The 72,089-nt window shown below is 32.1% G+C and overlaps 2 protein-coding genes across 3 annotated transcripts in view; both read left to right on the top strand.

Annotated features, from left to right (window-relative positions):
- Positions 1 to 17,224: 17,224 nt before the first annotated feature.
- On the top strand, positions 17,225 to 40,292 carry LOC110667902 (AP-4 complex subunit epsilon). Its single transcript, XM_058141132.1, has 11 exons — positions 17,225 to 18,037; positions 19,698 to 19,883; positions 21,308 to 21,523; positions 21,635 to 21,745; positions 24,372 to 24,569; positions 24,673 to 24,804; positions 27,068 to 27,124; positions 27,234 to 27,350; positions 34,949 to 35,026; positions 37,955 to 38,098; positions 38,594 to 40,292. Exons 1-11 carry the CDS (start codon positions 17,435 to 17,437, stop codon positions 39,692 to 39,694), a joined length of 2,943 nt encoding a protein of 980 aa, XP_057997115.1. The 5' UTR covers positions 17,225 to 17,434; the 3' UTR covers positions 39,695 to 40,292.
- A 27,850-nt stretch (positions 40,293 to 68,142) lies between these two features.
- The window catches only part of LOC110647617 (arabinosyltransferase XEG113), a 12,997-nt gene continuing 9,050 nt past the window's right edge, over positions 68,143 to 72,089 (top strand). The window contains exons 1-7 of one of the 2 annotated variants that reach the window (XM_058140428.1): positions 68,143 to 68,203; positions 68,358 to 68,690; positions 68,786 to 69,073; positions 69,179 to 69,384; positions 70,167 to 70,272; positions 71,074 to 71,330; positions 71,484 to 71,619. In XM_058140428.1, coding sequence (XP_057996411.1) covers positions 68,486 to 68,690; positions 68,786 to 69,073; positions 69,179 to 69,384; positions 70,167 to 70,272; positions 71,074 to 71,330; positions 71,484 to 71,619 — 1,198 coding nt within the window. In that variant the 5' untranslated portion in view covers positions 68,143 to 68,203; positions 68,358 to 68,485. Of the gene's footprint in view, positions 68,204 to 68,309; positions 68,691 to 68,785; positions 69,074 to 69,178; positions 69,385 to 70,166; positions 70,273 to 71,073; positions 71,331 to 71,483; positions 71,620 to 72,089 lie in introns of those variants that run through there. The other variant, XM_058140429.1, reaches the window with a different exon arrangement.

A 72,089-nucleotide genomic window follows, 5' to 3' on the forward strand; every position in this document is an offset into this window, starting at 1 on the left:
GTGTATTTTGGTAGGGCACTAGGATTCTCTTTTGTACTTCTGTAAATTGTATTTTGTATTTAGATCTTCATGTTATCAAGTAAAATATAAACACTTGTATTATTTTGTATAGTAAATTAAGGAAATTAAGTATTATTTTCATAAATTTCAGTTCGAATTGAATGAATGAAAACTGTTGAGAAATTATTGAGAAATGTTGAGATGATATTGACTATTTGGAGTTGAGAATGATTGGAAAAATATTTGGAAGTGTTTTTCATTGGTTTTGAAGAACTATTTTCTCCATTTTTAGCCGGCACTCTATCGGATTTTCTGAAAAAACTTCGGAACCTCAAATTTATTTAAAATTTCAATAAATGATGTAAATGATAGTAATTTCATAAGTTTCACTTAGTGACCCATAAATAAATAAATTTTAAAATGATAATTATCAATGAGTTAAGATCTGGTGTTCCGGCACACTGTGTGGCATATTTTACTCGGCTACACTGTAGACGAGTAAGGGGTGTCACAAAAACCCTTGAGCTAAAGTATCAAAGATCATAGTTAGGTGGTAACTAAAGTTAGTGACTCGGTCACTCTCACATGAGCTAAATTTATATCATGAGTTGTCATGGGATTAAGGTTTAGTATGGTTGTAGTGTAAGGATGGCACCTGCTAAGTGAGATCTTTTGGTTTTTAGTGTGAAATCTTGGATAGTTTTGGCATTAAGATGGATGTTTTGCCTAAAGTGTAGTGCGAATAATATCTCCTTTGTGTGGCAGCTTAGTGCAAAGTACGACTTTGCTCCCTAAAGGAGACTAGAGGCTATGAAGAATATTCATGGCCTATGAAATGACATTATAGGAAAGTTTGCAATATGATAAGAGAACAAATATGATAAGAGAATAAATAGCCTTATATAGTTATGGCAATGCGTCAAATGCAATATATCTCTTGCAGTTAGTTGTGTTGCAGAGTATGGTCTTATCATTTCAGGAGAGTCAGAAGGTTATTACTAGTGATGGTGACTTATGAAATTATGTCCCAAACGAGATTGTAGCATGTGATAGAGAGTTGTTAGCTCAGGTACCCTAGAGAGGGTACAAGTTTCACTATAGGAATCATAAGTGATTAAATTATGATGAATGTAAAGCCTTTGAATTTAATGACGGGTTTGAGCACCCAGTATCATAAGTTTTGTCTAATTAAATGGAAATGAGAAAATAGAATCCTTGTAAATTCCCTCCTCAAGGTAGTAGAGGGTAGTATATAGTCTAAAAGACAGGAACAGAGACCCCACAGTGAATGCATGGTTGTTATATCCTGAGTTCCTTCTTAACTTCTTATTACTTAAGATAAGAGTATACTCTAAGTAGAGGAAAGGATAAGGACAATAAGTCAGTAGAGATAAATCATAGAGTATTAGAAGATAAAAAGAAGTATAGAAAGGAAAGTTAAAATAGTTAGTTCAGATGTAGCAGGAGAGATAACCCGAATGCTAGCGTGACATCATCACTTTAGGTAGTTCGGACAGCTAGAATATCTGGAATTATATTTAAACTAGAGTAAGGAGTCATAAATCACCTAAATAATGACAAGAAAAATTAAGGAAAAATTAAAAGAAATGAAATGGAGATAGGTTAAATGAGCCGAAGCTATGGCAATGGGTAACCCTAATGAGAAGCGACTGTGAAGAAAATTGGCAATCCCAGACTCGTGGGGAAACCTGTAAAATAATTATTTGGGACTCAAGTGAAGAATTATTAAGGGTTAGATAACAATAGAATGCCAAGAAAAATTATGTAAATTGGTACAGACAATTTTAGCTTATTAAACAAAACGAAGGGCATTTTGGTCATTTCACTTTCAGAGATGATTTTTGACTAATATGTCCATTTAAGTAAGTGAGCTTTATGTCATAAAATATGAATAAATATTGATAAAAATTTAATTAAAAATGAGTAAAAAAAAGAAGAAAGAAAATAAAACAAATGAAATTTAAAAAGGTAATTATGACATAAGCAATATATAAGGATGATGCAATTAAAATTTTCTAGCCAATCAAAATTAGACAAGCACAAGTATAAAAGATAAAAAGGAGAAAAATTAAATAAAAAATCAGCTTCTTCTACCTTCTTCCAAGCATGGCCGAAACCCATGAGCCTCCCTCTCCATCATTTTCATCTCTTTTAACTTGATTTTCCCAAGCTTCTCACCCTAAAACCCATAGTTGCCTTCGTTAAAAATTGACCTTGCACCTTGAAAAAGCTTTAGGCAGCAAAAATTTGAAGAAAAATTGAAGTTTTATAAGACCAAACTTGGCTCCAAAGAGGTTAGTGCCATATCCAAACTTCTTTCTTTCTTTAATCATGGTTAGTGTAGTGAATTAAGTTGAAAACTTATAAAATTGAAAGAAAATGATAAATAATTGAAAGATCAATTTTTGGCAGCCATGAATAAAGGGTGGTTTTGATGACTTTTAATGGAATTAAGGTGGTATAGTGATGGCCATTGATGAGCATAAGTATATTAGAATCTTAAATTTTATGTATGGTGTAAGATTTGTGACATTGGGAATTAGGGTTTGAGCCAAAATTAGGGTTTTGCCAAATTGTTATTTAATTGGTGTTCTTAAGGTCAATTAGTGACCATTTGACATAGTTTGACCTTAAAATGGAAGTGATTGTGGCATTGAATTATGACTTGGAGGTGCTGCCCTTTTGTTGGAAATTCTAGACCTTGTGTCTAGTGGGTTTGGGCAACCATAAGTTGAATTTTGTAGCTTCAATTAGTGTAAGGCCAATTGGAGGTAAAACTAGGGACATAATGCCACATTTTTTATGAAGAGACCCTACCCAGAAAACTAACACAAAGTGACCTAAAATTGACTTGAATCCGGGTAACCAAAATCTAGACCTGGAAAAAAGGCTATATGAATAGTGATTGTTCAAATGGCCATAACTTTGAGTAGAGAGGTCCAAATGACATGAATCTTAAACCCATAGAAAGCTTAGACATAATAGAACAACTTTCATAAAGAATAGAAACTCAAATTCTGACCATAACCTAATCAAATTGCTAACCAAAGTTAGCTTATCAAAACTACCAGAACCAAAAATTGTCCAGAAATTCTGGACATTGACTAATCCGGCCAGTTATGGTAAAAATGCTATAACTTGAGCTACAAAACTCCAAATTGAATGATTCAAAAAGAGAATTAAAGTAGAGACATTAAAGAACAACTTTGATGAAGAAAAGTTAGCCAAATTCCCACTATAGATTGGTCCAATAGAATAGTAAACTTAGGCGACAAAAATTAAAATTTTGGAAATACTTCTAGAAAGACTTAAATTATAATTGGCAACTAATGCCAATAAGTTTACAACCCAAAATGTGGTACTACCATAAATTTAGAATATGTATTCTTATTATTTAAGAAATAGTCAACGTTTGTATGAATAGTAATATAAATAGTAATATGAATAGTAACCACAATGACATCAAATCCAAAGAACCAAAACCTAAATGACGTAATGAACACCTTAATCAAGTGAATAGGTAAATGGAGCTTGTATTCCCATCACAAATAGAATACATAATACATTAGTAATATAACTTGAAATATGAAATGTAATTTACATAAATGAATTGTTAATTCTATAAATAAGATAAAGTAGTCATTAGGACTTATGTCTCCATTGTAAATGGAATAATAATATCTTGCATAATAAATGGCACATGAGAGGGAACAATGTGAATTATAAACACAAGTTCTCATCATAAGAGAAAAGAAGAATGTTTGAGTACAATGGTACGTGAAAATAATTGATGTGAATTGTGATCAATATGGATGATATAATAAATGTATAAATTATATAGAAATATGATTTGGAAATCTATGCTTCCATCATTACTAGAACTAAAATACTATAAAATATAAATGGAATATGTAATGAAATAATTAAACATATAAATAATTAATGGTACTATTGTGCCCATATATTGCCTAGACACGTGTGTCAGATTAGATAGATTGACATGCCAATAGGGGATTGATTTAGCAGTACTGCATAAGACTTTATGCCCTTATTCATATCTTTATGCCTGCATTTATGGCTTGTATGCCTGATTATTTGTTACTATGGCTTTTTAGCCATATTGATTGCATACGTGGTTGACATTTTTGTGTCCTATGGTATGACGGCCCGAGACACCACGGTGTCCAGTGCTAGCTATATTGGTTGCATACGTGGTTGACGTTATGCGTCCCATGGTATGACGGCCCACAGCACAAGTGTGTCCAGTGCTAGTTTACCCGCTTATCCAATTTAGTCAGCCTGTCATAGGTTACTTGGGCAGTGAAATTTATTAAGAATAATGAAAATTAAATAAATGAGTAAAAAGGACTTGAAATGAAATAGATTAGCTCTAAAAATTTTACTTATTATGTAACGATCCAAAACACCTAGAAAGTGTTGAGTGAAGTGATAAAAAGATTAGCAGAATAAATATAACTTAAATAAATATTACAAATGCATCTTCTATAATAAGATTAATATAAATTCAATATTTTTATTAATTTGTATATTATATATTATTACTGTAAATTTATGAACTAAGCGCTTCCAAAGAGGAACAAAAAGAATAAAAGATAGTTAATATTAAAATTTTCATGTGAAAGCAAAATAATTCTTGATTACACAAATATTGCTCTATTTTTATTTTTACTTGTATATATTACTTCCTTATTATATCATTGCACCACTAAGCAGAAATGCTTAGCGTGATGGATTGTTTCCTCGCGTAGGTACTGAAGATAAAGCCTAGTAGACATTAGACTGGAATTTTTAGAGTCCGGATCTGCAGAAGTGTCCAGGTTGTCATCTCCTCAACAATGCATATAAATATGGCCTATATAGGTCATATTAATATATTTTGTACATTATAAATATTTATTATGTTATAATGTAAATTATGAAAATGTATTTAATATGTATGTGATGTAAATTAATAAATTGGCTCTTTCATATGTAATTAATTTGTATATCATGTAAATTATGAATTTAGGTAATTAGTTTATAAATCATGTAAATTAATGAAATTAAGAATTTTTATATATGAATTGAGCGTGAATAGATATGTATGGAAATGAATGTGGAATTGAAATACATAATTGATATTTGAAATGATGAAATGGTTACGATGAATATGAATGAGAATATCATTGAAAATGTTGTTGAATTTTTTGTCACACCTTACCCCTCTGTAAGGCATAACATGATCCCGTAGAATACCTAATGAACTACCGAACTTCGCCTACCGATAATTCATTAAGTACAACTACAAGGGATTTTAAAACTATTTTCTTGCATTTTTGGAAGTGGTGAGCATTTTGATAGGAATTAAAATCATTTATTCAAAGCTTATAAACTAGTAAGAATTTTTGTCGATTTTTAATTCTACTGCAAATTTTATAAAAATTTTGACAGAGTTTCGTTTGTATTTGGAGAAAACCGTTCTTCAAAATCCTGTAAAAAGCACTTCCAATAATTTTACACAACTCCCAATCACCAAATAATTTCAAGTCAACTCAAAATTTTGAAAACAAACCATTTCAAATAATTCCATCAACATAGTATGCACAAATTAAATTTACAGATATAAAATCCAAAAATAATATTATTATAATTTATTATACAACTGCTCACTTTACATTGATACTTATGATATTACAGTATTTATATCAAAATAATTACAAGGGTATAAAACAATACCCGTACAAAAGTGATCAAGAGTTCTTGTCAATCCCGCAGCTCACTCTGCTGCTTTCTCTTTGCTCTTATCTGCGACAGCAAAATAAGCTATCGCTGAGTATAAAAATACTCAATGGTGCACAATAAAAATTTAAAATATAATACATAAATCATTCATTGCCAAAACACAGTTTAAATATTTCTCAATCACATTTCACAAATTATCAAAGCTTATTATAATACAATTTAGTCAAATAATTTAAGAAACACAGTGTTGCCAATTCATACACAACTTAAGCCATGACACAAAATTTCCGATTAATGCCGCGTTGTACACCATGACAAAGCAATCTACGACCTCACTAATCGAAATCAATGAGGGAGGTGGCTAGCTAGCTAATGAGTACTCATCCGATCTACAACCTCAACTGGTAAACCAGAGAGGGAGGAAAAATAATCGATCTCACCCCATGAATGGAGAAGGAGTAATAAGGCACTGTCATGCTAAGTGTGAGTCAAAAATCATTTCAAACATTTTATTCAAATAATTCATGAGAAATCTGATAAATTTCCAAAGTCATAATTTCATTCACAAGCTGGCAACACAATTCATAATTAACTTCAAATTTTCATAAATCACACTAAATCAATTTTTCAATGACAAAAGGTTCAAATAAGGTTTATTGTGCACAAACCTGACGTGAGTCACCTCTAGGCCTTGACTCAGTCTCTCAGAGCTTCCGAGTCTTTTTCAGCTGAAACACACAGTTTCACAGTGTTTCAGTACCATAACTTAGCATAAATCCAAAAATAAATTTAACTTCACTTTTACCTAGCTCTAACGTGCTAAATTCGACGTTCTCGAAATTTTTGTGTTTTGGGTTACTATTCACTATACTATTCAAGTCAAATTGTTGACTTTCTAAGGCTTAATAGGTATGGGAATTCCAACTTCACCCACATACCACATTTTGGTCATTTTCTCAACACTTAAGTCTTTTAGGCAAAATTGTTAATTTTCAGTTTTTGGTGTCTCGGTTGCACTGTTCCATTGGTCATTTTACTGTTGGAATTTTGCAAAACTTCCTTCATAGAAAATGTTCCTTATTGTCTTAAGTTTATTCTCCTTTTTGAAACTCCAATTGGAGTTTTGTAGCTCAAGTTATATGCAATTTACGTTTACAGTTCATGCTACAGAATTTAGTTCTGCAGATTTATTGCTCCAACTTTGTTCAGCAATTTGATCAAGTTAAGTCCATAATTTGATCTAATTTTCTTCATATGAAATGTTCTACTATGTTTTAGGTTTCTATCGGTTCAAGAATCACCTAAATCGGAGTTTTCTAGAGAGAGTTATAGCCATTGAAACTTTACTGTTCATATGATAAATCTGCAGTCTGTAGATTCAGTGATCCAACTTTGCTTAGTAATTTGATTGTGTTAATGGCATAATTTGGGTTAGTGTTCTTCATGAAAGTTTTAGGTCTATATCTCATCTAACCACTGGTAAAATTTCAAGTCATTTTGACCTGCCTAGCTCGAGTTATGACTAAATGAACAAAGACTGTTCATTTGATCAGTTTGTGCAGGATAGCCTGCAATTTTTCAACTTTAGTCAATTTGTTCACTAGGTTTTAGTCACTTTTTGGGCATGCTTCCTAAATGAAAATTGTGTCATTTAGTGCCTATTTTCATTCCCAATTGATCTCATACCAATTGGACTTGTAAAATTCTATTTTTGGTCTCTCAAAGTTGACTTTTGGTCATGGTGCATACCCAATCCGAATTTGGCTTTGATTCAAACACTTCTAACACACTTAATTAGGTCACAAATGGCCATTTCTTTCCTTAAACTATGTCAAATACATCATTTAGCACTTCTTTACATTTTTTATCTTTAAACCCTAATGTTCAAAACCCTAATTCATGTCATTTATTGCATTTAGCTAATTAAACACTTATAAACATGCTCCCTTAACTCAATTAAGCTTCCTAACATGTTTAGCTCAAACAAATTTATACTTTGTCCAACCAAACTCTAGTTGTCCAAAATTTTATATAATCCCCCAACAAATTTTCTTTCCATTTTAAATGAATTTCTAAGTAATTCAAGCTAAAAACACAATAATTAAATCTCAAACTTTCAAATTAATGTGCTTACCTCACTTTATAGATTCCGTAGTTCTTCAATTCTCCAAGTTTTCTCTCCCTTCTTGCTCCCAAAGTGTTTATCTAGGTCTAAGGGTAAGATTAAATGTTGGGATTTAGGGGATTTATGGAAAGGAACCAAAGAGTTCAAGCTTTTGTTCCTTAAAAATGGTGGAAGAAAAAATGAGAAAGAGAGGAGAGAAAATTGGGGCGGCACTTAGGAAGAAGAAGACCAAAAAATGGATTTTTTTTCATTTCTTTTTTGTTATTTTATGTCTCATTAACAAGAATTGACTTGGTCAATTTGGGTAGGCAAATTAAAATTGTATTTTGACATCATGATGATATCATCCAATGAGGTAAGCATGAGTTAATAAACTTTTTTCAATTTTTTTTTCTTTTATATTTATTTTTTTCATTAGTTCTTTAATTTAATTCCCGACTCCGAAATTTTTCTTTCTCCGATTTTATTTGACAGCTAGGTCAGGAGTCAGCTCTCGGGGTCAATTGACCAAATTGCCCCTCGCCGGTTGATCCCGATTTGCAAATAATTCAATATTTCTTCCGGCTCTCTGACCTAATTATTTGACTGGCTTAACAGTTCTTTTTCGTGATTTTCTCTTTTCCACTGTGTTCATAAGGGTCCTAAGGACCGCGACGTCACATTTTACGGTTCAAAATTTGAGTTTAAAATGACTTCGCAGTCATTCCCGAGACTAGGGGTGAGCAATCGATTCAAACCGAACCGAACCGAACCTAACCGAACTGAATTAAATTATAAAAACCGAACCGTCAATTTTAGAAACCGAACCGAACCAAAATTGGTGAAAAATCGAATTGAACCGAACTGCTTTATTTTAGTTCGATTCGGTTTAAACCGATCAGTTTGATTTTTGATTGATTTTTTAATTTAGGCTTGATTTTCAAGTTATTTGGTCTAATTTTAACTTTGGTTTGAACCTAATAACCATTAATCAATGAAATTAAACAATTAATATATATAAAATTAAATATAATTCATAAATGTTTCATAAAAATAAATTAATTCAAAAATCGATTCGGTTCGATTTGACTATATAAATCACTATTCGATTCTGTTCGGTTTAATTGATTTTTTCTCTTTAAAACCAAACCGAACTGAAATTTTTATAAATTAAAACCGAATCAAACTGATTAAATTTTAAAATCGAACCGATTGAACCGAATTGACTCGGTTCGGTTCGGTTTTTTGGTTTGAACCGAATTCTGCTCAGCCCTACCCGAGACGGTCACCCATCGCTATGACTCTTGGCTCGTTTAACCTGTTATGTTCTGTTTTTCTTATTTATACTTAACTAATTAGCAATTACTAATTATTTGTATTTATGGCTTCTTTAGTTGTCTTAAGTGTGATTCTAGTCCCCTTAATTGTCCGGATCGACAACGGTCACCGGAATAGTGAAATATACCAAGCTATACAAATGGGGGTGTTACTTTTTTTTTTAGTAGGTGAATAGTGAAACACGTCAAATGGTAATAGAATAGGGAAAAACTCCAATAGTTTCTCCTTTAGAAATATAATTTATTTTTAAAATATAATGAGAACAAAACTATTAAAGGAATAAAGTAAGATAAGACAGAGTGTTCCAGCACTGAATGTAGCACATCTTGTTCGGCTATACTGTAGATCAGGTAAGGGGTGTTACAGCTAGTGGAAGTGCTAAAGTGGTCAGAAGACCAATTCTGAGTAACACTAAGGTGTAGATGACTTAGTAGAGATAGTGAAAAGGTACAACTCTCTGACATGGCAATCAGGTTAAGAAAGAGAATAAAACTAAAAAATAAAATAGTCAAAGTTCAGTTTTGGATAAGATAAAAGGAGTTGGCTAAAAAATAAATTGAAAGGCCCAAATAAAACAAGATTAGGAAGAATAGAATCAAGATATAGAGGAGACAAAGTGATGCTCTAGGAAAGGTAAACAAGATAAACTCAAAAGTAAGGATAGAGAGTTTAGAACAGGACCACATTAGTGGGAATGTTTATTAAAGTATAGAACCCATAAGTGTAAAACTCAAAGCATATCATAGTTGGTGCAGTGTTAAGAGCCAGAATGTGGAGCTTAAAGTTACAAGATTTGGATTACAGGACCACATTAGTGAGAATGTTTATTAAGGTATAAAACCCAGAAGTGCAAAACTCAGAGGAGGTCATAGTTGGTGCAGTATTAAGAGCTAGAACGTGCAGCTTAGAGTTATAGGATTTAGATTAGACTTTGTCTATTTTCTATCCCCAAGGTACAATATGGGGCAATAGGACAAGAACCTTTTAGCTTGTTGATAGTATGAGGAAAGTTAGGTGAGGTATATTATCAACGCAGGTAGTCGCTAGAGGGTGTGCAATGGTAACATGATTATCTTATATGATAGAGGAGCGAAGTCCAAAAGTAGTAAGTTGAATAAAAGTCAAACTGATGGATTCAAATATGCTTGGTGAGAAAAAAGAATGAGGGATAAGTGACACAAATGTTAGAATTCAGAGTGGCGAGGCAGTAGTCATAGAATCTGTAATCGGGGATTAGGCAGGCATTTTCAATATGATTAACAGGGTAACTTTGTAAGGAAATATGAGTAACAACATGATAATAGGTAATAGAATAATAGTAGAGGATAAGACCAGACAAGATAGATATAGATGTTACTTACAAGTTAGGAGGAAGTACAATGATCAGAAGAATGATTGTTAGTAATACTGGAGTTAGTTCTGGGAAAATCTATTTGTGAGAGGTATCTTCTAGAAGATGATAGGAAAAAAGGGGCACAAGACAAATGATGATAGGTATGAAATACAAATAGAGTGTAAACAAACATAGTAAATTATAAGATAATATGCTAAGCGGGATAATGGTACAATGGAGAGTTAGTGTAGTGAATATCCTATAGGAAAAGCATAATAATTGCAAAGAGATAATGAAATTTGAAGTGGGAGATCAAGCGATATGGGTGAATTTGATACTGAAGTTTAAAAAACTATGGATAATGGATGTGGCTATATCAAAGAGAATGAACACATAGGGTATCTTGTTTGGGATTGTGGCAGAATACATATTCATCACTGCCATGCTAGTTCAGGTGGAACCTATAAGTTCAAGGTTCCCTATCCAACGATGATGAGCAATTCCCTACAAAGGGTGTTAGGGGAGGATAACGCCAAAATAGTCAATTTGTTGAAGGAGGTACAAGAGGAATCCTCTATAGTGAATTACATGTGTTGCATAATATGAATAGTAGGTTAGTTCCACAGTGTTACATGATATGAAAGATATATTGGTAAAAGTTAATTGCATAGTTCAAATTTCAAAAGTACTAAAGCTAGCAATGAAGTTAGGAAAAAAAAAAGGTTAAAGTTAATGTTGATGAAATGGATATCTTTGAATGAAAAGACATAAGGGTGAGAAAGAACATGATTGAGGATAGACAAGATGGATAGCTAAGCACTACTGGTATTATAAGATCAAGATTGGAGACAAAGGTTAAAAATGAAGTACAATAGGTTGGAGAAGGTATTAACCATACTAGAAACAAGAAAAGAGAGAGCAAATGAAACCAAAAGATAGGAGAAAAGCTTAAGAAGAGTGGGTCACTTAAGATGGCTAGGAGTTGGTATTAAGGTGTGGTTGGGGGACAAGTGTTCACACTTGTTCCAATTATATACTTTTCGATATACCCTATTTATTTAAATTCGAGGATGAATTTTATTTTAGGGGGGAAGATTGTAATGCCCTTAAAATTTAAAAATAAATAATTAAAATAAATAATTTATAATTTGATTATTTTAATGTTGTTATGTTATTAAATATATTTTATGAGATTATCTTAAATATTCAAATTTCATTTAAATGATTCTTTTTAAAGTTTAATATTATGTTAGTATTAAAGTACTAGTATTACTATTATTATGCTTTTATTTTACATTTGGATATTATTATTATTATTATTATTATTATTATTATTATTATTATTATTATTATTATTATTATTATTATTATTTCAAGTGTGTTAAATTTATCATTTATTAAAAGGATGGAAATTCTAATTATATTATTAATTATATTTATCTTGAAAATATTTTACTCATGGCAATGAAAGTTTTAAATCCATATGGAATATTTAATTTTGTTATACTACGATTATTATTTAAATTGTGTTTAAATTTATTTTTTTGGAAAGAACAAAATTTTAAGTATCTTTTTGTATTATATTGTATTTTACACAATTTTAATGCTATATTAGATAGTTTAAGCTTAATATCATTCTAATATTATTATAATGTTATATGAAAAGAAAATAAAAAAATAAAAAAAAGAAAGTAAAAATAAATAAATAAATAAATAAAATAAAACAAACCTCTTGTAATGGAACAATGGAATCTGGACGCCACCTGCATCCCAATCAATTTTCTTATATTAAAAAAAATAAAATTTGAAAAACCAAAGTTTGACAGACCCAAAAACGAGTCCTTCGTCCTGCTCTTCCTTGAGGAGCTTCTAGCTCCATTTGTTTTTGTTTTTTTTTCTCCGATGAGTAGTCCACTGGCCAGCAACGCGTCCCACCATATTAGCATTTCGACGACTTCCCTGACACTTGAATAGTGGTGAATAGCGAGCATAGTAGTTAAACGAAGGAAGAGAGATAGGGATCGACGAAGACTTTTAATGCCCCTAGCTGGTGCTTCTGGGGTCCGATCACTATGGGATCAATGGTGTTAAGCTTCTGGCAACTTGGGCTTTCAAATGATACCTCCCACACCTGTTTTCTTGGAGTTTATGGGGAGAAATGAAGAGAGAGAAAGTAGCGGCAGTGGGCTTTTCAATGAGTTTTCAGACAATCCAATCATCAAATCGGCATTTCGAGACCACTGTTGAATTCAAAGTGGCGAAACATTTGAGATGGGATAAACCTCGCTCTGATCTGACACCGTTTGAAAAATGTGATCATCAAACGACCCATATCACTTAGTAAAATTTTCGAGCTTTTTTGATACCTATAAATTAAATATAATTATGTGATAATTATTAACAATTTATGGATTTTGTTATATGTGATCGGATCGATGATAGCGCACTGGCATTCGAGATCTAGTTTTCGGGTCGATTCTAGCGCTTGGCAAGTTATCCCCGAAGGTGGTCATGTTTCTAGTTGTTTCTAGTATTTTTAGATGTTCTGGATGTATTCCATGTAGCAGAATTTGCAAAGGTAGTCTCTAACTCATATTGTATAGTTTTTTACTTGATTAAGCTAGCTAGTTAAATCTGTAAAATATTCTTGGTTGAATAAAATTAAGTAAAATGAATTTTATTAATACAAGGATGAGGTAGAGGATCTCCAGGAATATTTTATAATTTTTGAAGTGCTGAAAATATTTATTTGAACTATAGAAGAGTTAAGGACCAGAGCTGGAGTTTGCATGATTGGATTTTGATTAGCTTCTTTTAGGCTCTAGATGGACATGTGATATTGTTATTGTAGACCTGAGACCTTGTGTGTTGCGGAGATTCTGCCAAAATTTTGACAAGAACCTAGGAATAATTCTTACTTCTTTAGTTTAAATTAATTAATTATTTTGTCAATAAATTGATTGAGGTTAGTGTGTCTATATAGGTGTTTACTGCTGACCATTTTTTATTCTTCTAGCCGGACTAGCTGCAGTCGAGTCAACTAGTATGTAAGTTAGATATTGATTATTTTTGTAATTTCAATATTAATAATATATTTTACATGCTCATGTATTTTATAAATATTTAATTATGCACACAAATAGTTAATATATTTAAGACATTTTGGTTGCTGCATATTTAATTGTTATTTATTTGTGATTGCAGCCCTAAGAATAATTTGGAATAGAGTGTGTTATTTATATATGGTATATATGGATATGGATTGGATGGGCAATCGCGGCTTGAGCTAGTCTCACTGGAACCCAATCCTTATGGATATGAAAATTCGAGGTGAGGCACGGTTTTGAGTTGATCTCCCTGACCTCCGCACTTGGATTTAAGTGAAAAATCCAGCTTAAGTTGAGCTCGCTGGCAGGATTTGAATTGAGAGATCTGTATAGGGAATCAACTCCTATATTTATGTATTGATTTGACATACTAGGTGTTTGAGTAGCTCCAAATTATTTTCTTATGCAAATATTGAGTGAATTATTTGTTACATGTGTTAGATGTGCATTTCATGGTAAGGTTACACTAGTTATAAGTAATTATAGAAATTGTATTTGTAATCGATATCTAAACTCACTGAATTAAATAATCACTCCTGTTAATTATATTTTTCCCAAGTTACAAGAGGAATTTCTTTCCTATAAAGTCTAAACCTGCATTTTCCTTTGAAGTTGTGGTGATATTAGTAGTTCTATTATATTTAATTATTTATTTAATTATGTATTTATTTTATTTTATTCTTAGAATTCTGTTGTGACACTAATAAATAATATATTATTTGGATGTGATAAATGATTATTAATGAAGTATGTTGGATACTAAGGTTGAGTTAGACTCCCCATATTGTTGTTCTATATTTGAGTTGAGTTCGACTCCCCAAATTTGAGATGTAATATTTTATATTATTATTTTATTTTTATGTGTAAGGCCTTGATTTTGGGTTTGGTTATGGGTTAATAAAAAGTAAGGCTTACTCTTCAGGGGCTTTAAGCTGGTCCAAGACCTAGTATCGATCCAACATATGGAATTGAATCGTGACATTGATAAAATAAAATAATATTATTATAGGTAAAATAATGCGCACAGAGGGAGGGAACACAAAAAATTTTCCTATCTCAGTTGGATTATACCAAGGTTCAGCTGTAAGCCCTTATCTTTTTACATTAGTTTTAGATGAATTGACAAAACATATACAAGAGAGTATCCCTTGGTGCATGATATTTGCGGATGATATAGTTCTAATAGATGAGACGCAAGAAGGAGTCAATAGAAAGGTAGAGCTTTGGAGAGTACTCTAGAGTCAAAGGGCTTTAAGTTAAGTAAAACGAAGACAGAATATATACATTACAAGTTTAGTGAAGGCTGAACTGGTGATAGGGAAGGAGTTAGTTTGGATGGAGTAGTATTGTCTCAAAGTAATCACTTTAAATATCTCGGCTCAGTCCTTCAAGTAGATGGAGGATGTGAGGAGGATGTTAGTTATAGGATTAAAGTCAGATAGTTGAAGTGGAGACATGCCATGAGAGTTTTATGTGATTGTAAAATTCTCTATAAGTTGAAAGGAAAATTTTACCATACAGCAATACGACTGGCCATATTATATGGTAGTGAGTGTTGGGCATTGAATGAATATATGTGTCTAAGATAATAGTTGCAGATATGAGAATGTTAAGGTGGATGAGTGGCTATACTAGACTAGATAAAGTCCGTAATGAGAGTATTAGAGAAAAGGTAGGAGTTATGCTAATTGAGGATAAATTGAAAGAAGGGAGATTGAGGTGGTTTGGTCATGTGAAGCGTAGACATATGGAGACTCCAATTAGACAAGTAGAGCACATTAGGTTAGAGATAGAAAGAAAAGAAGGGGTGGACCTAAACTGACTTAAAGGAGAGTAGTACAATATGACCTAGAAGTATTACACATTTCCGAGGATTTAACTCAAAATTATTTAGAGTGAAGAAAGAGAATCCATATAGCTGACTCCAAATTTTTGGGATAAATACTTAATTGAGTTAAGTTGAGTATATATAAAATAATAAATATTATAAAATTCAAGGACTATTTTATAATAAAATTTATATTATCAGTTTATAATATTATAATAAACTAAATCCAATGCGCTAATTTATTAATAAAATAAAGCCTAAATGATTAAATTGTTTCACATTGAAAATATAGTTAAATGTATTTTGGATATTTTTGATATAATTAATAGTAAATTGGACAAAAAATTAAATGGATGAAGTAATCTGCAGATTTATTAAAATGTCATGATTAAATACATGTGTTTTAAAATAGAAGAACTAATATATAGATTTTATTAACTTTCAAGAACTAAATTATAATTTATCATAATTTTTTTTATCTCCTCAAGGCAATTTCCCCTAATCAAACGTGTTCTTCTCTGATGATAATTTTTTTTTTAAATAAAAATAATTTTCATTCATCAAAATTAGATATAAAGGTAATTAATAATTAATAAAATATTAAAATCAATAATTCATATATTGTATTTTTGACATTAAGTACATCAAATTAAATTTGAATAGTAATGACCTACAATAATTCAAATATTGATTTTTGTGAAATTCAAGGGCATGTGATGCTGTCTGCATTTCTTCTAAATATATAATAGATGATAATTCTACACCTAATCAAAATTGAAGGTAAAAAATGAAATAAGATTTTCGTTATTGTGTAGTGTGCCACATATATAAGTTGGAAAAAAGTAAAATTATAAGCAATTATATAATATTTTTTTAAAATATAATTTAATATATAATAAAAATTAGTTTGAGTGATTCCTTTATTTACTTTCTAGTCTATCACTAAAGGTTTATTTTTAATAAGATATATATAATCAACACCAATTATAAAGATAAAATAAAAATATATTTAACCAAAGAAGTTAATGAAATAACTTTAATTTTATATAAAGCTAAGAAGTAAGAAACCCTAAAATATGAAATTAATTCCAATCAATTTTTTTTTTTAAGCAATTCCAATTGAGTTTACTTTTTAATCTATCATTTAAGATTTATTTTTCATAAAGCATGCATAATCAATACTAATTCTAGTGGTAGAATAAAAATACGTTATTCAAAGAGAATTAAATAATTTCAATTTATAATACTCAAAACTTAGGAATTCTGAATTTTTGTCTTTTCTCATTATTATTATTATTATTATTATTATTATTATTATTATTATTATATAGTATAAAACATAAATTTTTTTTATAGATTAATTATATATATTTTTATGTTTTTACTTATTAATTTTTTTTATTTTAATCAAATACTTTCTGAAAAATTTTATATTTAATTAAAATTATATATATATAAAATAAAAAATTTTAAATTTATATAAATTTTAAAATTGACAACTTAAAATTTATATAAATATTAAAATTAATTTAAATAATAAAAATATAATTATAATTAATTTAAAATATGAAGTAATCAATGTTTTTTTTTTATATTTATATATAAAATAAATAAATAAATTGATTATTAAGAGTGAAAAAAATTTAATTATGTAAAAAATTTTATATTATATTTTTAAATTTAATTGTAATTTTATTATAATTTTTAAAATTTGATGACAATTCTATTATAAGTAGGGGGCCCTATTGATATTTACCCTCCTTCCCCTACACTGGATCGTCCCTATTAAGCAAGCGCTGCGTGTTCGATTGGCCTATTTTCTCTTTTTTAAATTAAATCATCAGATCTGAAATTTCTCTCATTGTGGTCCTCATCTCTGATTTAAACCAAGCGGCTCATCACTGATGCTACAATTTCCAACTCCAAAACCCTAATTCACTTCAATAATCAAATTCAATCCAATGGAGCAACTCAAGACCATAGGAAGGGAGCTCGCCATGGGCTCACAAGGCGGCTTTGGCCAATCTAAAGAATTCCTCGATCTTGTCAAATCAATCGGCGAGGCTCGATCCAAGGCCGAGGAGGACCGAATTGTTCTTAGCGAGATCGAAACCCTCAAACGACGCATCGTTGAGCCTGACATCCCCAGGCGGAAGATGAAGGAGTACATCATCCGCCTTGTCTACGTCGAGATGCTTGGCCACGATGCTTCTTTCGGATACATACACGCTGTTAAGATGACCCACAATGACAATTTGCTCCTCAAGCGAACTGGGTATCTTGCTGTTACGCTGTTTCTCAACGAGGATCACGATTTGATCATCTTGATAGTGAATACCATTCAGAAGGACTTGAAATCGGATAATTATTTGATTGTATGTGCTGCGTTGAATGTGGTTTGTAAGTTGATCAATGAGGAGACTATTCCTGCCGTGCTTCCTCAGGTGGTGGAGTTGTTGGGCCATTCTAAGGAGGCTGTTCGGAAGAAGGCGATTATGGCTCTTCATCGCTTTTATCAGAAGTCCCCTTCCTCTGTTTCTCATCTCGTCTCAAATTTTCGCAAGGTTAGGTTTTTGGAATTTCTGACATTGGGAATTTAAGGTGATATGCTCTGTGTTGTCTGAAATTCTTTTGTGGGAATACTTTTACCATTTGAACTGTAGAAAAGCTCTGCCAACATGTGCCTTTTGTAACTAGATGAGCTTAAAATGGAGTCTAACAGAATGTTATGGAGCCAAATGAAGAAGTATTAAATTCATTTCTTAAGAACTCACTCAAATGAATTTGACCAAAGTTACTATTACGAATTCAATTGTAAATTAATAATGGTTTATTCCGGGAGAGAGAGAGGGAGAGAGAAAATTGATAAGGAGAGATAGAACCACCCAATCTAATCATTACATAGTATAAGGGGTGGACAATTTATTTGCAATTTCCATTTATTTTGATAGAATTTGTTTCACGTCTAGGGAATTCTGCAAAACTAAAAATCTGCTTGCTATTCCGTATTGATTCTATGTATAATATAGAAGTTTATGCTGAAGTTCAATTGTATATTAACAATGCATGTGATGTTAACCATATCTTTTTCTCTCCCTTTTCTTCTTTCTTTCTAAAAACTCAACAATATACCAATTATTTTATTTATAAGAAAACAATTTTTGATGTTTTGTTGAAACAAAACAACCAAAAAATAATTTTGAACATAAAGAAATCCATGCAAGATTTTAATCTCATTGTCAAAATATCTACAAGAGGACCACGGATTTAAATCTCAATTTTTAGTTCAAATAATTCTTACAAAATCGTATTTTAAAGTGCACATACTTTGACAATTTAAAAAGCAACTTTTAGTTTTGAACAAGTTAATTGATGATAATAACATAAGCAGCCAAATAAAAGAGAATCTAATTTAGCTAGCAATAAAAGGATATAATATGCAAAAAATTTCAAACAAATAATACATTGGTTTAATGATTGAAAAAGAACTGAAACATCACAAGGTTTTAAGTTTCATAAGTTTCCATGAATTTTGTTCTTCTTAGTTTCTTTTCTCTCTCTAAGGAGAACATATTTCAATTTAGCTTTTGATAAGGGGGGTCAAATAATTTTTCTAATAGAAGGAAACATTGAATTTTAGCAAGAAATCAGAACACCTAAGGGGGGCATTTGTAAGAATAGCAAGGGGTATATTTTAGTGATAATTTTTCTTATATGTCTTTGCTATTTGGCTTGTGCCTAATATTTTTGACAACTAATTTTAAGAATGCTATGCAGGATAGTTTAAAAGGAGCATGCAGAAATTTTTTCTTGACTCTTGAAATATATGAGTTTAATAGAAATTATAAAATGAAAGACTTGATAAGCTTAGGAAATTAAGCACTTTTTTTTTTTTTTTTTTTTTTGGGGGGGGGGGGTATAATCTGCATTTTCTGAATTACCAAAGATCCATTTTTTTTCTTCAAATAAATATGAATTAAAGGAATAAACATCTGTCTTCAGCTAATTCCTAAATATTTTTTAGTTTGGAATTTCTAAGACATTTTGTTTGTGAAAAAGATGGTATCTTTGGAAGAATATGAGAGAGAAAATGATTTACTGGTAGTCTTCTTTCCCTTTTTTCTTCATTATTGTTTCAGTCAATTTCTTCATCCCTTATGGAACTGTCTATATTTCCTCTAAATATCCAGTTCAAGGATCATAATGTGGATTCTACTGTTGCAGAGGCTTTGTGATAATGATCCTGGAGTGATGGGTGCAACACTTTGTCCTCTTTTTGATCTGATAACTATAGATGTTAATTCTTATAAAGATTTAGTGGTAAGCTTTGTAAGCATTCTCAAACAAATAGCTGAGCGTAGATTGCCAAAGAGTTACGATTACCATCAGATGCCCGCTCCATTTATACAGGTATTGAATTATGTTTTGTGCTTTTCAACTTTCTTGCTGCCAGTGACTGATTATGGTGGATATATGAGTTTCTACTAAAGTACATGTACCCTGTTGACTGCATCCATACCATTTGATGACTGTATCAGTCATTGCATGTTCACATTTGCCTTCATCAAAGCTGATTGTAGATTCTTGTTTATATATATATATGTGTGTGTGTGTGTGTGTGTGTAAGGCATATAAGGCAGACATAATTGGTAAAACTGTTATTATGTTTTTGGTTAATACTTTTATCAAAGCTCAAAACTTTTTTAAGCAACAGAAGTATAAAAAAACTAGAAATCATTAGCCTCTATAATCATTAATCACTAGCATCTGCCTTCACTCTCACATTGCTGCTATCACCATTACCCTTTCTTTCCCTGGGTGATGCTGTGATGCTGCTATTGTCATCAGCTTAGCTCAACTGTTATCACCATCTTGCCAGCCCACCATTGCCAACTAACCCTTCCACCATGATGGCCCCACTACCATGTTATCACAATTGCTGCTGCTGCCATGTTATGATCAACTTGCTGCTATTATCACCAATGTTGTCACCATCCAGGTGTAGTCTTGCTGCTACTATTAACTTGTCACCACTTTACAACTCACCATTGTGACTCCACTTACTGCTACCATCACCAATATGCCACCATCCTAGAACCATGTCCTATCCCCACCAACACCACCACTTTCATACATTGCCATCACTATCTACTTTATACCTCCATGTTTTATTTATTGCCTTATGGACCAAAGGAAGACTTTTTTTTAATAGGCAAAAAAGAAAGCCTTTTTTTTTTTAAAAAAATGACATTGGTTCCAAAATGGGCCTAGCATTTGATTGTTGTTTTGAATTTTTGATACACAATAAAGGCCAGAGAATTGGTAATTGTTATGTTTGCAATATTGATGAGGTGGCAGAACAATTGTTCCTTCATTCCTACTGGTTCTCCTCTATATGATCCACACTTGCTATGACTCATAATGTGGCAATTTGGTAATGATGTGAATATGTGCTTTAAGTGATGGGCAGATATGAGTTGTTTGGAAGGAATGTGAATATGTTCCCACCTGCCGTCCTAGGTCCTACATAAACACATGCTGCACTCTGTCTTCTAAGTTCTGTGTCTTCTATGTTGATTGTGGAACTAGTTTATTTGACCTTAATATTTGAATTAGGAAGTTTTGAGCTTTGGTTTTGCTGTAATATTAAAAAAATGTATTTAATTTTCTTCCTTTTTTCCTAAAGACATAACTGGCTTTAGAATAGACAAGGGATGACAGATAGGAGAGATCTTCACCTACTTTGTTAAAATGTTTTTCTTCTGTTTCTATAATTTGATTTTGTCATATTTGTTTTCGGAGATGAGTAATTTAAATATGGTTTATTTATGCAGATCAAGTTGCTGAAAATCTTGGCGTTGCTAGGAAGTGGTGACAAGCAAGCAAGTGAGCACATGTATACTGTTGTGGGTGACATATTTAGGAAGTGTGATTCATCAAGTAACATAGGAAATGCTGTACTTTATGAATGTATATCCTGTGTCTCTGCTATATATCCCAATGCTAAACTGCTAGAAGCTGCAGCAGATGTAATAGCAAGATTCTTGAAGGTTTGTCTTTTGCAGCCTATTGATTACTGGTGCATAGATTTTTGAGGCTTGTTATGTCTTTTTTGTCTTTAATATGTGGCAGTTCACACGATCATTGTCATCTTGTGGCAGAGTGATAGTCATAATTTGAAATACATGGGCATAGATGCCCTTGGTCGATTGATAAAATTAAGTCCAGAGGTTGCTGAACAACATCAATTGGCTGTGATAGACTGCTTAGAGGTAAGACTTTTACTTTGAAGTATTTGTGAGATGACGTATTTTGTTGGATCATGCAACTATTGGATGAGTTAACTGGCTTCTGATCTATTCATTTGTTTTTTTTTTCCCATCTTATTATTATTATAATTATTATTATTATTATTATTATTATTATTATTATTATTATTATTATTATTATTAAAGTTTTTCTTCTCCTATTTCATTTGCATTTGGACTTATTTTCCAATGTTTCTTTTGTGGTATTGGAAAAGAAAAAATGAATTTTAGAAGAGTTGATGTTGGTGATGTATGAAGAAGAACATCATTGGTTGTGATAATATAGAGCATAAATTCATGGCAATTGTTGTTGGATGAAGATAGTGATCATGGTATCAATGATGGTTATAGTGAAGATGGGTTGGTGGTGTATTGAGATAGTGGTGTTTGCGACTTGTGATATTATATTAGAGTTGTTTTGGGTGTTGGGGAAGGGAGGAGGGGTGTTTGTCATATTTAGAAAAAAAAAAAAATGTAATATGCTTCACAAAGTATTATTTGTGAGAAATTTGTTATTTTTGCTAGTCTGTAGATATGACTTTTCTTTTGTGGTAATTGTTTTTACAAATTTTTTCTTCATTTCAATAAACTGAAGAGTAGGATAAACAAACCAAATGCTAATGTTCTTTGTTGAAGTACAACCAAAAGGCGTGGCCTTCTTGTATAGAGTGAGTGGATGATATCAAGTTGTGAGAATAGGAGTCCATAATTATAATGTATTCCATTGGGAGATAGGTAGATGGATAGGTAGATAGACAAATAAAGGTAGACGGACAAATAGCTAGAGAGAGCGAGTGAGATAGCTCTAAATTTATTTTCCTCAAAATTTATTTGCCTTTGCTATAATATTTCACATCACGTTTATGAGTTTTATGCATTAGCTATAGAAATGGAAAAGACAGACTACTAATAATTTCATTCTTCCTAATGGACATAGTAACAATTTGGACACCTTTTTTTTCTAACAATAATCAAGTGTTAATCCTAAACTACTTAGGATCAGCTATAATAATTTTTTACCATTCAGCTTTGTTTGAGGCTAATTTTGGTCAATATTTAAAAATTATAAATCTTTTGATACTCTACTTTCTTCCATGTCATTTATGTCTTTATGTCTCTCCCTTTTTCCTTTTTACTACTTTCACTACTAATTTATCACATTTTTGTACCGGAGCATTTAATTCTTTATATTGGACATGACCAAATCATTTTATTCCCAATGTGTGCTACATGCGCTCTCAGGCAAATGTGGTTTTTTGTAATTTTATCTATTATTTTAATACTAGACATTCATTTTAACATCACATCTCTACCACACTCATCTTGTAGATATATTGTACCTTAGATGCCTGACATTTATTATCATACAACATAGCTAGCCTGACGACAATTCTATAGAACTTATTATTACAATCACATAACACACATGACGCACTCTTCCATTTCATTTATCCTGTTTTGATCCTATACGTTATATCTTCATTTATTACTTTGTTCTTTTTGATAGAGTTAGAATAAGTTTATAACCAGATAATGAGAATAGAGAATGAAAATGAAGGGAAATTCAATTTTATTGATTATGCAGACATTAATTACAACACTTCTCAGTTCTTCTACAAATACACTAACACTCTTTTCTGGAAATTCAAATACAAGTTTCACTATCATAAAAGAAAATAAAGGATAACCGGGGAGATATTTCTCGCTAGCAAGACTAGGGAGTCTTGCCCCAACAAAGTTATCAAAATTTTAGGAAATTCTTCTTTGCCTCTCTTTGCTCCACTTCACCTTATTTAACCTTGTCCCCTTTCCTGCATCTTTCTCTAACGGAATCATACATCCTCTCTCCTCCAATTGAGAGCTACCTAACTCTAGCCATTTTCTTCTAGTTGATGTATTGGCTCCTGAAGCCTTTACTCTTTTGTTTCTTCTGTATTACACTTTCAACCTACTTGGGCCAGAATTCTCTTTTGGGCTTTTAGCTGGATTCATAGCACTTTTGGATGATAGAACTTAAATACTTGAATTGGTTGTATTTTGGCACTAATCCATTAAATTGAACCTCCCCTCCTTTCCTTCTACAAGAGCTAAACTCGCAATACATGTATTTCATCCTACTACTAAGCCTAAAACCCTTACTCTCAAGAGTCCTTCTCCACGACTCAAATTTTTTATTAACTCCTTCACTAGTTTCATCCACTAAGACAACCTCGTTCATAAATAACATGCACCATAGGACCTTGTATTGAATATGATTGGTTAGCTCATCCCTAACTAAGGCAAATAGGTATGAACTCAAAGCCGATCCCAAATGTAAACCTACTATTATGGGGAACTCGTCCATATTCCCTCCATAAAAAATTGGCATGGGAAAATTATGCAATTTGGAACCTAATTTGGAATTTCCAATTATATTTGTAAGTATAAAGTTGGTTGGTTGTGTGTAAACAATCCATTGTTATGAATTTATATGTATTAGAAGTATTAGTTGTTATGCATAATTTTTCAGCATGTATTGTGTGGTTGTTATTTACTTGCAAATTAATGTCATTCCACTCAAAGAAGTCCTTGATGCTGGCACATGACACAGGATCCAGATGATACTCTAAAGCGAAAAACCTTTGAATTGCTGTATAAGATGACAAAGTCCTCCAATGTTGAAGTGATTGTTGATCGAATGATTGATTACATGATCAATATTAATGATAATCATTACAAAACTGAAATAGCATCTCGATGTGTAGAACTTGCAGAGCAATTTGCACCTAGCAACCACTGGTTTATTCAGGTAAGTACAATGTTGCCTTTTCTATTATAGCTATTTTAATTTTTTTTAATGTTTATTAATCTTTCTTTTTTTTTAATCTTTCTTTGACATGTTAATTCCGCAGACCATGAATAGAGTCTTTGAGCACGCTGGAGATCTAGTAAAAAGTAAGGTGGCTCATAACTTGATGCGCTTAATTGCTGAGGGATTTGGGGAGGAGGATGATACTGCAGATAGTCAGTTGAGATCTTCAGCTGTATGTTGTTCTCTCATTTAAGTTTTTGATTATTAATTCATGTGTGTACTTTTATATGTGGATAAGAAATGAAATATAGTAATGGACGTGGGATCTTATAAAGGATAACACAAAAAAAAAAAAGAATGGTTAAATCTAAGGGTGTGCAATTGATTGATTCGGTTCAAACTGAACCAAACCAAAATAGGAAAATATGAGAATTGAACCAAACTGAATATATGGATAGAACCGAACTATACCAAACTAATTGCTTCAATTTGGTTCGGTAATTTGGTTTTTGATTGCTCCTTCAGTCCCTCTTTCTCAACAAACACCGCAACATAGGTAGATATTAAATTCATGGTCAATTGCTCATCATCTCAATATCTTCAGCAACACAAATCACCTAACAATTACAAATCAAAGATTTAAAATAAATTAAAAATGAACGATCAACAACCCAAGTTTATAAAAAAAAGTCAACAATCATTGATAGAAAGCTTCTAGTAAATCTAGAAATTCAATTAAAAACAAATAATAATCATAATAATGTACTTTCTTAGTTGCCTTTAGTCACAAATCAAACAACCCCCTACAAATTTCAATTGATAGTTCTATAGACTTAATACCTAGTAAATTCCCAATCCTAAACCCCTAAATTTCCCAGAAAAAATTTCAATATTGACAACAAATGTCACTAGAGAGAGAGGGAGACCTTGAGGTGAGTTTGTGCATGATGGCCGAAGTACCTTTCTTTGCGCAAGTCATGGAAGAAGCAGAGGGTATCTGGGTCATCATATTCGTTGTTCGTGAAATCAGCATCGATGAGGAGTGAGGACCACTTCATGTCCGTAGTGGACAAAGAGTAAGGCATCAAAGATCAAACATAATATTCTTCAACAAAAATCCAAAAACGAAAATAAATAACTCACCTTTTGGAAGATATAGACATGTAGAATTAGAAAGATAGTTGATGATCTTTGCTCGAGAGACAAGTGAAAGATTTGTGGAAAGATAGAAAAGTTTGGATGAAAATTTGAGAGAGAGTGAGACACAATAGCTTCAAAACTCCCCAAACTAGCAACAGTTGGGCCCCCATCTTGCTTAAAAAAATAAGTTAGGTTATGGACTATTACCGTTACTTAACGGTAAATAATGGCCATTACCATTATGTAATTGTTGTTACAGGAATTTTTTTTGCGTTTTCAAATAACAAGTGTCATAGTAACGGGATGGGAGGCCAAAAGGCCTATAAATAACAACTGTTACATTGGATAACAGCCGTTATTTAATGAAAGAAGTATACTAGAGATGGACATTCTTAAGAATACACAAATAATAAAACAAATAAAATACTAATGGAACAATAGACAATTAAAATAAGAAAACCATTATCTATAGGAAAAAAGAAAAAGAAAAACTTAAAGAGAATATACCAAAAATACAATGTGTATAGGAGTGTCAATTGAAACTGTCAAAGCATAGTTATTAAAGGCTCAAGGCGCACTGAGGCGCCAAGGAGTTCTAGAGCCTAGGCGCAAGACGTGAAGCTCAGGTGCACGCCTGAGCGAGGTGAGGCGTAAAAGTAAAAAATTTAAAAAATTCATTAAATTCAAATAAATGTGATGCTTTTCTTTTTTGATCTTTGACTTATATCTTGAGTTGGGTTTGTTGGTTTGAGTTTAAGTGGTAGTTCTTTTTGCCAATGAAAGTGTTCGCTAAAGATGAAAATAAAAAAGGTATGCCTTTCTAGAGCACTGTGTCTAGAATAAAGGCGCACACCTAGGTGCATATGGTGCTAGGATTCGAACTTGGTGAGCCTTGAGCCTAAGGCGCGCCTTTAATAACTATGTACCAAAGGCATATTTATATTTTTATATAACTAAAATGCCATTACTTTTCTATATAAAATTATAAATTAATTTACATATTTATAGAATTCACATGGTTCAGATTAGATTGGGTAATGCAGATATCGACCTGGAATCCAAACTGATTAATTAGTTAAGCTTGTATTTCAAACTGAGGCCAATCTGGATCTCTAAAGAAAAAAGAAAAAAGAAAAAAAGAAAACAAGACGAACCCAATGAGTTCATGACCCGTTAACTTTTGTTCAGTTTGGTTGATTTGAACTTTTTTTTTGATAAGCCCTAAGTGGAAATATAGTTTTACTAAATGCCAGTTGTTTTACTTCTATGTACACCAATAGCAGAGGTATTTCGTTCAATTTTATGAATTTTTTATTTCTAATTTTTATGGAGAATTTCTCTTTTTTGTGTTTCAGGTGGAGTCATATTTGCGTATTATAGGAGAGCCAAAGCTTCCATCTTTATTTCTTCAAGTATGTTCCTTTCAAATAAAGTTTACTTATGCTCCTTTTGGTTTTGTATTTCTGCATATGGATGTTACTGAAATAATCCACTTTTTAATTACTGGACTATTGATTACAGGTCATTTGTTGGGTCTTGGGGGAATATGGAACTGCTGATGGAAAGTTTTCCGCTTCATATGTTACTGGGAAATTATGTGATGTGGCAGATGCATATTCCAATGATGAAATTGTTAAGGTATCTATTATTTTCCAATGCATCTTGGTGCTCCTAGAATTAGGAATTGTGTTGCACATTAACACTCCATTTGGGAGGAGACAGAGTAATATCTTATAAAGTAAAGTTTTTCAAAGTAAGGTTTTTCGTTGTTTTCAAACCTTAATAATTTTTAGTGTTTGGGAGAAAAGGAAGGTTTTTAAAGTATTCAGAGGTTTTAAAGAGAAACCTTATCAACCTACCAATTTGGTGGGTTGGAAAATGGAGGTTTTTTGAAGGTTTTGAAAAACCTCCAAAATCCATACTTTAAAAAACCTTCAATCCTTCTAAATACAAATTTAAAGTTTTTAAATATTGAAAAACCCTTCATTACTTCTAAAAAACTTCCTCCCAAACAAAGGTCAAGGCTTCGTTTGTTTTGTGAAAAATATTTTTCTGGAAAACATTTTTTTGCATTTTTTAGCTTTTAGGACACTTAGGAAAATGGGTCAAAGGAAAATATTTTCTTGGTCAAAGGTAATTTTTAAGGAAAATGATTCTCTTTTTCAAAAAAGAAAATTATTTAATGAAATTTTACAATCTCATTAAAATATAAAAACATTTATGCGTGCATCACATAAACAAATTAATTTAATATCATAGCCAAACAATGTAAAATATTTGGAAATAACCTTAATTTAGCTCCCTGTACTTTTTAAGGATGTCCAATTTAGCCCATTTTTAATTTTTGGTTCAATTTAGCCTTTCTTCTTTTGGTTTAAGTACAAATTGGCTCAATTGGTGTACACACGCCATTTTTTAGTGGCAGTAAGCCCATTTTGCCCCCTGTAACAAATTGGCTCAATTGGTGTACACACGCCATTATTTAGTGGAAATAAGCCCAATTTGCCCCCTGTATTTTTTAGAAATGTCCAATTTAGCCTATTTTTAACTTTTGAGTCAAATTTAGCCCTTCTACATTTGGTTTAAGTTCAAATTAGCTCTTTTATTTTTTAATATTAAAATATTATTTTTATTTTTTATAATTAATTAAATTAAAAAATAAAAATAATTTATTTAATGTTAATATATAAAATGAAAGTATGAAAAAAATTATTTTTATATTTTAATTATTTAATTAAAAATAAATTAACTAAATTGAAAATAATAATATTTTAATGTTAATTAAATAATTATAATTAGTTAATTTTTATATATTTAAATTTTTAATATTAATTAATAATATGGAAAATAATTAAAATTAGTTATGATCATAATTTTTAATTTTAATTAATTATAGTTCAAATAAAATATTTTTTATTATTTTTAAATATATTTAACTTATTTTTAATTAATTAATGAAAATATAAAAATAATATTTTTTATACTTTCATTTTAATTATTAATATTAAATAATATTGTTTTTATTATTTAATTTAATTTAATTAAACTCAACTCAACTCAACTTAACTAAGCCTTTATCCAAAAAATTTGGGGTCGGCTATATGGATTTGTTTTCTCCACTCTAAACGATTTTGGGTTAAATCCTCAGAAATGTGTAATGCTTCTAGGTCATGTTGTACTACTCTCCTCCAAGTCAATTTAAGTCTGCCCCTTTTTTTTTTCTATCCTCTAACCTAATGTGCTCTACTTGTCTAACTGGAGCCTCCGTATATCTACGCTTCACATGACCAAACCACCTTAATCTCTCTTCTCTCAACTTATCCTCAATTTGCACCACTCATACCTTTTCTCTAATACTCTCATTAAGGACTTTATCTAGTCTAGTATGGTCACTCATCCACCTTAACATTCTCATCTCTGCAACTCTTATCTTAGACGCATACGACTCCTTTAGTGCCCAACACTCACTACCATATAACATAGCCGGTTGTATGACTGTACGGTAAAATTTTATTTTCAACTTATTAGGAATCTTGCGATCACATAAAACTCCCGTGGCACGTCTCCACTTCAACTATCCGGCTTTAAGCCTATGACTAACATCCTCCTCACATCCCCCATATACTTGAAGGACTGAGCTGAGATATTTAAAGTGATTACTTTGGGACAGTACCACTCCATCCAAACTAACTCCTTCCCTATCACCAGTTTGGCCTTCACTGAACTTGCAATGCATGTATTCTGTGTTCGTTTTACTTAACTTAAAGCCCTTTGACTTTAGAATACTTCTCCAAAGCTCTAGCTTTCTGTTGACTCCTTCTCACGTCTCATCTATCAGAACAATATCATCCGCAAACATTATACACCAAGGAATACTCTCTTGTACATGTTTCATTAATTTATCTAAAACTAATGTAAAAAGGTAAGGGCTTATAGCTGATCCTTGGTGTAATCCAATTGAGATCGGAAAATCTCTTGTATCCTCTCCCACTGTGTGCATAATAGTAGTTGCTCCTTCATACGTATCTTTCAACACTTATATGTACCTAATAGATACCCTTTTTTGTTTTAACACATTCCATAGGACATCTCTTGGAACACTATCATAAGTCTTCTCCAAATCAATAAAAACCATGTGTAGATCTTTCTTCACATCTCTATATTTCTCTATCAAGCATCTAATGAGAAATATTGCTTTCATAGTTGAACGACCGGGCATGAAGCCAAATTGATTGAGAGAGAAGTATCATAACGTAGTTGATGTTCCACAACTCTCTCCCACAACTTCATAGTATGGCTCATGAGTTTAATTCCTCTATAGTTTGAGCAACTTTGTATGTCTTCCTTATTTTTAAAAATAGGTACTAAAATACTCTTCCTCCATTCATCAGGCATTTTCTTTGAGTTTAGAATCTTATTAAATAATTTAGTTAACCATGCCACTCCTATATCTCCCAAATACTTCCACACTTTAATTGGTATTCCATCAGTTCCACAAGTTTTACCCACTTTCATTCTCTTAAGTGCTTTCTTTACTTCTAAAGATCTAATCCTTCTAGTATAATTCACATTCTTTTCTATTGTTTTATAGTCTATATTCACGCTATTACCATTTTGATTATTATTAAAGAGATCATTAAAATAATTTCTCCATCTTTCTTTAATATCCTCATCTTTCACCAATACTTTTCCTTCTTTATCCTTAATGCACCTAACTTGATTGAGATCTTAACATTTCCTTTCTCTCCTCTTTGCTAATCTATAAATATCTTTCTCCCCTTCTTTAGTTTCAAGTTTTTCATATAACTTTTCAAAGGCCTGTGCTCTTGCTTGACTAACTGTCTTTTTTGCCTCTTTCTTTGCTATCTTGTATTGTTCATATGCCTCATTATTATCACATTTAGGTAATTTCTTATACCATTCTCTTTTTCTCTTCACTGCCTTTTGTACTTCCTCATTCCACCACCATCTCTCTTTTGAGGGTGGTCCATGTCCTTTAGACTCTCCAAGTACTTTTCTAGCTACTTCTTTAATCTTTGATGCCATCTGTATCCACATATCATTGGTCTCCATATTCAGCTTCTATGCTTCGGACTCGAAAAGCTCATTTTTAAACTTCACTTGCTTTACTCCTTTGAACTCCCACCACTTTGTTCGAACTACACTATTTCTTCTGACCTTACTTGAATTGTTCCTAAACTTGACATCCGAGACCACTAACCGATGTTGACTTGTTAAATCCTCTCCTGGAATGACCTTGCAATCCTTGTATAGAGCTCTATTTGTCTTCCTGGTTAAGAGGAAGTCGATTTGACTTCTATGTTGTCCACTTTTGAAAGTCACTAAATGTGACTCTCTTTTTATAAAGTAGGTATTTGTTAGTATTAGGTCGTATGCCATAGCAAAATGAAATAAAAATAACATTTTAATGTTAGAAAATGAAAAAATGGGCTAATTTGAATTTAAATCAAAAGTAGAAGGGCTAAATTGGACGTCTCTAAAATGTACAGGGGGCAAATTGAGCTTATTTCGGGCCAATTTGAACTTAAGTCAAAAGTAGAAGGTCTAAATTGGACTAAAGGTTCAAAATGGGCTAAATTAGACATCCCTAAAAAGTACGGGGGCAAATTGAGCTTATTTCTGAAAATATTTTCATTTCTTAAGAAATAATTTTGCATGGAAAATATTTTCCATAAACAAGTTATTTTTCGTGAAGCAAATGGAGCTTAAATGCTAGATTGATCCCTTTCCAATGTCTTTGGTTGCTTTTGTTTATTTCCCTTTTCTGTTGGTGCTTTCTGGCATGTTTCATGTACTTTTATGTGGCCTCAATGTGGCTTCTCTATATTTAAGTCTATTTTATACTTACTGAGAGAAATCCTTTTCTGAATGTGCCTTATGTGTGTGCAGTACTCTAGCCTTTCATTGTCAAGGTCCATCTAATTGTGTGGTTTGTGTATTATCGCTCATTGGATAAATGAAACTTTGATTAATAGCTAATTGATTTCCTTCCTTATTCTTTGCCCTTTTGTATAATATATAATCAATTCTTCCAACGTATAAGATAATAATTTAGTATCAAAATATTTACAATTTAGTGGTAGGAGTGAGGAAAAGAAGGGAGACCTAAAACGACGTGGAGGAAAGTAGTATCAAAAGATATACAATTTTTAAATATTGATGCAAAACTAGTCTCAAACAGTGCTGAATGGTGAAAAAGGATGTATACAGACGACTACAGCTGGTTGGGGAATAAGGCTTAGTTGTTGTCTTTGTTGTGGTGGTGGTGGTGGTGGTGTAAGATAATAATTTCAATGGCTTTTTCTACAAGAACCTTCAGTCGCCTGGTCCTCGTTGATTCACATGAGATTCTATGTACCCATTCCTACATGGGACCTAGGATGCACGGAAACGGGAGGCGGGAGCGTTTTCCCGTTTTGGAAACGTTTACTTACCGGAAACGATAGGACACGGTGAGGAAACATCTCCATGCCGTTTTCGTAATTCCTTGAAATCGGAAACGCGTTTCCTTCTCCGGACACGTGTTTCTTTAAAAAAAAAAATGTCGCACCTGCAAGAAGAAAGAAGGAGAAGGCAAAGAAAAAAGAAGAAGAAGAAGAAAAAGGCAAGGAAGAAAGAAGAAGAAGAAGAAGAAGAAGAAGAAGAAGAAGAAGAAGAAGAGGAGGAGGAGGAGGAGGAGGAGGAGGAAGAGGAGGAGGAGGAGGAGGAGGAGGAGGAGTACCTGGTGTTTCTTTAAAAAAAAAAATGTCGCAAAGAAAAAAGAAGAAGAAGAAGAAGAAGAAGAAGAAGAAGAGGAGGAGGAGGAGGAGGAGGAGGAGGAGGAGGAGGAGTACCTGGTGTTTCTTTAAAAAAAAAAATGTCGCAAAGAAAAAAGAAGAAGAAGAAGAAGAAGAAGAAGAAGAAGACCTGGTGTTTCTTTAAAAAAAAAAATGTCGCACCTGCAAGAAGAAAGAAGGAGAAGGCAAAGAAAAAAGAAGAAGAAGAAGAAGAAGAAGAAGAAGAAGAAGAAGAAGAAGAAGACCTGGTGTTTCTTTAAAAAAAAAAATGTCGCACCTGCAAGGAGGAGGAGGAGGAGGAGGAGGAGGAGGAGGAGGAGGAGGAGGAGGAGGAGTACCTGGTGGGGCAGCGAGCCAGGGACGGGAGGTGACTGGTCTCTGCTTCCTTCCCTATCTGATGCTAAGAAGAGGAGGAGGAGGAGGAGGAGGAGGAGTACCAGGAGGAGGAGGAGTACCTGGTGGGGCAGCGAGCCAGGGAAGAAGAAGAAGAAGAAGAAGAAGAAGAGGAGGAGGAGGAGGAGGAGGAGTACCAGGAGGAGGAGGAGTACCTGGTGGGGCAGCGAGCCAGGGACGGGAGGTGACTGGTCTCTGCTTCCTTCCCTATCTGATGCTAAGAAGAGGAGGAGGAGGAGGAGGAGTACCTGGTGGGGCAGCGAGCCAGGGACGGGAGGTGACTGGTCTCTGCTTCCTTCCCTATCTGATGCTTTGCCAGTCTGCCTCCCTTCCCCGACGGCTCTGCTCCTTCCCCGACGGCTCTGCTCCTTCCCCTAATCCCGTGATGTATATCGATACCCACGCAATTTCCTATTTGAAGAATTTTTTTTAATCATTATTATTTTTATTTAAGAAGAAGAAGAAGAAGAAGAAGAAGAAGAAGAAGAAGAAGAAGAAGAAGAAGAAGAAGAAGAAGAAGAAGAGGAGGAGGAGGAGGAGGAGTACCTGGAGGAGGAGGAGGAGGAGGAGTAGGAGTACCTGGAGGAGGAGGAGGAGGAGGAGTACCTGGTGGGGCAGCGAGCCAGGGACGGGAGGTGACTGGTCTCTGCTTCCTTCCCTATCTGATGCTTTGCCAGTCTGCCTCCCTTCCCCGACGGCTCTGCTCCTTCCCCGACGGCTCTGCTCCTTCCCCTAATCCCGTGATGTATATCGATACCCACGCAATTTCCTATTTGAAGAATTTTTTTTAATCATTATTATTTTTATTTAAGAAGAAGAAGAAGAAGAAGAAGAAGAAGAAGAGAGGAGTAGTAGTAGTAGTAGTAGTAGTAGTATATATTTATTATTTCAATTATTTATAATTATAAATATATAAATAATCTAATTAATTTTCGTTTCCTTCCCTATCTGATGCTTTGCCAGTTTGAAGAATTTTTTTTAATCATTATTATTTTTATTTATTCAATTTTCACTGTATTAAAACTTTAACCCTTTGTTTCCTGCATTTTAATATTAATTTTATTATTTTATATATTTATTATTTCAATTATTTATAATTATAAATATATAAATAATCTAATTAATTTTCGTTTCCTTCCCTATCTGATGCTTTGCCAGTTTGAAGAATTTTTTTTAATCATTATTATTTTTATTTATTCAATTTTCACTGTATTAAAACTTTAACCCTTTGTTTCCTGCATTTTAATATTAATTTTATTATTTTATATATTTATTATTTCAATTATTTATAATTATAAATATATAAATAATCTAATTAATTTTCGTTTCCTAAATTTTTTAAAATGCCGTTTCCCAGTGTCCGTTTCCGCGTTTCCCCCTGTCCTCGTTTCCGTTTCCGTGCTAAATAGCATGGGACCACACTTTCTTGAGTGAGATCAATTTTTATCACCTAAATTGCCCTTCCTTTTTTTGGTAACTTATCTAAGTACCACAAACAATTTTTAATTTCCTTTCTCTATCCGTTTGTGTCTGTTTGGCAGACAGTAATAAATTGTTGTGGAATGGCTTGTATATTACAACATTGCTTTAGCTTTGTTCTCATCAGTAAAGTAATTTTTATTAGAATCTCCAGGCATTTTGGAGATTTAATAATTTATATGTAAGTTTCGACATTAGCTTCTTGGCAAGTAATAGCATTTTGGAAAAAGCACTTCGTCTCTAAATGATTATTAATGAATTAGCTTCTTGAAATTAGCTTCTTGGGATTAATGCTTTTCGACTTGTCCTCAACTGCAACTGCTGGAATGTTGCAGATTCTGCTTTTGCGTTTTTTAAATGTTTATTCCTCTAAATCATTTTTTTCTTTTCAAGTATTTGTTTTGGGTCCGTGTGTGTTTGTGGATTCATGGGTGTGAAAGAGAGCTTTTAAATGTCATACCTTGTTTTATAAGCTTGAGGTAACATATATATGGTTTGTTGTATTCTGTTTGTCTGATAAAATATATATTGTTGAAATGAGTATTAATTCTTTGCTTTTTCTTGAAGTCATATGCAGTTACAGCTCTCATGAAACTATTTGTTTTTGAAATTGCTGCTGGAAGAAAAGTGGATATTTTACCTGAGGTAGGTTTCTTAAACCTTATGTGAAGAGCTCATATTTCCACTATCCCAATTGAATTTTGTAGTTGGCTAGTGTTTTTACTATATCCGGATGCTCATCTAAGACCAATCCACCCCTTGGTAATGTAGAGTTTAATCACATTTTTTGTTTGTGTTTGTTGAGTTAATACCCTGAGAACATCTTATATCCGTATGTTTAGATCATCTTGAGTGTTGAATTCTTACATCTTAATCATTTTTTACTATATTTATTTCTTGATGTTTTAAAATTAGATTACAGTTTGGTCACTGAATTTTTAAAATAAAATATATTTTATTTCTTTAGTCCATTAATTATTATATTATAAACACTTTAGTCCTTCAAAATCTAATTTTTCATTGATGGTAGCATTGGGACCAAATGTGCTAATTTTGAAACAGTAGGGAGCAAAATGTATTTTTCGGCAAACATCCAGTGGTATTTTGTAATTAAACCAAATAATAATAATAATAATAATAATAATAACATTATCTTATGGCATTCATATACTCAATCTTAAAGTTTGGGTTCATCTCTAAGAAACCTTGTCTAAAAGGTTTCACTCGAATGTGTGTTTTTTTTTCTTTTTTTTCCTTTTTTTTTTTTTTTTGGGGGGGGGGGGGGGGGGGTTGGTTTTTGGGAGGTTTTGTTTTTAATATAGTTATAAAATTTCCCCTAACACCCATATTGTTTATAATATATGATAAATAATAGTTTTTTTTAGTATAAATATATTTTTCCCTTATTAGAGAGCGACACGATAAGGGATAACTTGAGGTAACTTTCTTTTTCTCTATAATCCCTCCAATATTTTGATCAGAATTAACTGAAGTAACTGATTTATTTTGTGTGGATGCTCCGTGCACTGGGTTACCCCTCATGCAGTTTGTATTCTATTTATTGAAGAATCAGTACCATTTGGTTCAGGTTTTATAAACTAAAGGTATAAATCTTATGTTTCATTTGTGCTGCCACACTCTGCCTCTGCCATCATCTTTCTCACTTCTCTTTCACAGTTTCACTCAACTTCCTTGGCCATTGCACTTAAATTTACTGCTTTGCCTTCGACTTTGACTCTTAACTCCAGCACTCTAACTACAACACTAACATCTATCTTTACCCTAGTTTTATTTAATTTTTGTGCACTTTACCCATTTTATCTTTTGCCAGTTCAAGATACTTCAAGCAGTTTCTTTTCCCCCCCAATATTGTAGTTCGTGTAAACCATTTGTGGAAGGTTTTATGTAAACCATTGTTGCATTGTTCCTGTGAATCTAATTTTGCTCAATTTTGTTAATTGGGTAGATTGATGCTTTTTTTCCCCCGTTAAGTATGATTTTGTTGGGTTTAGTGGATGTTTATTGGTTTCCAAGGGAAATTTATGTGCCTATAAGAGTTTTCTTTTCTAGGCTGGATTTTAAAAATGCTCTGTCCTGTCCTGTCCTGTATTGGCCAGATTGCAATGGATTTTGCCTCTGGGGATACCATATTTAGCAATCACAGTTTTCCTACTCCTATCCAACATGATGTGTGTTGGAATGTGTTGGAAATTTGCCCATATGAAGTGAGAAGCTCAATGATGTCCTTGGTATAATGTGAAGAACAATTTCCCTAAAATAAGGGTTATGATATTAGGTTTGTTCAGTTATTGACAATCAGAAGCGAAGAGAACTATTTCATTTTATGCAACCCAGCCTCTGTTTCTTGAGTTCTCTGCTTTTCTGTACTTGTGTGCTCCGCATTTCTTCAAGTAAATTTTTATTTAAGCAGCAATATGCTGTTATTTGGACTTCAAGAGGCTTCATTTATTGGATTTGAATCATTCAAAAATTTTTGAAAAAGAAGTTAATTTTTTTACATCTTATTTTAATTGTTGTAGTATTTTTTTTCTTTAAAACTACAATATATTTTTAGATCAATGATTATGTTATATTATTTGTATGATTGAATATATCAATTATAATGTATGTATAAATTTAATTTTCTGTTTTATTTGTCTAGGGCTAAATTACGATTCTCTTCTTTAGTCCTGTAACTGAATTCATTAACAAAACAAACAAAACTGTATCAAATTCAGCTTAGGTTAAATTCATTTCAATGAATTTTCAACCAAACTGAACTGCCTGATGCACAACCTGTTGAGAAAAAGTAATCAATTTCCCAAATGACAGCTGTACAATATCCTGACCATAATTCTAAGTTTCTTGAGTCTTTAAACTGGAGTTTGCTTGTGTTCTTGTTGTCCTCATGATTTTAATTTTTGGAGACTTCAGATAGGCAACTCTTCTATTTTTCATGAGCACTTTTGTGTGTTAATTTTTATGTAATTTCAATGTTCTTTTGGTGTAATAGTAAAGTTACTACATTTATGACCCGGAAGTTATGGGTTTGAGCCACGGAAACAGCTTCTTTGCTATGCAGGGGTAAGGCTGTGTAGATTAACCATCCTCAGAGCCCGCAATTGTGGGATTCTTGTTGCACTGAGTCGCCCCTTTTTCCAAGTTTCTTTTGGCCTGTGATTCTGGATGTGAATTTGATCAAATTTTGACCTGTTTGTGGGGTGGGGGGAGTGGTGCGGTTTGGCTTCGATTGATAATTTGTACAGCTTTGTTTTCTTCAGTTGTTGAATTAGATCATTATAGTTTTTCCTCAACATGCTAATAATGTAATTTATGCATTCTTCTATAGTATAAAATGCAATATATTATATATATTGAGTGTACTTTTAGATATATTTTACTATAATTTATTTCTCTTCTTGGAAGTTGCAAGCTTTCTCAGCTACTGATATCTGTTGCATGGTCAATGGTATCATTATCATGTCCTGATTTCATGGAGGAGCAATTCAGTAAATCTTACTTTGTATCTCGCAGTAAAGAGCAATTCAGTAAACCTTACTTTGTGTCTTGCAGTGTCAATCTTTGATTGAGGAATTATCAGCTTCCCACTCAACAGACTTGCAGCAGCGTGTATATGAACTTCAAGCAATCATTGGCTTGGATGCTCATGCCGTTGAATGTATTCTGCCATCAGATGCAAGTTGTGAAGATATTGAGGTCCTTTTTAATTTTTTCAGTTTATGCATTGATGTTCTTTTATGAATTAATAGGCTTGTGCTTGTGAGTCATATAATGTGCATAATTTTTGTGTTACCTTGTCTCTTTCACTTTTATGCAATCTTAGAAGCCGCTTGCTTTCAATTTATCATATCCTTATTAAATCTTGTGACACTTATCATTTAGCTTATTACCTGCTTTTTCCCCATTTTAGTTTCCAAACAAATTGTTTGATGGATGATATGATTTTCTGGTATGTCCAATACCCTTGAACTGCAGTTGCTTTGAAAGTTAAATAAAAAATGGGGCTACTGTGGCATATATCTTGAGTAGGAACCATTATTTTTTCAATTTTTATTTTCTATTTTCTAGATATGCTTTTGATGCTTAGTTATTGGAGCTGTAGATTATTTGTTGCCATTTGATGGATTTTTCTCACATTTTCTGGCATTACCATGCAGTAGCAATACTAATGTCTTCCAATTTTGTTTGCAGATTGATAAAAACCTCTCTTTCCTTAATGATTACGTTCAACAGTCACTAGAAAAAGGGGCTCAGCCTTATATCCCGGAGAGTGAACGTTCTGGGATGTTAGATATCAGCAATTTCCGAAGCCAAGATCAGCATGAAGCTTCAACTCATGGTCTTAGGTTTGAGGCTTATGAGCTTCCGAAGCCCTCGGTGCCGTCTAGGACAACTCCAGTATCACTTGCATCATCAACCGAACTTGTTCCAGTTCCTGAGCCATCTTATCATAGGGAGGTACAACAGGCAGCTACTGTGCCGTCTTCATCTGATACTGGATCATCAGAAGTCAAGCTACGACTTGATGGAGTCCAGAAGAAGTGGGGTAGGCCAACTTACTCATCTTCTGCAGCCTCTACATCAAATTCCAGCTCACAGAATACTGTGTATGAGGTTACTCCTGTTGATGGGTCAAGCAATGTGAATTCAAAAGCACGTGAGGCTTCTTATGACTTGAAGAAGACACAAGTTGAAATCTCTCCTGAAAAGCAGAAGCTTGCTGCATCTCTTTTTGGAGGTACATCAAAATCTGAGAGAAGGGCGTCTTCAACAGGCCACAAGGTTCCTAAGGGAAGCAGCCATGTTTTAAAGTCAACAGCTGGATCTACCACTGATGTTTTAGTAGAGAAAACAACTCCTGTTCAACCCCCTCCAGACTTGCTTGACCTGGGTGAACCAACCCTTAAAGATGGTCCTTCATCGGTTGATCCATTTAAGCAATTGGAAGAGCTGCTTGACCCAACCCAACTTGGTTCAAGTGCTAATCCTGGCATTGTTGGTTCCACTAGCGCACCTGATATTATGCAATTATATTCAGACAAACCTGCAAGTGGGCAGAGTGGTGGCTTCATGTATCCTTCGTCATCTAATAGGAGTGATGACAATCTTGTATCTGGATTGGCAAATGCTACCACGGACTCTGCTCACAATATAACTGCAGCTGCACACCCCTCGCAATTTAGTAAAGGTCCAAATCTTAAAGATTCATTGGAAAAGGATGCACTTGTTAGGCAGATGGGTGTGACCCCATCAAGTCAAAATCCCAACTTATTTAAAGATTTGTTAGGTTGAAATTGGACACGCATCGGAGTTCAAATCTCTAATGTTGAGAGTGATTGCTATGCAATTTCTGCATGGAGAGGTGCCTTGCTGTACTCTCTGCAGTTATTCAATGATGGGGGTTATACCATACAAAAAGCAGAAGAGAGAGTGATAGTTGATAAAGCCTCCCTGCGTGGTGCTAAAAATCAGGCACAGATTGTATTAGTAGCTGCACATCATATTGTTGATAGTTTTAAGAGAACCAAGGTTGATGTACATGGGGTCTTCCCTCGCTGAGTTTGTTTCTTTCGAGTGCTTGTTAGAACCCTTATTTTGGTGTAGAGGGTCTCCACAGGTAAATGGGTTTTGGCGTGCTTTCTTTGTTTGCTTCTGCACCTAGTGACTTGGAGTCATTTTGTTGTTATGATAATTCTGTATCAATAAATTTCCCTACTCCCCTTTTTTTTTTGAGTTCATATAATGGTTTCCCGCATCAAAGTTGAGGAAATATGAACTAGGAGTTGTAAATGAGTTAGTTGTTACAGCTATGCTGTGGAACTAACAAATGCTGTTTTTTATTTATTTAATTTTTTTCAATTGCAAAAATGAGAGTTCTTTGGATGTGACATTATAACTCTCTTAGACATAAGGCCGGAGTTATCAGTTGACATCTTCGATTTAATCCAATCGCATAAAAAGTTATATACTATCAAATTTAAGATGACATTCAATGAAACAAATCATTAGACAATTCGTCGTTTAACTCTTATTATATTTCTAAGCAAATATAATATTAAGCAAATATAATATTTAGTTATTTGGAGAGTCGAATTGAGGTGGAGTGGTGCTATTTTACTAAGTTAATTATCAAACTAGCATTTGCTAGTTGTGCTTTGTTCAATGAGGTCTTTGATTTCATTTAGTAATTAAAATATTGCGAATCAAATCCTATTTTTATCTATTGAGTATATATATATATATATATATATATATAATAATTTTAGTTATTTTTCTCATTAAATTATTTAATTATTATTTTCAATGAAATAGCTTTGAAACAATTTTATTTGTAACAAAATGTAATTCATTATTCTAACAGTATTATCATTTTACTCTATTGCGGAATTCTTATTTTTTCGCTTTTTTTTTTCTCAGTTAATTGAATTTTCGAAAATTAGAAGGAATGCACATGTCCTATTTAAACTTTTATTTAGTTGTTTATTTTATTAATAAAATTTTCAAATTTTTATTTATTTATTTTAATTTTAAACCACCTAAGTAAATATTTTTTTACTATTTTATTTTTCTATTATTATCATTTAAATTATTTTTTAATCATTTAACTATTCAGTTATTAAATTTTCATTAATTAATATTATCTTTTTTATTTTTTTCTATAAATATTATTGTATTTAAAATAATATACACGTACATTATTTTTATAAACTAAATCTATTATCATAAAAATAGTGTTAGGTATTTAAAAAAAAGTTAAATAATTTACATTTTTAACCAATATTACAATAATTTTCTTTAGTAAGTAGACTCTAAAATTAAAAATTTCTTATCATCAAATTATGTTTCATTCAATATATTATAATAATAAATAATAAATATTGTACTATTAATATCAATTGGTCTTAAATTAAATCATTTACACAGAAGTAATATGCAATATAGTCAATAATTAAAATTTTACTTCAATTAAATAGTCTAAATAATTTTAATAGTTGTTGATAGATAATAATTTTACTTATATGATGTAAATATAATAATTTATATTATTATACTAAAATTTAATATATTGTTCAGTATAAATATTTTTTACTATGAAATATTTACTCATAAAGAGAAGTGATTATCTATGGCTTATAGATGGGCGTAGCACTTTATGATTCCCCTTGGTTGCCTCATGCACTTTCCCTTAACTTAAGGCCTTTCCTTCATGCACAGGGGAGAGGCTTCTTGGCGATGTAAGTAATTGACTTTCACCCTCAAGGATGTAGCTAAAAGTCTGGGGGTTAGAAAGATTAACTGGGAGGGAGCTTTCTTTGAATACGCTAAAAGCTCACTCCGTCTAGCTTCAGATCGAAGTCCTGATTCACCAATCTTCGAGTAAGCAACCTTTTCTAATAAGAAGGGGACTCGTGCTCACTACTTTTCTCATCTATGGTTTCTACCATGACTAAAACAGAATCGAAAACAGAGATCAGGATGGAATCGCCTTTCCTTCTTCGTCTACCTAAGACACAGTCCCGCTTTTCTAAGAGAAGAGGGCGTGGACTGTATAAATGTATATTCTTTTTCTATGTTTTTCGTTGGTCGGTCTATCGAACGTAGAGGAATGCCCATGATCATGACTTTGTTCCAGCTAGGCCTATGTAGCTTTCATTCACTGAACACCAAACGGGCATTCTCCACGCTGGCTGGCATGTAGGGATGGCAACAGATCCAGTTTTTATGGATATCTTATCTAACAGAACTCTGATAGACGACGAGTTTGATTATTATATAATCGGGTTATGGATGAGTTCGAATTTGAAAAATAATATATTATCGGATTTGAGTTTTATATGTTGGGCATTCGTTAGCCGAATCACTTAATTAAATATAAAATATATGTTTTTATAATAATATTTATAAATTTTTATATATTTTATTTTATATAAAATAGAATTTAAATATTTTATGAAATTATTAAATTTTTAAAATATAAATTATTAATTAAATTAATTTTTTATATAAAATATTAATTAAAAAATATAAAATTAAACGACACAAACAATTGAGAGAAAAGAATTATAGATTTGCTTTGTTGCACCGATCCTACGGCTAGAGTGAACAAATCGGACCTCAATAGACTTCATCTTGACCTTATTTTATAGCGCTTTCCATATTGCAACACTGCCAAGACAATGATTGAGTTTTCGAAAGCGGCGACTTCTTTTTTTACTTCAACTTCCAATTGCTTGTGTTTCAGCTGCTTCTTCTATCAGAGGGTTAGTCCATTCCCCTATCAGGGCAGTAGCTTGACTCCCAATAAATGCTACTTTATAGACAAGAAAGAGAGGATAATTGTCGCACTAATTAAGGGTGATAATTTTGAACACGATCTATAAACACAACACAAAAATATAAGATTTGGGTTAGGATTATTTACGTTCGTGTTGAATTCGTATCGACCCATTTATGATATGATTATAATCGTGTCGTGTCACGGGTTAATTCACTAATCTGACTTGACACATTTATGACACGATTTAATATTCATATCACATGTTAACCCGTGATTTATTAATTTATTTAACCCATTATGACTCATGAACCCACTTATATAATGTGTGAAATAGGTTAAATCGTGTCAAACTGTGTTAAATGAGTTATTTCGTGTTAAATAGGTCGTGTCCTATTGAATACACCTAATACAATTTAATATTAATCGTGTCGTGTCATGTAACTCATATAATAAAATGATCATATTCGTGTTTAAATTTGTGATACGATTTTGTTAATCGTGTCGTGTTAATGTCGACCTTAATCGTATTCGTGTCGCATATTGACACGAACATGAACATGACCTATCAACCCGAATTGCCACCTCTACTCTTAATCCTAACCCTAAACTATATTAATATATTAAATATAAAAAAAATAATATCCACATTTACACTATATTTAGAAACTTTTTAGAGAAAAAAAATAAATGAGAAAAAATAAAGAATAAAATTAAAAATTATTTTTTTATTTGAATCTAGAGAGAAAAATATTAAAGGAAAAATTATTTTATGAATAATAAAATTATAATTTTATTCCTAAATTTAAAAAAATTATAAAATATAGGGTTATATTTATAATTTTAAATATTTTCCTCCTACTTTCTCCTCATTTTAGAGAAAAAGTAGAAAAAGATAAAATATTTTTATTTTTCTTATAATTTTTTTTTATTTTTTATTTTCTACTCAATCCAAACAAACACGATAAAAAATAAAATTATTTTCTCCTCATATTTATTTTCTCTCTTATTTTCCTCCATTTCCAAACATAGTGTTAGAGCTTATATTCATATGTTTCAAAACATCAATTCTACACATTTTAAGTACCTAATTGCGTGTTGCTTAAAAAAAATATTTTATATATAAATTATTTTTCACAAAATAAATCAGCCTTAGATAATATTACAAATTCAATCGCCAAGAAGCATGACGATAAAGTGAAATGCTCAAAAACTGCTGAACACTAGGTGGGATTATGTTATTTTATTTTAGTTCAGTAAAATGTCTAAGGTTGTGTTTGGATAAATAAATTTTTGACTTTTAAATATTAAATTTGAATTCAAATTTAAAATACTTTATTTGACTAATGAAGAAATTTTAATTCTTGAATTTAAAATATATTTAATTTTTAAAGGAAATTAAATTTCAAATAATATAATTAATCATTATTTTAAATTTTTTACTTTTTAAGTTTTATATCCATCTTGAATTTATTAAAGTTTAAGACTCAATTTGTTTTGTGAAAAATAATTTATATATGAAAAAATATTTTTAATGAAAATATTTTTTAATAAAATTTATTTATATCATATATGTATAAGTGTTTTCATATTTTAATAAGACTAATTATTTTTTAAATGTGTGTTGCACATTTTTTATACTTATTGTACATATCATAATTATTATTATGATAATATAATAATTTTTTATTTTATATGAAATATATATTGTATGTGTATTTATTATTTTTAGATTAAATTAATGAAAATAAGAAATTTTATAATTATAAGTACTTTATAAATATATAAAATTAACTATTTATTATTTTATTGGTTTATATATTTCAGTATGAAATTTCTTCAATAATGAAATGTATGGGTTTATCAAGACTAATTATGTAACACATTCACTGTAGCAATTCCGTGCATTCTACTATTCTGGTGACCAGTGTCGGTCCGGACAGCTAGAACGTCTGGAAAAAAATATTTACACTAGAGTGAGGAGCCATAAATAACTCAAATATTAATAAGAAAAAACTAGGAAAAATTTTAGAAATAAAATACAACCAAGTTAAATGAGCCGGTGCCCTAGCGATGGGTAACCCAGTGGAAAGTTGCTGTTTTGGTAGCTAGAAGCCCTAAACTTGGGAGAAAATTCGTGAAATAATTTTTGAAACTCCAGAGAAGAGTCATTGAGGTTTCTATGGCATTAGAATACTAAGAAAAAACTTAGAAAAATTTTTAGATCGGTACAGACAATTTTAGTCTGTTGAGCCAAACAGAGGGCATTTTGGTCATTTTCGCCTTCAAAGATGATTTTTGGCCGACTTGTTCAGTTAAGTAAATAATTATTATGACATAAAATGTGAATAAATATTGCTAAAAATTGAATTGAAAATGAGTAGAAAAGAAAAGGAAAGAAAAATGAAAGAAATTAGGAATTATGACATCATATGATGTCATTAAACACTCTTCACCCAATCACAACTTGACAAACTAATTAAAAGAGATAAAAACTAATTAAAAAGAGAAAATGAAAAACCAATCTGCACTCCCATTTTTAAACAGCCGCACCATAGAGAGAAAGAGAGAGAGAGAAGGGGTTCCACCATTGATGAAGCTTGTAAGCTTCATTTTCTCCCTTATCTCACCCCAAAACGCCTAGTTGTCTTCACTAAAATTTCATCTTACACCTTGAGGAAGTTTTAAGTAGCAGAAAATTGAAGAGAGATTGAAGTTTTAAAAAGCAAAGAAGGTGGTTAAAAGAGGTTAGTGCTATTTTCTTCCATATTCTTTTAGTAAACTTAAATTTGAGCATGAAAATGGAAAGAATTACAAGAAAAAAATTGAGAAATTATTCATGTTTGATAGAAGAAGAATTTTGATCAGCATGTGCACCTATGGGAATTGATGAATTTAAATGAAATAAAATGTGTTGATTGGAGTTGCTTAGTAGATATTTGTGATTGGGTATGTTAGATGGCATGGATAGCATGAAATGGACACTTTTGGAATTAGGATTTGTGAAAAATTAAAGTTTTGCTTATGTAATGGTATATTAACATTGTAATAGTCAATTAGTGATCATTTAAATGTGTATGAGGAGGAATTGAAGTGAGTAAGAATAATGGAGTTGAGCTTAGGTATGCTGCCCTTGGTGACCTGCAGGACTGGGTGTGAGTCCATTAGGTTTGGGCAGTAATAACTGGAGTTGTATAAGTTCAATTGGTGTAAGGCCAATTGGACATGAAACTAGACATATAATGGCACAACTTTGGTGAAGAAACCATGCTCAAAAAACCAAACCAAGTTGACCTAAAAATTACCTTAATCCGGGTGACTAATATGCCGTCCCTGGAAAATATGAGTAAATGAATAGTATTTGTTCAAATGGTCATAACTTAGTGTAGAAAAGTTCAATTGATCTGAAATTTTACCAACAGAAAACTGAGACATATCCCTACAACTTTCATGAAGAACACAAATCCAAATTCTGACCATAACCTAGTCAAATTACCAACCAAACTTAGGTCATCGAATCTAGCAGGATCAAATTGCTCAGAAATTCTAGGTACAGGTCAATCTAGCCAGTTATAGTAAAATGATCATAACTTGAGCTACAAAACTCGAAATGGAGTGATTAAAAAAAAAATGTAACTAGACACAATAAGGAACAACTTTCATGAAGACATTTTTGTCAAATTCCTACTGTACAAATGACTAATGGAACAGTAAACCTAGGGTATGAAATCTGAAAATTTTGAATAACATAAGATAAGCTTTGAAATGGTATTGGAAATCAATACCAAAAAAAATAAAATGCAAAATATGGTATCTTGGAGAACTTAGGTTCAATAAATTTATTAGGTATTAAAAAGTCAACAATTTGAGCGAATAGTAATGTAAATAGTAATACAAAGAAACAAAGTGTGATAACTAAATTGGTAGAGAAAATTAAGGTATGAAATTTGAAATCCATGAAACATTCATGGATTACTTGGAATAGAAATAGTAATTCACCTAAATGACTTAATGAACATTTAAGTTATGTGAGTATATAGTTAAGATTTGTATTCTTATTACTAGTAGGTCTAATAAAACATAAGTAATACCACTTGAATATGAAATGAAATTAACCTAGATAGATTGTTGAGTATAAATGGGATGAGGTTTACAGTAGGATTTATGTTTTCATTACAAATAAGATAATAACACCTTGTATGAGTTACGAATTCATATAAATGTTATAATGAATAAATGAATCACATGAAAATATAAATGGAACATTAGTTTTCTTTATGAGAGAAAGGAAGAATGTGTTGAGTACAATGGTACATGAATACTATTGTTGTGAATTGTGATCAATACGAATGATGTAAGGAATGTATGAATATTATGATGAATGTATAAATTATGGAATTTGTCATGAAATAATGAAGTCATAAAACACAATATATTAATATTTAATGATATTATGTGCTCTCGTATTGCCTAGCATGTGTGTCAGATTGGATAGATTGGCATGCCAATAGGGTATTGTTTTAGCAGTACTGCGATAAGCTTTATGCTAGTATTCATGGTTTTATGCCCGTATTTATGGCTTTATGCTCGCATTCATGGCTTTATGCCAACATTCATGGCTTTTATGCCCGATTATGTGTTATCATGGCTTTTTAGCCATACTGACTGCACACGTGGTTGACGTCCTGCGTCTCATGGTATGACGGCCCGAGGTACTGCAGTGTCCAGTGCTAAAGACCCGTTATCCAGTTTAGTCAGCCTGTCATAGGTTACTTAGATAGTGAAATTTATTGAAACAAGTTAAGAATATTAGTAATTAAAAATATTAGAAATTAAATAAATGAGTAAGATGACCTAAAATAAATTAGAATAGTTATTTATTAGAAAGAATCTAAATGAACTGGACCAATATTAAAAATTTACTTATTATGAAATAATCTGAGACAACCTAAAAACTATTGAGAAAATGCTAAAAGATTAGCAAAGAAAATTATAACATACATAAATATTGCAAATGTGACTTACATAATAATATAAACATAAATTTATTATTTTTAGATCATTTTTCTATGTACATTGGCGAAATAAACACTTCCAAAGAAGACTAAATTATGATAAAACATATTAAATTTTAGAAACCAGATGTGAAGTATAAATAAATCTTAATTATCCGAATTATGTTTTGTTTCTATTTTTATTTGTATATTATTTCCTTGTTATATTATTGTACCACTAAGCAGCAATGCTTAGCGCGATGAAATTGTTTCCTTCAAGCAGGTACTGAAGATAAAACCCAGTGGACAAATTACTGGGATTTTTGGAGTCCAGATCTGCAAAGTGTCAAAGGTTGTCTCCTCCTCAGCAATGCATGTAAATAGGGCTCACATTAAGCATATCATGTATTATGTGTATGTTATTTATTTCTTATATTGTAATGTAAATTATCAAATTGTAATTAATTTCTATATCATGTAAATTAAGGATTTATGTAATTAGTTGCGAATTATGTAAATTAATGCAAATTTGAGAATTTTGCTATAAGAATGGAGTATGAATGAATTTGTACAAATGAGTATGGATTTGAATTACATAATGATTTTTAAAATGATGATATGAGTATGGATGAAATTATTATTGGAAATTATTGTTGAAATTTTCAAACAGGTGAATAGTAAAATACGTCAAATGGTAATAGAAACAGGGGAAGCTCTCCTAAGAAAAATAATTGATATTAAATTGTAACGAGAAAAAAATTATTAAAAGAATAAAATAAGATAAGATAGGGCGCTCCGGCACCGAATGTAGCACTCCTTGCTCGGCTACACTATAATCGGGTGAGGGGTGTTACAAATTAACTTTTAGCATTATATAATTTTTTTATAATACATATATAATTAACGTAAAAAATATGAACTTTTTCCAATCATTTAAGAGTTTATACATATAATAGTAAAATAAATTTAATTTAATATAATTTCATGTAGTGTTGAATTTCTAGTTAATTTTTATTTGATTTTTTAAGTTTATTTTGTAATACCCCTATTTGTATAGCCTGGTATATTTCATTGTTCTGGTGATCGGTGTCGGTCCGGACAATTAAGGGGATTAGAACCACACTTAAGACAACTAGAGAAGCCATAAACACAAATAATTAGTAATGTTCAATTAGTAAAGTATAAATAAGAAAAACATAACATAAGAAGTTAAACGAGCCGAAAGTCACAGCGATGGGTGACCTTCTCAGGAAGGACTGCGAAGTCGTTTTAAACTCAAATTTCGAACCGTAAAATGTGACGCCGCGGTCCTTAGGACCATTACGAACACAGTGGAAAAGAGAAAATCTCGAAAAAGAATTGTTAAGCCAGTCAAATAATTAGGTCAGGGAGCCGGAGGAAATATTGAATTATTTACAAACCGGGTTGAACCGGTGAGGGGCAATTTGGTCAATTGACCCCGAGAGCTTACTCCTGACCTAACTGTCAAATAAAATCGGAGAAAGGAAAATTTAGGAATTGAGAATTAAATTAAAGAGCTAATAGAAAAATAAATAGAAAAAAAAAGAAAATGAAAAAGTTAAAAAGGTAATGACATCATGCATGACATCATGCATGATGCCATAAAAATGATAATTAATATATTAAATTAATTAGATTTTTGGTCTTCCTAAAGACATAAAAACAAAAAGAAAAGAAAAAAAAAATCAAAAGTCTTCTTCCTTGTTCCATTGCCGTCCTCACTCTCCCTCATTTCCCCATGGATATCCTCCATTAAAACTTGCTCTCAAGCTTACAATCCTTCATTAAACCTCAATAGTTTCCATAGAAACTTCATTAAAACTTGTTTTAGTTATTTGAGAAGAAGCTTGGTCACCAAAGAAAGAAGAAATGAGGAGAAATAAGAAGAGGAAAAGACACCTAACAAGGTTAGTGATTTAAGATGCAAGATTAGTTTACTTGTTGTGTTTTTAGCTTGAATTATTTGTAAATAAACTTAAAATGAAATGAGACAAATCATTAAGGGACTAAGTTGAAATTCGGCCAGCATGAAGGGGAGGGTGATTTGCATGATTTGAATGGTTTGAATGGGTATAGGAACTTTAATTAGTTCAATGGTTAGGATTAAAGACTTTGAAAGTAGCTAAATGCACGGGTTGTGAATTAGGGTTTGATCATTAGGGTTTAGAGACCAAAGATGTGAGGAAGTGATAAATGATGTCTTTGACCTAATGTGAAGTGAAAAATGGTCATTTGTGACCTAATGAAGAGTGTTAAAGGTGTTTGAATCAAAGCCAAATTCGGATGGAGTATAGCAGCATGACCAAAATTTCCTTTGAGAGACCAAAAATGAAATTTCACAAGTCCAATTGGTATGGGATCAATTGGGAATGAAAATAAACACTAAATGACACAATTTTCATTTAGGAAGCATGCCCAAAAAGTGACCAAAACCTAATGAACAAATTGACCAAAGTTAGAAAATTGCAGGCTGCCCTGTACAAACTGACCAAATGAACAGTGTTTATTCATTTAGTCATAACTTGAGCTAGGCAGGTCAAAATGACCTGAAATTTGACCAGTGGACAGTTTAGATATAGACCTAAAACTTTCATGAGGAATACAAACCCAAATTATGCCATTAACCAAGTCATTTGGCCACCCCAAGTTGGTGACCTAAAACTGCCAGAACCAAAATTGCCTAGAAAATCTGGGTTATATCCAATCCAACAGCCATGGTTCAAATGGTTATAAATCTCTCTAGAAAACTCCAATTTAGGTGATTCATAAACGGATGGAAACCTAAGACATATTAGAACATTTCATATGAAGAAAATTAGACCAAATTATGGACTTAACTTGATCAAATTGCTGAACGAAGTTGGAGCAATAAATCTGCAGAACTAAAATCTGCAGCATGAACAGTAACTGTATTTTGGCTATAACTTGAGCTAAAAAACTCCAATTGGAGTAATTCAAAAAGGAGAATAAACTTAAGACAATAGGGAACATTTTCTATGAAGAAAGTTTTGTTAAATTCCAACAGTAAAAGGACCAATGAAACAGTGCAACTTAGGACTCCAAAATTGAAAATTGGCAATTTTGCCTAAAAGACCTAAGTTTTGAGAAAATGACCAAAACCAACAAGTTTGGTGACCAAAATGTGGTATGTGGATGAAGTTGGAGTTCCCATACCTATTAAGCCTTAGAAAGTCAACAATTTGACTTGAATAGTGTAGTGAATAATAACCCGAAACACAAAATTTCAAAAACGTCGAGTTTAGCACGTTAGAGCTAGATAATAGTGAAGCTAAATTTATTTTAGGTTTATGTTAAGTTCTAGTACTAAAACATTGTAAAATTGTGTGTTTCAGTTGGAAAAAATACCGGGAAAGAATCCGAGGAACCGAGTCGAGGCCAAGAGGCGACTCGCTTGAGGGTTGTGCACAACATCACTATGCTTTAAAACTTATTGATAAAGTGAATGAAATATGCATTTTTACTTTTGCTTTGAATTGTTGAAAATTTATTGTGACCTTATTTATGATGTTTTGATTTAAATTGTGAAATTTAGTTGTGTAAATTTGAAATGACAATGTTTAGCAAAGTGTTAAGATAAGTTTTGAAACCACAGTGTCATGACCATATATTTGAATACCTCACTAGCACAACTAGTGGGGGTAATTAGTTTCAAATTTTGATTCCTTCTCTGGAGAAGTGTTGAGGTGTGCCAGTAAAAGCGGATGTGAAGGGATATCCATATATTTGAGCTAGCTAGCCTTGTGATGTGATGTCTCTTTAGCCACTGGCTATTGAGATTCTATTTGTTTCGAATGGCATGATCTAACTGTGGGTTTTATGAAATGTGATTTGATACTTCAAAATGAAATTGTTTGGGATTAAAATCTCATAATGCATGATTTGTATTTAATACTCATGTTCAGTCAAATTTTTGAATAAATGTGATTAAAGTTCTGCATAAAGTGAATGAAATATGCATTTTTACTTTTGCTTTGAATTGTTTAAAATTTATTGTGACCTTATTTATGATGTTTTGATTTAAATTGTGAAAGTTAGTTGTGTAAATTTGAAATGACAATGTTTAGCAAAGTGTTAAGATAAGTTTTGAAATCACAGTGTTATGACCATATATTTGAACACCTCACTAGCACGACTAGTGGGGGTAATTAGTTTCGAATTTTGATTCCTTCTCTGGAGAAGTGTTGTGGTGTGCCAGTAAAAGAGGATGTGAATGGATATCCATATATTTGAGCTAGCTAGCCTTGTGATGTGACTTCTCTTTAGCCTCTGGCTATTTAGATTCTATTTGTTTCGAATGGCATGATCTAACTGTGGGTTTTATGAAATGTGATTTGATACTTCAAAATGAAATTGTTTGGGATTAAAATCTCATAATGCATGATTTGTATTTAATACTCATGTTCAGTCAAATTTTTGAATAAATGTGATTAAAGTTCTGCATAAAGATTATTTCAGTATGTTGTGCACCACTGAGTCCTAGTACTTAGCGATAGCATCTATTGCTGTCGCAGATACAGAGACTAGAGGAGCAGCAGACTGAGCTACTGAGGATTGAGGATTTATCAGCTTGAAGTTATCGGGTATAATTTATATCCTGCTTGTAAATATTTATTTTGATGTATGTATTGCACATAAATATATGGACATGTAAATCGGTCTTGAGCAGTTTGTACAAAGTTTGTATAAAGTTGTAATAAAATTTAGTGGAATTTTCATACTGTAGATTTTGGTATGATGTATATATATATATATATATATATATATATATATATATATATATATATATATATATATAGTTTGTTGTCTTTAATGAATGGAAATGTTTTATTTTAATTTGAATGAGATTGATTGTGAAATTAAAGTAGTGGTTGAGAAAATTTTTGAAAGTGCTTTTTACAGGTATTTGAAGAACTGTTTTCTCAAAATATAAACGGAACTCTGTCAAAATTTTTATAAAATTTGCCAAAAAATAAAATGGGCCAACAGTTTTAACTAGTTTTTATTTCAATTAAATGTTCTAAATACCTATTAGAAAATGCTCACCACTTGTTAAAAGTAAGAAAATTGTTTTAAAATCTCTTATAGGGTACTTAATGAGTTATCAGTAGGTGAAGTTCGGTAGTTCATTAGGTATTCTACGGGATCATGTTATGCCTTACAGAGGGGTAAGGTGTGACATGTTTTAGCGGTATCAGAGCAAAATTTTTGAAGTATGTTTTAACTTGAAGAATTTGTGTCTTTCTTTGTTAAGTACAACTGCTCAATGTCCATATTTGTTACATACAGTGCATTACATCATGAATATGAACTAACCGAGGGAAATCTCTATGTGTTATTTGTTCAGGAGATACCCTAACTTCAGACTGAAATGGAAGAAGGGGATCGCTCAATCGAGCAATCTGTTGAAGCTGAGGCATAAGGGGAAGCCCCAGCTCTACAGAATGTTAGTGGATCAGTAGCACCAGCCCCACAAATACCGCAGTTTCTTGTACAGTTTGCACAGTCGATGGCTGTGATGTTTCAACAAATGGCTGGGGGTATGCCTGCTCAAGCTCCACCCCAGACACCTGTGGCACAACCACAGCCTCCAGCTAGACAGTATGATAAATTACTGAAATATGGGGCTATAGAATTTAAGGGTACAGTGGACCCTTTAGAGGCAAAGCAATGGCTTGAATGAATGGACAGAGTGTTCAAGAAGCTGCACTGCCAAGATGAACTGAAGTTTGAATACTCTGTGTCTCTACTGCAAGGGGATGCGTATGATTGGTGGAAGACCATCCCCCACAGCCTGGCTGAACCACCAATACTGACCTAGGATGACTTCATCAGAGAATTCATACAGAAATACATTTTAGATACATATATTGATCAGAAATTACAAGAATTTTTGAGTTTGAAATAAGGGAATAGATCAGTGGCAGAGTATGAGAGGGAGTTCTCCCGCTTAAGTCACTATGTAGGGAGTCTCCTTACTACCAGTAAGGCAAGATGCAAGAGATTTGAGACTGGTTTGAAGCCCAGTTTGAGAATGCAAGTAGTGAGATTCAGGCACAGTAATTTTTCAGAACTCATGTCTCAAGCACTTGAGCTGGAAAGGATTGAATCAGAGGAGACCCTAATAAAAGAAAAATCAGAGAAAGCTGAGAAATTAGAGAAAGACAAGGGGGAAAAATTAGTAGAGCCGAGTTTTGGTGGGACTTCTAGGAAGAAGAAGAAATTTAGTGGACCCAGCAGGGGTCGAGGTGGAAGATTTGGTAGAGGCAGATTTTCTGGATAGAGACCCCTAGGTCTGGTCAGCTGTCACGACCCAACCTATGGGCCGGACCGGCACTAGGACCTGGGCCAGCTTAAAGCCCCCGAGGCCCGTAGTAAGCCTAACTATTCCTCAAATCCATAACCAGACCCACAATTTAGGCCCAATATGCAAATAAAATAATTTAAATTAAACTATTATAATTATATTTCGGGCCAACTTAGCCCAAAAATTATCAGAAATAAAAATTTGGGGAGCCCAGCTCAACCCTGTTACCTCATTCATAACCATTTAAAACTCATAAATTTTTTTTCTTTTCATTTATTAATACGCAAACTTGAATTCATACAGTCCCTGACAGACTTAATGCTACTACTAGCACATGCGGAGTCCTAAATTACAAATTTAGAGAATAATAATACAATTAAATAATCGACGTTAAACCTGCGAGAAAGAAAACAGGTCGCTCTGTAAAATAACTCCTCCTGTGGCACGAAAATATTGAACAGGAGTGAGCGTTCGACTCAGAGAGTAAAATATCAATTTTAACCATAATCTCTATAACTATCTAAATCTAATGCACCCTGTAGAGTGAAATGCAACATCCACATCATTTTCACATCATAACATCAAAAAGGTAATTTGGAGCACTCACGCACCCTGTAGCATCAATCATAATATATGGGAGCTGATCCCCTATACAGCTCTCTTAAATCCAACCTGGTGCCAGCGAAGAACTCAGCTCGGACTTCCACTTAAATACCAAATCGGGGTCCCAAATGAAGAACTCAAGCCGTGTCTACCCGAAGGACCGGGTCCCAGATGAAGAACTCAAGCCGTGTCTACCCGTCCTATCCATAGTCCACACCACATCACACGCACGCCAACGCACGACACCGCCTCCAAATTACCACAACAACATACATGGCACTTTAACATTTATCAATGCATCAAAAATCGTGCCTAGAGTTTAACTACATAAATATATGCATATAAGTGATGCATGGGCATGCTGAACATATAATAATATCGAAATTATAATTAAAATTAATATTCTACTCAAAGTACACCGTCGACTATTGTGGCTGCTGGATGCAGGAAAATAGTTGATCTCGATCACCTAATAATTAAATTATAAATTTATTAGTACTAACTCAAAATAAAACTCTAAAGAGGCAATAGACAGCCTAATTCATGCAGGAAATCCGGCAGAGTTTCCCCTATACCTGGGACCTACCCAACCTGCAAAGAGGCTCAAATAACACTTCTAAATTCTCAATTTCCACAATCACATCTCATTAATATCACATGGCCCCTCCTGGGCCCTCCAAATCAGACTATACTCAAAATTTTAAAAATTACGTTTTAGTCCATATAATTGACATTTTTCAAAAATCCACTCAAACAAGCTCTAAAAATTCTAAAATTTTGCCTCGCGGTCCTTAATAATATTATAAGGCTATTGCAAAATGAATTGAAATTTTCTAATCACCCATGAATATTTTATTCAAGAATTTTACTTGATTCCATAAGTTTCCAACAGCTAACATATTCCTAATTCAACCCAATTAAATATTCACATATTTAAACCTCCATCCTCAAGCTTCAACCAATTATATAAAATTTAATTATCTTAATTTCAATTAATCTTATATGCCCACATGCTAAAAATATAACTAAAATCCATCCTTATTTCTCAAAAATATTCTACGATCACCCAAAAATTCAACTAACACCATAGAATATCTCCAAATAATTTTACTTTCATCATATATTTTTCTTAGAATTTTTCTCCAATTTTTCCTGTTTAAGAAACACTGTATTTATGCTCCACAGATAGAGAAATAATAAAAATTGTCTTACCCAAAGTTTATCTGTGTCTCAAAAATTCCAAAAATTTATGAGGAAGCCTCTGGAAGTTGAACCATCTCCATAGCTCACCGGAGCCACCGCGTACCACCGCCGCAAGACGGTGGCGTGAGCCACCGGCGACATTTGCCGGATCCGATCATACCACCATGTTCCTCTCCTCTTCCTCAGTCCATATGTGGTCTCGGATCGTCGATCCAACGGTCGGATCGTCGTAGATCTGACGAAAAAGCTTGAAAAACCTGAAACTTCTCTCCTCCATATCTCACTCATCCGACCTCCATTTGCTTCAAAATTGGTGTCAAAAGAAAGCTCTCGGAACAAGCTTTCCAACGCCACCGGAATCGCCTCGATCGGACGTCGGACGAAGCCGGAATCGCGCCGGAAAGCCGCTGCCCACTGTGCGCGCATTTTCTCTCTCCTCTCCCTCTCTTGCCGCCGTTTCTGGTGGTCTTGGTGGTCGCCGGAGGGTCGCCGGCCGGTGGGGAGCTGCTTGGGACGTCGCCGGCCGGTCACCGGAGAAAGGAAGAAGAAGAAGAAGAAAGGGAAGGAGAGGGAAAGAAGAGAAATGGGAGGGGGTCCTCCTCCCGTTTTTCTTCTGAAATTTTTTTTTTTTTTTTTTTTTTTTTTATAAAAATGGCTGCTGTGACAGTGGGAAAACCCACTGTCACACGCCAATTCCCATCAATCAAATTTTTTTTTTTTTTTTTTTTTTTTTTAAGGGTTGTTACATCAGCAGTCATGCAGGGGTTCACATTCTGCCTACCCCTGTGAGACTTGTGGCAAAATTCATGGGGGGGAATGCTATTAGGCCACTGGAGCCTGTTTTAACTGTGGAGGCAAGGGCCATATAGCTAAAGACTGCACTAGTGCTCCGAGATATGGTCCAGCTCCTACTACTGCCGAGGGATCTATTCAGAGTCCTGCTCCTAGAGGTTCACAGTCAGTTGGCAGAGGAAGAGGCAGAGGTAGAGGCACTGTTTCTGGCAGTCAGGGCACAGTTGGTCAGTCAGCACAAGGAAGTGCTTCAGCCAGAGTCTACACGATGAGACAGCGAGAAGAGGCTGAGACTTTCGATGTGGTAGCTGGTACATTCTCTATCTTTGATCAAGAAGTATTTGTATTGTTTGATCCGGGTTCAACCCATTCATATGTTAGTGCTAGCATAGTCAGTTCACTTGTTGTTCCATGTGTGCAAATGGGTTTTGAAGTGCTAGTAACTAGTCCGTTAGGACAAGAGGACTGAGTCAACAGAATTTATAGAGACTGCCCTTTGGTGATCCAAGGACATGTTTTTCTATAAGATTTGATTGAAATGCCCTTCAAAGATTATGATATTATCTTGGGCATGGATTGGTTAGCCAGGCATCACGCCATGATTGACTGTAGACTGAAGACAGTCACTTTTGGTCTCCCTCTGTATGGTGATGTGGTAATATATGGCGAGAGGCATTTACTGCCATCAAACATCATTTTGGCTGCACTAGCCAGAAGGATGATCAGAAAGGGGTGTGAAGCATACTTGGCACATGTGATAGACACCCAAATGGGGAGTCCAACACTAAGAGACATCCCTATTGTATGTGATTTTTTGGATGTGTTTCCTGATGAATTGCCAGGATTACCTCCAGAAAGAGAGGTGCAGTTTGAGATTGATGTTATGCCTAGTATGGACCCAATCTCCATAACGCCATATAGAATGGCACCTGCAGAATTGAAAGAGTTGAAAGTGCAATTGCAAGAATTGCTTGACAAGGGCTTTATCCGCCTTAGTGTGTCACCTTAGGGAGCGCCAGTGCTGTTTGTTAAGAAGAAGGATGGCACTCTCCGCTTGTGTATTGATTATCGGCAGTTGAATAAGGTGATAATAAAGAATAGATACCCATTGCCCCGTATTGATGACTTGTTTGATCAGTTGAGGGGTCCAGCTGTATTCTCTAAAATTGACCTGAGATCAGGTTATTATCAGCTGAAAGTACAAGAGCAGAGTATTGCTAAAACTGCCTTTAGAACCTGCTATGGCCATTATGAGTTTTTGGTTATGCCATTCGGGTTAACTAATGCTCCGGCTACTTTTATGGATCTGATGAACACTATCTTCAGACCATACCTCGACCAGTTTGTTGTGGTATTTATAGATGATATATTGGTCTATTCGAGGAATGCAGAAGAGCATGATAGACATCTGCGGATTGTACTGCAGACTTTGAGGGAGAAACAACTATATGCCAAATTGTCGAAGTGTGAATTTTGGCTGAAGGAAATATCTTTCTTGAGGCATGTAGTATCAGAAGAGGGCATCAAGGTAGATCCAAGTAAGATAGAAGCTGTCCTTAATTGGAGGCCACCCAGAAATATCACAGAGATTTGCAGTTTTCTGGGTTTAGCTGGATACTACCGTTGATTTGTGAAAGGATTTTCCATGTTGGCATCTCCATTGACCGAGCTGCTTTGAAAAGATGTAAAATTTCAGTGGATGGATAAATGCCAACAGAGTTTTGATGAATTGAAGAAATATTTGACTGAAGCTCCAGTCCTGACTTTACCTACTCCGGGTAAAGAATACACCGTTTACAGTGATGCTTCTCACAATGGGTTAGGCTGTGTATTGATGCAAGATCGAAATGTCATTGCCTATGCATCACGCCAGCTGAAACAGCATGAGAGGAATGACTTGGAGCTTACAGCTATAGTGTTTGCTCTTAAGATCTAGAGACATTATTTATATGGGGAAAAGTGTTACATCTACATAGATCATAAGAGTTTGAAGTATTTGGGCACCCAGAAAGAGCTGAATTTAAGACAGAGGAGATGGTTAGAGTTGATAAAAGACTATGATTGTCTAATAGACTATCAGCAAGGGAAAGCTAATGTTGTAGCTGATGCCTTAAGTCGCAAGACTATGACAAGTCTGCGGGTTACTCTTTTGTCTTTGGTACATGAGTTGAGATCATTAAATGCCAGCTTAGAGATTAATGATGATGGGCAGACAGCAGTTGCATGGCATGTACAGCCAGTGTTGATTGATCAGATTAGAATGGCTGCTCAGAATGATCAGAAGTATCAGAAGCTGATGGAAGAAGTCTGACAGGGTAAGAAACCAGAATTCTCAATCAGAGATGATGGTCTATTGCTACACCAGGGAAGAATGTGTGTTCCTAATGATGTTGATTTGAGGCAGATCATTTTGAAGGAAGCACATGAGTCTCCTTTTGCCATGCACCATGGTGGCACAAAAATGTATAGAGGGCTAAAGGAGCATTACTAGTGGATGGGTATGAAAAGAGATGTGGCAGAGTTTATTTTCAAATGCCTAACTTGTCAGCAAGTGAAGGCAGAGCATCAAGTACCCACCAGGTTGTTACATCCACTACCAGTACCAGAATGGAAATGGAAGAGAATAATAATGGATTTTGTAATGGGACTTCCAAGGACACAGAAGAGTCATGATGCAGTATGGGTCATTGTTGACAGGCTGACCAAGTCTGCTCATTTTCTACCAATTCGGATGGACTACAGTTTAGAAAGATTGGCCAAGTTATACATTGATGAGATTGTGAGACTGCATGGAGTGCCAGTATCCATCGTGTCAGACAGAGATCCTAGGTTCACTTCGAGATTCTGGGGTAGTCTTCAGAAAGCCCTAGGAACTAGATTGAACTTCAAGATCGCATTCCACCCACGCATGCATGGCCACCGAGAGGGTAATTCAGATCTTAGAGGACATGCTACGGGCTTGTGTGATTGAATTTGAGGGCACTTGGGATACACACTTGCCTTTGATTGAGTTTGCTTACAACAACAGCTACCAATCAAGCATTGGGATGCCTCCATATGAAGCTTTGTATGGCAGAAAATGTAGAACCCCATTGTGTTGGGATGACGTGGGTGAAAGAAAGATAATTGGACTCGAAATTGTTCAGCAAACTGAGGAGAAGATCAGGGGGATCAGAGATCGACTTAAGACTGCATCAGACCGTTAAAAGTCCTACATTGATCTGAAGAGAAGAGATATTGAGTATGCAGTAGGTGAGAAAGTACTTCTCAAGGTTTCTTCTTGGAAGAGAATTATGAGATTCGGCAGGAAGGGGAAACTAAGTCCTCGTTTCATTGGGCCATATGAGGTTCTGGACAGAGTGGGTCCTTTGGCATATCATTTGGCACTAACTCCAGAGTTGGAGAAGATACATAATGTCTTCCATGTGTCTATGTTGAGGAGGTATCGATCAGACCCATCTCATATACTACCAGTAGAAGAAATTGAAGTGAATCCAGACCTCACATATGAATAAGAACCCATAGTGATTCTGGCTTATAAGGTGAAGCAGTTACGAAACAAGCAAATACCATTGGTAAAAGTGCTGTGGAACCATCATTCGAGCCAGGAGGCTACTTGGGAACGAGAGGAGGACATGAGGAGATAGCACCCACAGCTGTCTGGAGATTGATACCAAGTAAAATTTCGAGACGAAATTTATTTAAGGGGGGGAGAATTGTAACACCCCTATTTGTATAGCCTGGTATATTTCACTGTTTCGGTGATCGGTGTCAGTTCGGACAATTAAGGGGATTAGAACCACACATAAGACAACTAGAGAAGCCATAAATACAAATAATTAGTAATGTTCAATTAGTTAAGTATAAATAAGAAAAACAGAACATAAGAAGTTAAACGAGCCGAGAGTCATAGCGATGGGTGACCTTCTCGGGAAGGACTGCGAAGTCGTTTTAAACTCAAATTTCGAACCGTAAAATGTGACGCCGCGGTCCTTAGAACCATTACGAACACAGTGAAAAAGAGAAAATCATGAAAAAGAATTGTTAAGCCAGTCAAATAATTAGGTCAGGAAGCCGGAGGAAATATTGAATTATTTGCAAACCGGGTTGAACCTGCGAGGGACAATTTGGTCAATTGACCCCGAGAGCTTACTCCTGACCTAACTGTCAAATAAAATCGAAGAAAGGAAAATTTCGGAATCAAGAATTAAATTAAAGAACTAACGGAAAAATAAATAAATAAAAAATAAAAAGTTAAAAAGGTGATGACATCATGCATGTCATCATGCATGATGCCATAAAAATGATAATTAATATATTTAATTAATTAGATTTTTAGTCTTCCTAAAGACATAAAAACAAAAAGAAAAGAAAGAAAAAAAAATCAAAAGTCTTCTTCCTTGTCCCATTGCCGTCCTCACTCTCCCTCATTTCCCCATGGATATCCTCCATTAAAGCTTGCTCTCAAGCTTACAATCCTTCATTAAACCTCAATAGTTTCCATAGAAACTTCATTAAAACTTGTTTTAGTTACTTGAGAAGAAGCTTAGTCACCAAAGAAAGAAGAAAGGAGGAGAAATAAGAAGAGGAAAAGACACCTAACAAGGTTAGTGATTTAAGATGCAAGATTAGTTTACTTGTTGTGTTTTTAGCTTGAATTATTTGTAAATAAACTTAAAATGAAATGAGACAAATTGTTGAGGAACTAAGTTGAAATTCAGCCAGCATGAAGGGGAGGGTGATTTGCATGATTTGAATGGTTTGAATGGGTATAGGAACTTTAATTAGTTGAATGGTTAGGATTAAAGACTTTGAAAGTAGCTAAATGCATGGGTTGTGAATTAGGGTTTAGAGACTAAAGATGTGAGGAAGTGGTAAATGATGTCTTTGACCTAATGTGAAGTGAAAAATGGTCATTTGTGACCTAATGAAGAGTGTTAAAGGTGTTTAAATCAAAGCCAAATTCGGATGGAGTATGGCAGCATGACCAAAATTTCCTTTGAGGGATCAAAAATGAAATTTTACAAGTCCAATTGGTATGGGATCAATTGGGAATGAAAATAGACACTAAATGAAACAATTTTTATTTAGGAAACATGCCCAAAAAGTGACCAAAACCTAATGAACAAATTGACCAAAGTTAGAAAATTGCAGGCTGTCCTGTACAAATTGACCAAATGAATAGTATTTGTTCATTTGGTCATAACTTGAGCTAGGCAGGTCAAAATGATCTGAAATTTGACCAGTGGATAGTTTAGATATAGACCTAAAACTTTTATGAAGAACACAAATCCAAATTATGCCATTAACCAAGTCATTTGGCTATCCCAAATTGGTGACCTAAAACTGCCAGAACCAAAATTGCCCAGAAAATCTGGGTTATGTCCAATCCTGTAGCCATGGTTCAAATGGCTATAACTCTCTCTAGAAAACTCCGATTTAGGTGATTCTTAAACCGATAGAAACCTAAGACATAGTAGAACATTTCATATGAAGAAAATTAGATCAAATTATGGACTTAACTTGATTAAATTACTGAACGAAGTTGGCGCAATAAATCTGCAGAACTAAAATCTGCAGCATGAACAGTCACTGTATTTTGGCTATAACTTGAGCTACAAAACTCCAATTAGAGTGATTCAAAAAGGATAATAAACTTAAGATAATAGGAAACATTTTCTATGAAGAAAGTTTTGCCAAATTCCAACAGTAAAAGGACCAATGAAACAATGCAACTTAGGACTCCAAAACTGAAAATTGGCAATTTTGCCTAAAAGACCTAAGTTTTGAGAAAATGACCAAAACCAACAAGTTTGGTGACCAAAATATGGTATGTGGGTGAAGTTGGAGTTCCCATACCTATTAAGCCTTAGAAAGTCAACAATTTGACTTGAATAGTGTAGTGAATAGTAACCCGAAACACAAAATTTCAAGAACGTCGAGTTTAGCACGTTAAAGCTAGGTAATAGTGAAGCTAAATTTATTTTGGGTTTATGTTAAGTTCTAGTACTAAAACATTATAAAATTGTGTGTTTCAGTTGGAAAGAATACCGGGAAAGAACCTGAGGAACCGAGTCGAGGCCAAGAGGTGACTCGCTTGAGGTTTGTGCGCAACATCACTATGCTTTAAAATATAGTGATAAAGTGAATGAAATATGCATTTTTACTTTTGCTTTGAATTGTAGAAAATTTATTGTGACCTTATTTATGATGTTTTAATTTAAATTGTGAAAGTTAGTTGTGTAAATTTGAAATGACAATGTTTAGCAAAGTGTTAAGATAAGTTTTGAAACCACAGTGTCATGACCATATATTTGAACACCTCACTAGCACGACTAGTGGGGGTAATTAGTTTCGAATTTTGATTCCTTCTCTGGAGAAGTGTTGAGGTGTGCCAGTAAAAGAGGATGTGAATGGATATCCATATATTTGAGCTCGCTAGCCTTGTGATGTGACTTCTCTTTAGCCTCTGGCTATTGAGATTCTATTTGTTTCGAATGGCATGATTTAATTGTGGGTTTTATGAAATGTGATTTGATACTTCAAAATGAAATTGTTTGGGATTAAAATCTCATAATGCATGATTTATATTTAATACTCATGTTCAGTCAAATTTTTGAATAAATGTGATTTAAGTTCTGCATAAAGATTATTTCAGTATGTTGTGGACTACTGAGTCCTAGTACTCAGCGATAGCTTCTATTGCTGTCGCAGATACAGAGACTAGAGGAGTAGCAGACTGAGTTGCTGAGGATTGAGGATTTATCAGCTTGAAGTTGTCAGGTATAATTTATACCCTGCCTGTAAATATTTATTTTGATGTATGTATTGCACATAAATATATGGACATGTAAATCGGTCTTGAGTAGTTTGTACAAAGTTTATATAAAGTTGTAATAAAATTTAGTGAAATTTTCATACTGTAGATTTTGGTATGATGTATATATATATAGTTTGTTGTCTTTAATGAATGGAAATGTTTTATTTTAATTTGAATGAGATTGATTGTGAAATTGAAGTAGTGGTTGAGAAAATTTTTGGAAGTGCTTTTTACAAGTATTTGAAGAACTGTTTTCTCAAAATATAAATGGAACTCTGTCAAAATTTTTATAAAATTTGCGAAAAAATAAAATGGACCAACAGTTTTAACTAGTTTTAATTTCAATTAAATGTTTTAAATACCTATTAGAAAATGCTCACCACTTGTCAAAAGTAAGAAAATTGTTTTAAAATCTCTTGTAGGGTACTTAATGAGTTATCGGTAGGTGGAGTTCGGTAGTTCATTAGGTATTCTACGGGATCATGTTATGCCTTACAGAGGGGTAAGGTGTGACATATTTGATAAAATTATCGATGAAAACTCATATAAATAAGTATCAATATTTTTTGTTTTTATTTGATATATAATATTTTACATAATTTTATATTTTCTTATCATATGAAGAAAAACTTTAAAAATAAAAGTAATAAATATATTAACATTAATAAATTGTTCATAAATAATAAATTAATAACTAAAATTTTCTTTTTATCTGAAAAATAAAAAATTAATGCTAATAGAATAAAAAACACTGACGTTAGTATATTATTATTTTTAATTGGAATAATTATAATAAAAACGTATAGACAATTATTCAATTTACAATAAAACACTTCGTCAAACTAACTTATAATATATTTTTAAATTAATTTTTTTATAATTATTTTTCTAAAAATAAATGTCAAATTAAAAAAAAAGTTGTTGAATACAAATAAATGCAATTTCTATTAAATGATGAAATACTTATATTCATATGAAAAATAGAATATTTTTAAATCAAAATATCAATTTAAGTTTATATTTAAATATAAATTTATTTTATTAAAATAAAAATTTTATATTCAAAGTATGATTCCTAATTCTTTTTATGCGTGTTCTCTATTTGCTATGCTAGAATAAGATTATACTATTAAAAGATTAAAAAATTATCATATATATATATATATATATATATATATATATATATATATATATATATATATATATATATATATATATATATACACACACACATATTAGCATTTTTTAAACTTTTGATAATGTAACACTTTCAAATAAAAAAAATCAGTATTATAAATTTTAATTATTTGATTAATTATACTAATTTTATAATTAAACTCAAGCCTAACATATTATATTAATTATTAAATTTTTAAGTCATATATTTATCTATTTAATTTTTTTCATATATATAATTTATTTTATATGCTTTTTATGTAATTATATATATATATATATATATATATATATATCAACAAAAAATTAGTATTTACAAAGGAATTCAATTTTAATTAGAATTAACTTATATATTAATGCAATAATTAAGAATTTTAAAAATATATCTATAATTAAGAAAATATAAATTTATTTTATATGAAATATTTTTGAAATGAACTTATAAGAAATTAAATTATAAAAAACTTAAAAAATATTAATAAAAAAAATCATATATTTGGCAGGCAAAAATTAATTTTTTTTTGTTCATTTACTTTAAATTTAAATATAATTGTACTTAAAATATTTTTGCATAAATAATTATAAGATAAATAGAGATAGAAATATATTAGGATTCAGTTAAAAAATAATTTATATAAATAAAATATCTTTCTGTTTTTGTAAATAATATAAATCAAGAAGATCTTTTTATAAAATTTTATTTTAAATTATATCTATATAATATATAAATGTGTAAAGAAAAAGGGAACATTAACTTTACCTAAATTGCTCTTCATCATTTATAATATTTATAATTAAAATTTTTGTTATTTAATTTAATTTAATTTTAAAATTTATGTAAATTTAAAATTCTTATGAATTAAACTTTAATTATCTATATAATTTTAAAGTTTATATAAATCTAAAATTCTTAATTCTACTTAACCAAAATTTTGTTATAATATAATTTAAAATAAAATTTTATAAAAATGCTTTTATGATTTACATTACTACAAAAATAGAAAGCATTTTATTTATATGAATAACTTTTTTAATGAATTTTTATCTCTATCTTAATTATAATTATTTATAAAAAAATATTTTCATACAATAATATTTAAATTTACATAAAAGAGTAAAAAAAAATTTGTCAGTCAAATATATGAATTATTTTGTTAATTTTTTTAATTTAATTCCTTATAAAAAATATTTCATAAAAAATAAATTTATATTTTTAATTATAGATATATTTATAAAATTCTTAATTATTACAATAATATACAAGTCAGTAAATTTATTGATAAGGTATATATATATATAATTAATATTTTTTGATTTAAAAAAAACAATTATAATATGTAATGTATAATAAAATTATATGAATTTAAAATTTTTAAATAATATATAATTATGTATATAAAATAAATTATACACATGAGAAAAAATTTAAATAGATAAATATATATTATTTAAAAAATTGAGTATACTAATTTTTTTTTTTATTTTCAAATGGTGCATTATTAAACATTTTAAAAATTAATGTGTATATATAAAAAAAATAATTTTTTAATATTATAATTTTATCTTAATTTGGCAATTAGTAAATACTTATAAAATAATTATATTTTAAATATAGAATTATTATTTTAATTTAATAAATTTATATTTAAATATAAATATCAATTGATATTTATATAAAGAGTCCAATTTTTATATGAATACAAGTATTACATTATTTAATATTTTTTTTATTTAAAATTTCTTTTATTGAAATTTAACGTTTAATTTTAGAAAAATAATTATAAAAAATTTAATTTAAAAATACGTTATAAGTTAGTTTAATAAAATGTTTTACTGTAAATCAAATAATTATTTATTTTTTTTATTATAATCATTCTAATTAAAATAATAATATACTAACGTCAGTATTTTTTATTCTATTAACATAGATTTTTTATTTTTTATATAAAAAGAAAATTTTATTTATTAATTTATTAGTGTTGATATATTTGTCAATCTTATTTTAAAATTTTTCCTCTATATAATAAAAAAAATATGAATTATGCAAAATATATACATCAAATAAAATTTAATAATATTGATAGTTATTAATACGGACGTTCACAATTAATTTTAATAAATAAAATTAAAAATCAAATCTTAAATAACTAGAAATAAAAAAGATTAACATTGTATGCAATTATACTAAATTGAATTATTTTACTATTATATATATAAATTCTTAAATATGTTGAAAAAAGTTTAAATTTTTTATGCTAATTATATATGTTTTATAAAAATTATAAAATATTAAAAGTTAATTAGTCTTGATAAACTTAATAATTCATTATTGAAAAAATTTAACATGAAAATATATGAACTAACAAAATAATAAATAATTAAATTTATATATTTATAAAATACTAATTATAAAATCATATTATAATAATAAATTTTTTATAATAAATTTTACTTTTATAATTTTATTTTTATTTTTATTGATATACTTTCATTTTTATTAATTTAATCTAAAAGTTATAAGTGTAAATACAACATACGTATCTTGAAAAATAAAAAAAATTATTATATTATCATAATAATAATCAATATATTATAAAAATATTATATTATTTAAAATTAATAAAAAATTTTATATAAAAATATTAAAATTACGAATTTATACAATGAGCATAGAAAACGTGCAATGCACGTCTTGAAAAAAATTAATTGTAAAAAATTTAATTAAACAAAATTTAAATATAAGTAAAATAAAAAATTTTAGATTTATATAAACTCTAAAATTATATAAACAATTAAAATTTTAGTTTTAAGAATTTTAAATTTATATAAATTATAAAATTAAATTAAATAATAAAAAATATAATTATAAATATTATAAATAATGAATAACAATTTAGGCAAAGTTAGTATTTTTCCCTCTCTTCACATATTTATATATTATGTAGTAAAAATATTTTTCATTATTTTATTTTTTCTGAATTTCTCAAATATTAAAAAATATAAAAAAATTAACGTAGTCTTAAATTTATATTTTTTAAACCACTTAAATAAAATATTTAATCTAAATTGAAATAAATGAGTTCAAACTCATGAATTCAAAGTATATGATAGCTTATTTGGGTGTGCTAGAACTAATAAATAATAACAAACAGAACCAAAATGAAGTGGCAATGGAAAAGAATTGAATCAAATCAAAACCATTTAAACATTTTATTTAACCTTTTTAATTTTTAATATTTTTATTTTTCGAACTTACTATAAATTTTATAAATTACATATTGTATTATATAAAAATTTATAAAATAAAAATTTATTTTAAAAAATTGAAAATCAATTTGAGCTTTTTAATTTTTTTATAAAAATAATTTAATTAAATTAATAGTTATTCTCGTATTAACTTGAATTTTTTTTTATATTTGCATCTAAAATTTTATTATTTTTAATAATATTAATTATTATTTAAAGTCACAACCAGCTCATATTACAATTAAAAATAAATATATTAGTAAATTGAAAAAAAAAGGGAGAGGCGAAGGTGGCTAAGTGAAGACAAGTCAGAAAGTTGACAATGGAAGACAGCCAGAGGAGGCAGGTGAATGAGAATCGCTCTCTCACTAAAACACATCAGATCAGATCAGACATAAAAATTATAAACAATAACAATTCCAATCTCATAAATAATCATAGAGATTCAAATGATTGATTGATTTAATTATATAATCAGACATGATTGATTTTATTTGCAGAAATTGATATAATCATATCACACTCAGAGAGAGAGAGAGAGAGAAGGAGAGATGTTGAAGAAATGATTGATTGGATTTGCAGAAATTGATCCCCACGAGAAGAAGAAGAAGAAGAAGAAGAAGAAGCAATGGGTGGAGGAGGAAATGGCACTTGGAGGAATGCGTGCCAGGAGGTCACCAATACCAAGCCTTTGTTCCTTATGGTTTATGCTGCCATCCTCGTCGGAATCCTCTTCTCTTCCTTTTATGTTTTCTCCACTCTCTACTCCGCCAACAAGTCCTCTTCTCTTTCCTCTGGTGCTTGGCTTTCCTCTCCCCCCTCTTCTCTCTCTCGTAAGCTCTCTTTCTTTCTCTCTTCTCTAATTAATTAATTATGCTTCTCTCTCTCTCTCTCTCTCTCTCTCTCTCTCATGTCTTTTCGATTTCAGATGTTGATCAATCACTCAACTCTTCTCATCAAGCAACAGTAGCCGTAGGTTCCATTTCAACAACGCCACGGCCTCCCAGCAGCATTCAGGTAAAACCCATTTGGGAAGTTCCTCCACGCAATTCGAAAATGCCCCCTATGAAGAAATTTATACTCACAAAACAACTGGTAGAGCAGAGGGTCAAGGATAATGTCATTATAGTCACCTTCGGTAATTATGCTTTTATGGATTTTATCCTTACTTGGGTTAAGCACTTGACAGACTTGGGGCTTTCTAATCTTCTTGTTGGTACGTAATCTTGGACATTTTTTCAGTCTTTAGACATTTTCTTTTTCAATCTGGATAGTACATTTTTTTTTACTAGGAGAGTACTTGAAAATTGCTGTTTCATAGGTGCTATGGATACCAAGCTATTAGAGGCTTTATACTGGAAAGGTGTTCCAGTTTTTGACATGGGAAGTCACATGAGTACAGCAGATGTTGGCTGGGGCTCACCTACCTTTCACAAAATGGGGAGAGAAAAAGTTATTCTGATAGATGCTATCCTCCCTTTTGGCTATGAGTTACTTATGTGTGACACAGACATGGTTTGGTTGAAGGTATGCTTAACTCTTTTTTTTTTCTTTGGATCAAGCAGCTTCATTACCTGCTAAATGCTTGCGAGATTATGGTTGTTTCAATACGTATATATCACAGATATGTACTCTACTGGTTTATCTGTATCTTTTTTCTGGTGAGTAAGCTGGGGTTTTGTGAGAACTGCTACTACTACATTCAATATTACCTGCTCCAAAATAGAAAGGGGCTTTCCTAAGTATATTCTTATGGAAGTGCCATTTTCGAATGAACTGAACGCTCTTAGGCCTTCAGCATACATGTGCCTTGGTTGCAATTGCGCTAGACTATGGCTCTTATGTTATTTAATAATACCTAATATATTTAAGTAAGGACAGCTTTTCCTGAATTTAATACTGTTTAATGGATATGGTTTCTTTTGCCTTTTTCTAATAAAGATTTTCATCGGAAGTGCTGCTTTGAGAAAATTAATAGTGGGATGGGATGAATGCACTTTGATTGTAGCAATACAAACTAATGTTTAGGGTAAAGCAGAGGGGAAAAGAATACATTTTCCTAAAATGAAAATATATGCAAAATAACAAATATTCCCATATCCCTTTATTTCTTTTAAATCTAATCTTTAGGCTTGTTTTTTGTTTTGTATACAATGGCCAATAGTTCTTTCTGCAAACTATAAAAGCAGAATAGTAGGTTATTATCAGTAGCTCGTGAATTTCTTCCCCATTGTTTTGCATCATTTTTATACATTACTAATTTCTAAATTCTGAATTGGTTTACTACATCTGCTATGTTCCGGGAACAGAACCCGCTGCCATATCTTGCTCGTTATCCTGATGCAGATGTTTTAACTTCAAGCGATCAAGTTGTACCAACAGTTGTTGATGACAGGTTGGACAACTGGCAAGAAGGTGAAGATTATATTACGATAAAGAATATTTTCATGCCTCTTTGAGTGTACCTCATGTGCAAAGCTGTGAGCACAATTGTACTTGCTCACTCATATGACATGTTGATTTGTTGAATTATGTTTTTTCTTTTCTTCATTATTTTGATTGGCATGTCAAGCACTTCACAAAACATTTTTATCTCAAAAATGTGTTCTACTACTCTGGATACCTGGTTTGGGCACTTGGAAGGGACTTTACCTTTGTTACAGTTCATAATAACTGATTACAAACCCATTTTTTTTTCCCTCTCTTAACACATTAATCACCATAGCAGCTGAATGGGAACTTATATGGAAGGTTACCTGTATTCTATTTGATAGTAAGAGCTAAACTGGTTTGAAAAATGCCTTGCAAGTGCATTAATGGTTCTTTGCTTAAAGTTGTAGTAATGTCACTTTTCAGGAAAGTTGATTTGGATGCTATTTCTTTTGCTGTTGATTTATACTCTTTGGTTCTTTGTATGTGTACAATGATATCTCTTTGCAAACAGAGTAAACTGAAGTGTACCTTGATAACCTTTTCTTTTTCTGACTTTTCTCTTTGTTGGATTGGACTTTGGACACTAGCTACTGTATGCAAAATAAGTGGTTCACACAACCTCCTTCAATTGTGTTAATTCTGTCTAATGTACTTGGCACAAGTCAAAGTTAAACATACTAATGCACTTAAGTTCAGTCATATCAAATTAATTTTATATCATATTTCATGAATGTTTGTTTGCTCTGCTATAATTAATCTACTAATAAGATTGTACTTTGACAGTTGGTGCGGCCTACAATATTGGAATTTTCCACTGGCGGCCAACGGAGTCTTCAATAAAGTTGGCAAAAGAGTGGAAAGATATGCTTCTTGCTGATGACAAGATTTGGGATCAGAATGGCTTCAATGATATTGTGCGCAAGAAGTTAGGACCAGCTGTTGATGCTGACAATGGACTTGCATATGCTTTTGATGGAAATCTCAAGCTGGGAATTTTACCAGCAAGTATATTTTGTAGTGGACACACTTACTTTGTCCAGGTATAATCCACATATTAATTTTGGTAGTCTTGATACTTGTATTATAGTTCATGTTTTTCTTTACATGATTTTGCTGTCAAACTTGAATTGTCTTGCTTGGACCAAGTAACTGTGGAATGAAAAAGAGCATAGCCTGAGCCTACATTTTGGCAGGCCATGTATCAACAACTTAGATTGGAGCCATATGCTGTGCATACCACATTCCAGTATGCGGGTACTGAAGGAAAGCGCCACCGACTAAGGGAAGCCATGGTCTTTTATGATCCACCAGATTACTATGATTCACCAGGTAATTCTGTCCACTTGTGTCAATAATTTCTGCAAATATGATGTGGAACTTCAAGGTCATGGTAAACATATTTCTTATTGTCATTTTGACTGTCATTGTGGCGAAATGAAGCCTTTGTCCATGGAATAGTTCAACTTCCTTGGACTCTGAAGTTTACCCAAAAACTGAAAGTCCACCATTGGATGCTTTTACTAGTGGTTATCACAGATTGACATATTGATTTATGTAGTTTAGCATCTACTTTCAGTTGATGGTTGAAGATTTTCATCTCATTACAAGATGTCAACTTCTTAGATTCTGCAAGTATTCTCATGTTCTCTCTTATTTTAATGAAAAGAAGCCTTATATTTCCTTAGAAACAAATGGAGCCTAATTGTCCATGGAATGGAATATTTCAACTTTCTAGGCAACCAAGTTCATGCCAAATCGTCAATCAACAGTAGATAACATGGCATTTTGACAGATATCTG

The sequence above is a fragment of the Hevea brasiliensis genome, chromosome 18 (assembly GCF_030052815.1).
Source record: "Hevea brasiliensis isolate MT/VB/25A 57/8 chromosome 18, ASM3005281v1, whole genome shotgun sequence".
Lineage (NCBI taxonomy): Eukaryota > Viridiplantae > Streptophyta > Magnoliopsida > Malpighiales > Euphorbiaceae > Hevea > Hevea brasiliensis.

Bases quoted from the DNA above. Each gene is read 5' to 3' on its own strand.
- LOC110667902 (XM_058141132.1), top strand. From the start codon at position 17,435: ATGGAGCAACTCAAGACCATAGGAAGGGAGCTCGCCATGGGCTCACAA. The intron at 21,524-21,634 runs GTTTGTCTTTTG...ATCTTGTGGCAG, and splicing joins TAATAGCAAGATTCTTGAAG to AGTGATAGTCATAATTTGAA. The intron at 21,746-24,371 runs GTAAGACTTTTA...CACATGACACAG, and splicing joins CTGTGATAGACTGCTTAGAG to GATCCAGATGATACTCTAAA.